The sequence below is a fragment of the Myodes glareolus genome, chromosome 6 (assembly GCF_982192425.1).
Source record: "Myodes glareolus chromosome 6, mMyoGla1.1, whole genome shotgun sequence".
NCBI lineage: Eukaryota > Metazoa > Chordata > Mammalia > Rodentia > Cricetidae > Myodes > Myodes glareolus.
In genome coordinates this window covers 41731068-41803156 of record NC_142031.1, presented here as the reverse complement: position 1 = coordinate 41803156, position 72089 = coordinate 41731068, and the positions used below count along the sequence as shown (strand labels likewise).

At 36.2% G+C, this 72089-nt stretch overlaps 5 protein-coding genes and 1 pseudogene across 5 annotated transcripts; 1 reads left to right on the top strand and 5 right to left on the bottom strand.

Moving 5' to 3' along the window:
• Nucleotides 1-4545: 4545 nt before the first annotated feature.
• On the top strand, nt 4546-5478 carry LOC125409482 (olfactory receptor 5AP2-like). Its single transcript, XM_048448587.3, has one exon. It carries the CDS (start codon nt 4546-4548, stop codon nt 5476-5478), a length of 933 nt encoding a protein of 310 aa, XP_048304544.2.
• Nucleotides 5479-21149: 15671 nt separating this feature from the next.
• Nucleotides 21150-22100, bottom strand: LOC125409428 (olfactory receptor 5W2-like). Its single transcript, XM_048448455.3, has one exon. It carries the CDS (start codon nt 22080-22082, stop codon nt 21150-21152), a length of 933 nt encoding a protein of 310 aa, XP_048304412.2. The 5' UTR covers nt 22083-22100.
• A 10604-nt stretch (nt 22101-32704) lies between these two features.
• LOC125409355 (olfactory receptor 10AG1-like) lies at nt 32705-34985 on the bottom strand. The gene is made up of 2 exons (XM_048448330.3): nt 34961-34985; nt 32705-33633 (listed from the first exon to the last, which is right to left on the bottom strand). The coding sequence occupies exon 2, from the start codon at nt 33602-33604 to the stop codon at nt 32705-32707; it is 900 nt and encodes a 299-aa protein (XP_048304287.2). The 5' UTR covers nt 33605-33633; nt 34961-34985.
• Nucleotides 34986-45895: 10910 nt separating this feature from the next.
• On the bottom strand, nt 45896-46843 carry LOC125409296 (olfactory receptor 10AG1-like; annotated as a pseudogene).
• Nucleotides 46844-51672: 4829 nt separating this feature from the next.
• LOC125409234 (olfactory receptor 5W2-like) lies at nt 51673-52617 on the bottom strand. Its single transcript, XM_048448083.3, has one exon. The coding sequence runs from the start codon at nt 52615-52617 to the stop codon at nt 51673-51675; it is 945 nt and encodes a 314-aa protein (XP_048304040.3).
• A 10388-nt stretch (nt 52618-63005) lies between these two features.
• Nucleotides 63006-63950, bottom strand: Or5i1 (olfactory receptor family 5 subfamily I member 1). The gene has a single exon (XM_048447987.3). The coding sequence runs from the start codon at nt 63948-63950 to the stop codon at nt 63006-63008; it is 945 nt and encodes a 314-aa protein (XP_048303944.1).
• Between the last annotated feature and the right edge of the window lie 8139 nt (nt 63951-72089).

Here is a 72089-nt window from a genome sequence, read left to right as displayed (position 1 = left end):
TTTGCTGTTTGGTATGGGTTTGAAACTTAACATCCTAGTCTTTTTGCTGATAATAAATAAATGACAAGGGTTGATGTCATAGTTTATGACTAGTTGCTGTTGGCTTTGGGTCATCTTTGGAAACCCATGTTGGTCAAATCTAGGAAGAGCAGGCTGTTTCATTTATTGTTCACGTCCATGAACTGCAGGAAAATCTGGGGCTAGAGATTTGCATGCAATATTGGAGCAGTTTGCAGTCTCTGCTGGAACAAATATATATTGAGGACAGAAGGTGATATTAAGGAATTTAGGGGAAACTGTTTTCTTAGGTCCTGGTAATTGAAAGAAGTGCCTCCAAAGACCAAGTAAAGGTGGGGGAGATCCCACCCCCATGAATAGACAGGCGGGTTATTGATTGATAGTGTTTAACAGGAGTCCCTTTGACCTGTGAAAGGTGGGTTCAAGTCAATTCTCTGAAGCTTACAAGAATTTGATTCCCTTGCATTTAGAATAATATTTTTAAGCTTTCAAAGGGAGATAAGTTTTTATTATATCAGCATTACTACGGTTTGTAATCTACACTGAAATCTACATTGTAGAAAAGGCAGTAGATTCCTGCCTTTGCATCATATTAAAACCTTGGAACCCAAAACAGATTCTGGGTTCTAAGCATTAACATTCTTTCCTCTATATAGAAGATTGGGTGTGTGTAGATTAAACAAAAGTTCAGTGAGAAGCATTTCTACATATACACTTAGAAGACATCCAAAGAAAATTTAAAATCTTGAACTTGTGACTCTGATAAAGAATACACAGTGTTTACTAGAACTTAGTTTACCAGAACTCCAATGATTAATGTTAAGACTCTGTACTTTTGAAATCTTAATACAGCAGTAGCTTAGTAAGGGAAACTGTGAAACTTAATACTGATTTCTTACAATTATATTTACTAATGTATTTTCTATAAATAGATAGGGTATTTCAATTCATTCCACTACCTTTTTGCACATAATATTTTGAGTGCCATTTGAAAAACTGTTAGAGTTATTTAAAACAGGGACCTAAAAAATACAATTAAATTTTCTGCACCGTCCACAATTTGGAAAATTGTGAGTAAAGTGAGTAAAGTGTGTGTGTGTAAAGTGAGTACCTTTGAGGAATTGTCAAGACAATTATTTGTTTCATCACTCCATTTGTGATTAATCAATTCCTTGGTGAAAGTATTTAATTGCTCACTTATTTTCTCAAGAGAATTTAAATACTTTGTTTGAACTCTTAGAACCTCACTAGGAATTAACAGCCTAAAAACACACCTCCCTTTTCAAAGAATCATAACCTTCTTAAGGGAGCTGTTTTTTCAAAACCCACTGAAAGTGTTTCCAAAATGAACAAATTCTACAATGGATTTATCCTTTTTGTTTAAGTATTACACATGTTTTCTAATTGAAACTGAACTGTGGTTCATAACAGTGAGGGAGGAGGTGAATGAAAGAAGTGGCATTTGTCTGGTAAGTGTTCTAATTACAATGCTCAGATACTGATACTACTTAGGATTGCAGTGGTTCAGTTCTCATAATCACTATCTAGAAAGCTGATGATTTTGAACAAAGCTGCAGCCATTCAAGTTATTCAAACCAAAAAGCCAGCAATACATCGAAGTACACTTAAAGCATGATATTCTTAAGACATCGGTCCATATTATTAGACCCTGAGGTGACATCTAAATAAGAACACATTTATCATTGTGAGGTGTTTGTTAATAAATTAAACACAGCAGTGAATGGTGGAACACACCTTTAATCCTAATACTTGAGTGACTAAAACAGGTAGATCTCTGTGAGTTAGAAGTGAGACTTGCCTGGTCCAGCAATGAGCTCCTGGCCAACCAAGCCTGCATAGTGAGACCCAGCCTCCAAACAATAACAAACATAGGATCAGAGATTTAGATTTCTGTTGAAGTGAATTTAATTTGTAAAAAAAATGTTTTCCTCTTATGTTAGCTTAATGATATCATTCCTTATAAACAAAAATGCAAGAAGCCTACTGGAGTTATAGCATCCAAAGAAAATCTGTGAAAGAAGCGTTAGAATTTAGTATGTGGAACTCTGAACAATTACATGCAGATTTATTGGTGTCTGTCAGAAATACCTTATTCTTGTCTACAATTTTTCTAGAACATGGTTTTTTTCTTCTTTTATGACTCATTTGTACTTTGGCTACATTTAATATTTTATTTCCCTTTATTCAATTTTGTTCCAGGTTTAATTTTTCTTTTCATTTTATTATTAAATCTTGACACATGCAACAACCTTGAAAGACTATCAAAATTAATCTTTCCAATAAAATTGAATTTCTGTCACTTATAATTCATTGATTAGAAGCGGTAGTCTCTGGTAAACTGTTCCATGGGCAAGGAAAACAATTTTTTAAAAAATTTTTTTTTGTAATTTTATTAAATTATAAAAGTTTCCATTTACGCCCCTCCTCCCACCATCCTCCCACTCCCCCCACTCCCTCTCCTCCTCCCTCTCCATCCCTAAGATCAGTCAGGGTTTCCTGCTCAGTGGAAAGTTCAAGTTCCTCCCGCCTCCCTCCAGGTCCAGGAAGGTGAGTATCCAAACAGACTGGATCCCAAAAAATCCAGTATATGCAGAGGAAACAAGTCCCAGTGCCATTGTCAATGGCTTTTTAGCAAGACTCCGGGCCAGCCACATTCAGAGAATCTGGTTGGATTGCGTCCTCGTTCAGTCCCAGTCCAACTGGCCTTGGTAAACTCTCATTAGATCCGTCCCCTTGTATCAGTGGGTGATCGCATCCCTCGCAGTCCTTATTTCCATTTTCATTTTTCATAACTATTTAGACCACCATGACATTTAATTTTGCATGTAATTTTGAGCCTCCTTTTTGATGTTGTTCTTCAAATGACAAATATAAAGGAAGTGACTAAATACAAGCAAGTCATTGTATTCAAGCACAGTTACTTGATACCTTATATAACTTTGCCTTTTCTCTTGCTGTCTCAGCCAATGCCCTTGCTCCAGGTATAGTTAGGTTGAAATCTTGTGTGTATAGTTATAAATGAAAGGATTGTCATTTTGTCATTTCATGAAATTTGGCATTTCTTGTGAGTAATCCACTTATATTTTAGGAATACATATACATGCATATAACATATAACACACACACACACACAAAATAGTTGGCTACTAGTCAAATAGCATTTTCTTTCTCCAATTGACTTCAACTACTAATTTTAAATGAAATTATTTAGCTTGAATTTTTAACCTGTATAAGAAATTTTTGCATAATCGTATAGATGGTGGGTTAAAATAAGACTATATTGATATCTAAAGAGATCAACTTATTTTGGTTTTTAGTATGTTGACAATGAATACTTACTAAATGTTTAGAATATAAAATGTGGGTTTGAAAACACTTTATATGTCCACATAGTACTGTAGACAAATTGTACTATAATGTGTAAGTTGAATATAAGAAAATAAAACTACAAATGAAATATTCCAAATCACAGAAATAGAAATGCCTATTTATTTAAACCCAAATGCAAACCTTTATTTTATGCAGTAGTATGAAGTAATACTTTGTCTATCCACATTAATGGGTTTCATATATATTATAATAGTCTATACAGATCTGCAACCTTATCAAGGTCACTTAGAGAAAATGAATCACAGAGGAATAAACAAATATACATATTTCAGTATTTGAAATACCTAATAAGAACAAGACAACATTCCTGAATATATTTTATGAGCAGGACTGAACTGAATATAACTAATTTAAAATATGATCAATGTTTTTTATAATTTGTATTCTATATTTAAACACATTGTAAAGTCATTCAGAATTACTATCTTGCCACTGAGAATTTGAAGAGGCTGGGTAAGGAAACAAGCTTTCATTTGTGTTTATTAAGAAATGAGCCATCATTCTCAGGTTATGGATGATATGCCTCAACGATGGTAGATGTTTTTCTTGCTGGGAATTTTCTTGGTGCCAATATACAGAACTGAGAATTGCTGAAGAATGAGTTCTAGACTTTTTTTGTTATTCATGGCAGGTGAGCAACTCTGAGGACATTCTTTGTTCTTTATGTGGGAAACACACCTCAAAGTGAAAAACAGTCTTTCTTTGCCTCTGTTGGCAAAAATTCTTCTGAAACTGAGACGTTGTTCTTTACTATAGCAATTGATGAGAGAAACAGAGGAAAACAGAAAAATTTATTCATAGTCATAAAACTACACACTATTTAGAGTAGCCTTTTGACACTGACGATAGAGTGCTGATGAAATTAAAGGTAATATGCCATCTGTGTAAAGAGCCACAAACAGCATGATGGGCGAATATGAGACATGAAAACTTTAAGACATATTATAAATCCAACATATAACATCAAGATTGCAAAATTATCAATTAAATATGCTGTTATTCTTACTCTACGAGCTTGAAGTAGATTACAAATAACTCTGCTATTGATTTTGAAATTTATTTATTTTCTCAGTTTCTATTCTATCTTGGCTACAGAAACCAAAATTCATACAAATAATGAGTCTGTGGAACAATACTGTGAAGACTGAATTCTTTCTCCTGGGATTCAGTGATCATCCAGAGCTCCAGAGTCTTCTATTTGCTGTGTTTTTCTTCATCTACTCTGTTACTCTAATGGGGAATCTTGGGATGATCTTATTGATTACAGTCAGTTCTAACTTACACATCCCCATGTACTTTTTTCTCTGTATGCTGTCCTTCATAGATGCATGTTACTCTTCTGTTATTGCCCCCAAGTTACTTGTGGATCTGATTTCTGAGAAGAAGACAATTTCTTACAATGGCTGTGCTACACAGTTGTATTTTTTCTGCTCTCTGGTTGATACAGAATCTTTTCTCTTGGCTGCCATGGCTTATGACAGGTATATTGCAATTTGTAACCCCTTGCTTTATACTGTAGTTATGTCGAAGAGGGTATGCGGTCAGCTTGCAGTTGGAGCATTCATGGGTGGAACTATGAGTTCCATAATCCACACCACTAATACTTTCCAGTTGTCATTCTGCTCCAAAGAAATTAACCACTTCTTTTGTGATATCTCTCCACTCTTCTCTCTGTCCTGCTTTGATACCTACACACATGACATCATTTTAGTCGTCTTTGCAAGTTTGGTGGAAGCTATCTGTCTCCTTGCAGTTCTCCTCTCCTATGTGTGTATTATAGCAGCCATCCTTAAAACAGGTTCTGCAGAGGGAAGAAGGAAAGGGTTCTCTACTTGTGCTTCTCACCTAATAGTGGTCACTATTTATCATGGTACCCTGATTTTCATTTATTTGCGCCCTAGTACAGAACATTCAATGGATATTGACAAAATGACCTCTGTGTTCTATACCTTGATTATACCCATGCTTAACCCTTTGATATATAGTCTCAGAAACAAAGATGTCAAAATTGCCTTTAGAAAAATTGTTGGCAAAAAATTATTGTCTTAGGTAAATGAAAATAAACCTTATGACTTTAGCAATTGCTTTCGTATTTTTCTTTTAATATTTGGAAAGATCATTGAATATTTTAGCTCCACAATTTTATGAAAGAAATGAGGTTCCAACCAGAAAGTCCTGAGCCTAATGCTGAAACTAGGATCTTCCTCATTCCACTTATATCTAGCACTTTACTTTTTTAAAGTTTTCATGTTTAGTATTTATTTCACGTAAGCTTGACTTTTCACTTAATTTCATTGACTCTAATGCTATCTTCTCTCTACTATTTTCTTTTCTTTTTATGTATTTTTTAAAATTTTATTATATTCCATCTCCAGTTCTCCCTCTGACCCCAGGCTTCTCCACTCTGCCTTAGGGCTGAGCATGACCCTATCATAGGGCATGATCTCCAAAAAGCTAGCTCAGGCACAGGGATAGATGCTGGTCCTACTGTCAGGGAGCCCTCAGACCAAGGTACACAACATCTCTCACAGGCAGAGCGCCTATTTTGGTCTCATGGGGGCTCCATAGATGTCAATCTAGAGTTCATGAGTTTGTGCGAACTTGGTTGAGCTCTCTCTGTAGATTTCCCCTTCACGATCTTGTCCTCCATAGTTCATATATTCCCTGCTCCCACTCTCTCAATGGATACCTGGAGCTTGGCCTGGGGCTTGGTTGTGAATCTCTGCATCTGGTTCCACCAATGATTGGACTATTCACCAATCTGATTACAGGAAAAGGTCAGTTCAATGACTACACAAAGGAGTTGGAGAAATCACACTATTAGGTAACTAATAGCACACAGGAAAGCTCAAGGACAAAAAGAAGCAAACTCACCCAGGAGTAGAAGCCAGGAAATAATAGTAATAGAAACATCAAAAATCAAAAAAAAACCAAATTAATAAAAAAAGAGGACTGAAATCAATAAAATAGGAACAAAGAGAACAATATAAAGAATCAATGAAACAAAAAGTTGGTTCTTTGAGAAAATCAAAAAGATTTTGATAAACCCTTATCCAAATTAACAAAATCATAAATGAAAAGGGAGACATAGCTGAAATTTTCAATAGTCACTAAATCTTCTTTTAATAGTTCTTTGAAAATGTAGTATAATGTGTTTGCACTAGATTTACTCTCTCCTTTAATTCTGTGTTCCATTCCACTTCATTATACAGTCAGCTTTGTGTGTTTATTATTTTTCACTCATAATACCTGTGATCTTCCACTGGAGCATTGTGTTTCATGTGTCAAAAAGATTATATTCGTATAAAAAATAAATTTGATTCATATTTTTTCTTTCATTTTGATTCACAAATAGCATGTGCCCACTGTAGCTTACTTGTTCAAATAGCCCTAATTCTTTAATTACTCAAATATTAACCTGTACTTTTTAAAATACACTTTTAATTCAAAAAATGATAATTTGTATTTTAATTTTTAATTGAATGATGGATGTGATTTTATTCCTCTTTTGAATATTCATATGGTTTACCTTTTCTTCCTACTTTTTAGTTTTATTGTGTTCTGTAGTTCTCCCAGAGTCATTCATTCCTAATACTCATTAATACCATTATGTCGATTACAGTGCCTTCCTTAGTGTAAAAACTGAGTGGTTTCATTTTAAATTGAATAAATATCAGTTCATTATTCACTGATTTAGTTTATTTGTATAACTCTGGTATTTAAAAAGGTGAATTTTCCTCTTGTAGTGTTTTGACTTAACTGCTAAGAGTAGACATTTCTACACAAGTATATTTTGTAAGACATCATCAAACAGGTTGTTGGCTCCTTAGAAAATAACATACAATATATAAACAATATGTATTTTTCCAGTGATTGAAATGTATATTTTCAATGATTGAGTGATCTTTAAATGTCTTGATCTCTAATTATGATGGTAAAATTGTCAAGGGGGTTTGTGATAATGAAGGCACAGATAGGAAATGGAACCTATGAGTGGTAGGTGATGGCTTATTTGCCTGTTCTCCAGAATAAATAGAAAAAGTATTGCAGAAATAACAGAAAACAAACAAGACAAACTTAAAGTTAAATATAGAGGATGAATTCAATGGAAAGGCTCATGATACTAAAAATGTATAGTGATCAGAGGGGTGAGTGTGATTCCGGCCTGCGGCAGGGGCCTGGCGAGGAGGGGCTAGGACCTTCCCCGACCCCATAGACTCCCAGGTCAGCCTGCTCTGCTGGCTCTAGCCTGCTAGCGCCTCCTCCAGCCATCCCAGCTTCCATCCAGAAGGCCTTCAGAGGGGTGAGTGTGATTCCGGCCCGCGGCAGGGGCCCGGCGAGGAGGAGCTAGGACTTTCCCCCGACCCCATAGACTCCCAGGTCAGCCTGCTCTGCTGGCTCCACCCTGATAGCGCCTCCGCCAGCCATCCCAACTTCCATTCAGAGGGCCATCAGAGGGGTGAGTGTGATTCCGGCCCGCGGCAGGGACCTGGCGAGGAGGGGCTAGGACCTTCCCCGACCCCATAGACTCCCAGGTCAGCCTGCTCTGCTGGCTCCACCCTGATAGCACCTCCGCCAGCCATCCCAGCTTCCATCCAGAGGGCCATTGGAGGGATGAGTGTGATTCCGGCCCGCGGCAGGGACCCGGCGAGGAGGAGCTAGGACTTTCCCCGACCCCATAGACTCCCAGGTCAGCCTGCTCTGCTGGCTCCAGCCTGCTAGCGCCTCCGCCAGCTATCCCAGCTTCCATCCAGAGGGCCTTCAGAGGGGTGAGTGTGATTCCGCCCCGCGGCAGGGGCCCGGCGAGGAGGACCCAGGACTTTCCCTGACCCCATAGACTCCCAGGTCAACCTGCAGTGCCGGTTCCATCCTGCTAAACTCTCCCGCCTGCCATCCCAGCTTCCATCCAGGTACAAATTTCTATATTTCTCCCCTCCCACTGGGGCCATAAAATCTCCCCAGCTCAGCTGCCTTGCACACTGGGCCTGCTCTGTAGGCGCATCCCGGAAAGAGGGAGTGCATGTGCTTCAATAGCCTGCCTGAGGAAAGGTAGGCATTCTATCAGTGAACTCCCTGCCCAACAAGGGAACCTGACCCGCTATCAGAAGTTCCAATAGAGAGCATTTGAACGAAGAGATGGGCAGACGCCAAGGCAAGACCTCCTCCAACAATCTGAAAAGCAACATGAAAACACCAGATCCCAACGACCCTACAACAGAAGGATTTGAACACTCTAACCCAGATGAAGTGGAAAAAAGTGCCATTATGAAAGAAATAGAGTCCCTTAAACAGGATATGAATAATTCCCTTAAGGACTGGTCGAGAAGTATAACAAAAAGTTTGAAGAAATGAATATAGAAATGGATGAGAAATATAACAAAAAGTTTGAAGAAATAAGTAAATCCGTGAATGAGACCCTGAGAAACCAAGAAAAAACAATCAAACAAGTAAAGGAAACAGTCCAAGAATTGAAAACTGAAATGGAGGCAATGAAGAAAACACAAAACGAGAATCGGCTGAATATGGAAAACCTAGGTAAATGAGCGGAGACTACAGAATCAAGCATAACCAATAGAATATAAGAGATAGAAGAACGAATCTCAGATTCTGAAGATACCATAGAGAAAATAAATGCTCTGGTCAAAGAAAACAGCAAATTCAACAAATTCTCTTCACAAAACATTCAGGAAATCTGGGACACAATAAAAAAACCAAATCTAAGAATAATAGGGATTGAAGAAGGAGAAGAACTGCAGATCAAAGGCCCAGAAAATATATTTAACAAAATTATAGAAGAAAACTTTCCCAATCTAAAGAATGATATTCCTATGAAGGTTCAAGAAGCATACAGAACGCCTAATAGACTGGATCAAAAAAAAAAAAAAAACGTCCCCTCACCATATAATAATCAAAACACAAAACATCCAGATTAAAGAAAGAATATTAAGAGCTGCAAAGGAAAAAGGTCAAGTGACTTATAAAGGTAAACCTATCAGGCTTACACCAGACTTCTCTATGGAAACCATGAAAGCCAGAAGATCCTGGATAGAGATACTGCAGAAACTAAGAGACCATGGATGCAAACCCAGACTACTATACCCAGCCAAGCTATCGTTCACTATCAACGGAGAAAACAAAATATTCCAGGATAAAAATAAATTTAAACAATTCGTAGCCACAAATCCATCCCTACAGAAAGTAATAGAAGGAAAATCGCAACCCAAGGAATCTAACATTGCCATCACTGCATACAATAACTCAGACATCTAGCGACCCTTCACAACCACAACTCAAAGAAGAGAAACACACAAACTCTACTACACACACACATACACACACACACACAAATAATAAACGGAATCAACAACCACTAGTCATTAATATCTCTTAATATTAATGGACTCAACTCACCTATAAAAAGGCACAGACTTAGAGACTGGATAAGAAAACAGGATCCAACATTCTGCTGTTTACAAGAAACACACCTCAACCACAAAGATAGACATCTACTCAGAGTAAAGGGTTGGGAAAAGGTTTTCCAAGCAAACGGACCTAAGAAACAAGCTGGTGTGGCCATTCTAATATCTAACAAAATTGACTTCAAACTAAAATCAGTCAGAAGAGATGGGGATGGACATTTCATACTCTTAACTGGAACAATTAATTAGGAGAAAGTCTCAATCCTGAATATCTACGCCCCTAATATAAAAGCACCCACTTATGTAAAAGAAAAACTTTTAGAACTCAAGGCAGTCATCAAACCACACACACTAATAGTAGGAGACTTCAACACTCCTCTCTCACCAATGGACAGATCAATCAAACAGAAACTCAATAGAGAAATAAGAGAATTGCTAGAGGTAATGAATCAAATGGACTTAACAGATATCTATAGAACATTCTACCCAAAAAGGAAAGAATATACCTTCTTCTCTGCAGCTCATGGAACCTTCTCGAAAATTGACCACATACTTGATAACAAAGCAAACTTACACAGATACAAAAGAATATTTGTAATCACCTGTGTCTTGTCGGATCACCACGGAATAAAGTTAGAACTCAATAACAATTCGAATTCCAGAAAGCCTACAAATGTGTGGAAGTTGAACAGTCAACTACTGAATCATCCCTGGGTCAAGGAAGAAATAAAGAAAGAAATTAAAGTCTTCCTTGAATTTAATGAAAATAAAGACACAACATACTCAAACCTATGGGACACAATGAAAGCAGTTCTAAGAGGAAAGTTCATAGCACTAAGTTCCCAATTAAAGAAAACGGAGAAAGCATATATTGGAGACTTAACAGCACACCTAAAAGCTCTGGAAAAAAAAGAAGCAGACTCTCCCAGGAGGAGTAGAAGATTGGAAATAATCAAACTGAGGGCTGAAATCAACAAAATAGAAACACAGAAAACAATCCAAAAAATCAACGAAACAAAAAGTTGGTTCTTGGAGAAAATCAACAAGATTGACAAACCCCTAGCCAAACTAATCAAACGGCAGAGAGAGAACACTCAAATTAACAAGATCAGAAATGAAAAGGGGGACATAACAACAGACACAGAGGAAATTCAGAGAATCATTAGATCTTACTACGAGAGTTTATATGCCACAAAGTTGGAAAATGTACAAGAAATGGATTGGTTTTTAGATAAATACCATTTGCCAAAGTTAAATCAAGAGCAAGTGAACAATCTAAATAGACCTGTTAGTCACGAAGAATTAGAAGCTGTTATCAAAAACCTCCCCACCAAAAAAAGTCCAGGTCCAGATGGTTTCAATGCAGAATTCTACCAGAACTTCCAGGAAGAGCTAATACCTATACTCCTTAATGTATTTCACAATATAGAAACAGAAGAATCATTGCCAAACTCTTTTTATGAAGCTACAGTTACCCTGATACCAAAACCACACAAAGACACAACCATGAAAGAGAATTACAGACCAATCTCACTCATGAACATTGACACCAAAATACTTAATAAAATACTGGCAAACCGAATCCAAGAATACATTAGAAAAATTATCCATTATGATCAAGTGGGCTTCATCCCAGAGATGCAGGGCTGGTTCAACATACGCAAATCTATCAATGTAATCCATCATATAAATAAATTGAAAGAAAAAAACCATATGATCATTTCATTGGATTCTGAAAAAGCATTTGACAAAATTCAACACCCCTTTATGGTAAAGGTGCTGGAGAGATTGGGTATACGAGGAACATACCTAAATATAATAAAAGCAACATATAGTAACATCAAATTGAACGGAGAGAAACTCAAAGCCATTCCACTAAAATCAGGAGCACGACAAGGCTGTCCACTCTCTCCATACCTCTTCAATATAGTGCTTGAAGTACTAGCAATAGCAATAAGACAACATAAGGGGATCAAGGGGATTCAAATCGGAAAGGATGAAGTTAAACTTTCGTTATTTGTGGATGATATGATAGTGTACATAAGCGACCCCAAAACTCTACCAAAGAACTCCTACAGCTGATAAACACCTTTAGTAATGTGGCAGGATACAAGATCAACTCCAAAAAATCGATTGCCCTCCTATACACAAAGGATAAAGAAGCAGAGAGGGAATTCAGAGAAACATCACCTTTCATGATAGCCACAAATAGCATAAAATATCCTGGGGTAACTCTAACCAAGGAAGTGAAAGACCTATTTGACAAGAACTTTATATCCTTGAAGAAAGAAATTGAGGAGGATACCAGAAAATGGAAAGATATCCCCTGTTCTTGGATTGGGAGAATCAACATAGTAAAAATGGCAATTCTACCAAAAGCAATCTATAGATTCAACGCAATTCCCATCAAAATCCCATCAAACTTCTTCACAGACCTTGAGAGAATAATAATCAAGTTTATATGGCAAAACAAAAAACCCAGGATAGCCAAAACAATCTTATACAATAAAGGAACTTCTGGAGGCATTACCATCCCTGACTTCAAACTCTATTACAGAGCAACAGTTTTGAAAACAGCTTGGTATTGGCATAACAACAGAGAAGTCGACATATGGAATCGAAAGGAAGACCCGGGTATTAACCCACAAACATATGAACACCTGATATTTGACAAGGGAGCTAAAGGCATACAATGGAAGAAGGAAAGCATCTTTAACAAATGGTGCTGGCATAACTGGATGTCAACCTGTAGAAGAATGAAAATAGATCCATATCTATCACCATGCACAAAACTCAAGTCCAAATGGATTAAAGACCTCAACATCAATCTGACCACTTTGAAACTGATAGAAGAGAAAGTGGGAAGTAGTCTACAAGATATAGGCACAGGAGACCAGTTCCTAAGCAGAACCCCAGGAGCTCAGACAATAAGAGAAGCAATGAATAAATGGGACCTCCTGAAACTGAGAAGCTTCTGTAAAGCAAAGGACACTGTCAGTAAGACCAAAAGGCTACCTTCCGACTGGGAGAAGATCTTCACAAACCTCTCATCAGACAAAGGTCTGATCTCCAAAATATACAAAGAACTCAAGAAACAAGTCACTAAAACTCTAACTAACCCAATTAAAAAATGGGGTACTGAACTGAACAGAGAATTCACAACAGATGACCTTCGAATGGCCAAAAGGCACTTAAGGTCATGCTCAACCTCCTTAGCGATCAGGGAAATGCAAATCAAAACAACTTTGAGATACCATCTTAGACCTGTCAGAATAGCCAAACTCAAAAACACCAATGATAGCCTATGCTGGAGAGGATGTGGGGTGAGGGGAACACTCATCCATTGTTGGTGGGAATGCAAACTCGTGCAGCCACTGTGGAAATCAGTGTGGCGGTTTCTCAGGAAACTGGGAGTCAACCTCCCGCAGGACCCAGCAATTCCACTCTTGGGAATATACCCTAGAGATTCCCTCACATACTACAAAAGCATTTGTTCTACTGTGTTCATAGCAGCACTATTTGTAATAGCCAGAACCTGGAAACAGCATAGGTGCCCCTCAATAGAAGAATGGTTAAAAAAGGTGTGGAACATATACACGTTAGAGTTTTACTCAGCGGTAAAAAACAATGACATCTTGAATTTTGCATGCAAATGGATGGAAATAGAAAACGCTTTACTGAGTGAGGTAAGCCAGACCCAAAAAGAGGAACACGGTATGTATTCACTCATAAGTGGATTCTAACCATAATTAAAGGTCTTTGAGCCTATTATTCGAGATCCTAGAGAAGCTAAATAAGAAGATAAACCTGATGAAGATTATTTAGCTACCCGCCAGGAGGTAGGAAATAGACAAGAGTCCCAGGTAACCTCAGGTGCATGGGGGGGTGGGAGGGTTGTTGGAAGGGGAGAGGGTTAGAGAGAAGGGAGTAGGGGAGGAATGGGGAAAGCTCGGTGGCCTGGGAGGGGGAGAGTGAGGAAGGATGAATATGGGATCAGGGAATAGTATATTTCAAATAAGGGAGTCATTTTAGGGTTTACAGGAGACTTGATTATATATGGGATCCCAGGTCCAAGGAGAGAACCCCAGATTGTTCTCTGGACAGAGGAGAGGGTGCCTGAACCGACCGTGGCCCATAACCATACTGATGTATATTTTGCTTATCACCATAGATACTTCATCTGGCGAAGGACGGCGATACAGACGGAGACCCACATTGGAGCACCGGACTGAGCTCCCCAAGGTCCAAATGAGGAGCAGAAGGAGGAAGAACATGAAAAAGAAAATCAGGACTGCGAGGGATGCTATCACCCACTGATACAAGGGAACGGATCTAATGAGAGTTTACCAAGGCCAGTTGGACTGGGACTGAACGAGGACGTGATCTAACCAGATTCTCGGAATTTGGCCGGATTCTCTGAATGTGGCTGTCCCGAAATCTTTCTGAAAAGCCATTGACTATGATACTGGGACTTGTTTCCTCTGCATATACTGGATTTTTGGGATCCAGTCTGTTTGGATACTCACCTGCCTGGACCTGGAGGGAGGGGGGAGGAACTTGAACTTCCCACAGGGCAGGAAACCCTGACTGCCCTAAGGGACGAAGAGGGAGGAGGAGAGGGAGTGGGGGGAGTGGGAGGGTGTTGGGAAGAGGGGCGGAAATGGAAACTTTTATAATTTAATAAAATTTACTCAAAAAAAAGTAAAAAAATAAAAATGTATAGTAAGTTTTGATTCTAAGCCATGGTTTATTCACTGCAGCATGTAATATTTTATAAAGAATATTTTATATATATATCTGAAATGAAATAAGACCTGTCAAACACTGGCTTTAAAAACTGAAGAAACATTTGCACCTTAATATTGAATGCAGTAAATAATTCAATTTGAATAGCAAAGAAGAAATATGCTTTTAAGTGTTTGATAGGTCATTCTTTGTTAATAATTGTGGCATTCCAACCTTCCCTTCAGACAAGGATTTTATAAGATAGTGTAAAATGCGTTGCTTTAGGCTTCTTTACTCAAGTGTGTTTTGGAATATGGCATCTGGGACTTAGACGATAATGTAGTTAAAGCAACTGGCCTATGGAAGGATATAAGATGGTTTGTATGGTCTACATGAACTCCTATACACAGCTCTACCCTGGACTGAAGGTGGCAAAAGGAAAACCATAAGTGGATGTTGTACAGATTTGCACGTAGGCCTGAGGCTAGAAGTCATGGGTTGGCTATGGCCAACTAGAGGGATGAATTCTAAAGAGGTCAGTGTTTGAAACTCAAGTCTGCATTTCAGGGCATGATGATAAAAGTAATGCCATCTCTTCTTTATGCACTAAGGGCTTAGTTCCTCATATTTGTTTTAGTATGGTAGTAGACACTCTTGTGAATACTATCCCATATGATATTATATAATGTTTGCATTAACTCCTTTTTTAAAAGTTGAAATCCATGTCAAAAACTTACTATGTAAATGATCAAATACAGATTTGAATTCATATCTGTCTTAAAAATGATTTCCTTTCCTTTATGTAACATTTTACTGGAATGCAAATGAAATTATCAATAAAAATGGTAGAGTCCTGATAATATGTAAAGATGATTGGTGTCTTCATGGAAGAATCTCTGTTTGCCTAAGGGTTCAGAACTTGTACTGACACATCATGAATAACATTAACCTTGTTTCTGTTCCTGGTCTCAGATTCCTACAAATTAGTCTTCCATGGATAAACCTTTATAATCATATGTTTCAGCATCTTGAATTTCATACTTGTAGAGTGATTGAAAAACAATTTTTTTTTAGAGAGAGAAGTTGCTTGTTTTTAGTATGGGTTTATTGCTCAATATTAGGGCACCAGCTTAACATGACCAAAGCCATGACTAATTCCCAACAGAAAAAAAGTCTATCTGTATTTTGCTTTGTGTTGCCAATTGTTATATTTAATTAGCAAGAATTAATTCTTCAGAAAAGAGGCAAACATTTTAATCACATAAAAACCCCAAGATGATATATGACCACATATTTACAAAGGAAAGCATGAAAAAAATAGTCTCCCTAAAATACAGCCACCAAAAATTGGTTTTGGAAATGGGTTCAAAAATGAACAATTGCCACACGGTATAGGTACAAGACAGGTGTGGTGTGAAAGGCTAATTTTAGTTGTCTGCTTTGATTTACATTTTGAAAAATATTCAGTTATTATGTATATTAGCTCCACCTGGTCAGTCTTACTGTGTCATTTGCTACAAATACTATATGTAAGGGATGTATGCAAAAGAAAGGATGTTCAAGGTATAAGTTTCATGTTTCCTCTGAAACCCTGCTGACTCTCTGGCTATTAGGTTTTTGCTGATGTGGAGCTTTTCTTTAGCTCTCTAAGGGACTAACATACTTACAATAGAAAATTCTAAGGTTATGTGGTTTTGTAACTGACTTATATGACAGTTTTAAAGTTATCTACTATATTTTGGTGTGATGATTGTTACACTAAAATATTCAGTGCATTCCTGTAGCAAATAATGAGGCAATGTTCAATGTCATGTAACTACCTATATTTTCTAATCATGTTAATCAAATAAAGCATGTTACCCTAGAGCTTTGTTAATTGTTTTGTGTGTGTAGATTGTTTGTAGTCATCCTGGGACACTTCTGGTTTTTACTGAACTCCTCTTCCATGTTTCCCTTTCCCTAGGGATACACCCTTCCACAGGCTGCAGCCTACTCTGACAGCATCTAACCTTGCTTCTTAAGAAGTTATCATCCCATGCCATGCTACTTCTATGCCCATATCAAGACAGAGCATGTGAAGAACACATGATTAAAACTGATTGGTTCAAGGAATTTCTGAAAGATATTTGAATTTTAATAGAGTATGTGTTTCTTTAATCCTGTGGTAAAACATTTAGGGTAAAATTTTAGGATATCAGAAACAATGAACTAAGATGCCAACTAATAATAAACATATGATATTGGATGCCAATAAAATATTCTTACGAAATTATGAAATATTCTTCTAGGTATATTAGTCACAGACTATGCCTACTTTTAAACTCCTCACTTCACAAAAATATTTGTGCGGCACTGAGTCAATGATTACTGTCAAGTAAGGTTAAAGGATGCTCCTGGTGCCAAGGAAAATCAGAGTCATTAACCTGTCTAGACATGAACACAAGAAAAAATTGTGTCTGAAACCTGGGAACAACTCTGATTTATAGGAGAACAAGTGTTTTTCAGGGACATGAATATAGTATAGGATTTCCACTAGTTGGCAATGATTATTCCACAAAATCATCTGTGGATAAATAGGTGAGAAAATAGGGATGTTGAGTGCTCAAGCAAAAACTGAGCCCAGAGTTTTAGAAAATATCACAGAAAAAAGTGTGAGTCACAGAATGGGAAGAAGTGTAAGGAAATGATTTATTCTGGATATGACATGTGATTACCTGGGCCAGTCAACGTTTCTTTGTGGGCAAAGTGAGGTTTTGTAGCATAAATAATAAGAACACAGAGACAGATCTTGGGGTTCAACCCAAAGATCAGAAAAGAGAAGCAGCCAGCCACTGACTCCTACTTCTACCTCAGACCGAAATGGCGATCCTGCTTCCACAAATCCTCAGAATGAGACTCAGCTGAGACCTGCCTCCTCCCCTCTTATATTTCTTTCTAGTGCTGTGATTTAAAGCATGCACCACTACTGCTATTGGGATTAAAGGTGTGTGTCACCACTGCCTTATCTGTAAGGCTGTCCAGCATGGCTGTTTTACATTCTGATCTTCAGGAAAGCATTATTCCTTAAAATACAAATGAAGTATCACTACAAGATTTCTCCCATACCAGAGGAACTGGTATTTAATGGAATTATTTAATGGAATCTGGGGGACGTGGCGTCATATTCTCCACTGATGCAGATGATGTAAAGTTTCTTATGCTTTATCAAACAAACTCCCACCAATGATCATTCATTAAGCTCTAATTAAAGTCAGAAAAATCACAAGAAAAGAGCCTTGGAATAGGAAGGGATTTTTTGGGGGGGGGGAAGAAAAATTTGTTTGTGGAGGGAGAGAAGGCAATGAGAGGTGACTATGATCAATGTACATTATAATTATAAGTCCACATGAAATTGTCAAAGAATAAAAAAATTCAGAGATAGTAAATCACTTTTCATTTGGGTATTCACAAATATTTTATATACTTTCATTTGCTTGTTTGTTTATTTGTTTCATGGATGCACACGTGTGCAAAGTAAGAAAGAGAACACTGGATTAGTATACTCTGTGGAGGGTCATTAGGTTTACGTTTGAGGCTTTCATATAAAATGATGATTGGTAAACTTAAGGAATATTCCTGGGATATCAACGGGTGCAATTTCTTAAGCTGTTTTATTTACATGCGGATGTTAGAGATTATTTCTCTGTATGTCTTTTGTTTAGAAATTGAAATATGGAGATAAGATAATGCTTAATTTTTCTACAGTTAAATTTAGTATATTGTCCATGAGGCTTGAATAAATATATATTAATATTATTGTGTTAAGTACTTTCATTGAATAAAATAATTAAAATTGAAATTTACAAATACTAGATCACTTCTTAAAGTGATTTTTAAAAGGAAATATATTAAGAATTAAGAATCCTCCCTAAAAGACTTATAGGTAGTACCTCTACAGACTTTAAACACACATGCACATAGACAAATAATGCCATGCAAATCCATGCAATTAAAAAAAATCCTTGTACATTAGGTTAAAAATTGCATTTAACTGATTAATTAGTAAGTCTGTATGAAATTAACTTTCACATTATTTAATAATGATTTATTTTTTGACAAAGACAGTATTTGTATTTTTCTGTATTATTTAAATATAGTTTTAAAAAATATACCTGAGACATTTCTGTTCTCATCATTGGTATGCGAAATTATGTAGATAGATTTTATTTTCACATAATGACAGTTGAGATTTCAATCTGATAAATCTCCTCTAACATTTAATTAGATTCCTGGTTGAGAATTTCCCCCTTGTTAGCTGACTTAATTAACATCATTGCTACACCTATCTCACATCTAGAAAGAAAATTGAGTAATATCTTGGTAGAAACACAAAACAGCTCATTTTCCAATCTTTCTTAATTTTTCAATGGGTTCTCTAGGTAGTAAAATTATAATCCATAGAGCAGAATACAATCCATATACATATAATCTATATTTTATCATAATTTATGTTAAAGATACTTGAAGTAGTCTTTTATTTGTGTGTGAACAAATAGGCTGTATAATTTCAATCTTTTATTAGTCATTTCAGAGGCAAGGATGAAGGAAGAGTTAAGATATAGAAATATAGCTACATCTTTAACTCTACTAACATCGTCTCTGGTATTGTTCTGTTAGGCATTTATCTTATCTAATCAGATTACAATTAACAATTTCTTGTGTCTTTGGCCTTTAAGAGATAATGTGGCTTTTTCCAAGGAAATACTTTAACTACCCCCCCCCCGAATGAACAATTCAAGATGAAAAGCAATATATAAATATATAGTCTTTTCTTACAACCAAATTAATATCTTTAGTGTGTATTCATCACCTCAGTGACCACAGAAATTTCACATATTATCCTAGAAGTTCAAGTGTATATTTTGTGTGTATGCATGTTTCATAATAGACCCTCCAATAATTTTACCAGCACCCAATATATACTAAAAGTATTGCGTCATCTTTGTTTTCTGTTTTGCTAGTTTTGTCACATTCTTTTCCCAGAATTTGAAGTTATAGCTTTGAAGTGCAGGAATAAAATGCATAGACCTATAGTAAAATAACAAATGCCTAATATGACAATTTCTAGTTTTATTATGTAACAAAAATGAATCATGTACACAACCCCATAAGGGACAAGATAAACAAAGATGATAAAGCTTTCACAAGGGTTGCATGTACAGAGGAAGGAAAGGGAAAGTTTCCTCAAAGAATAAATATATAGTTAATGAGAAGTTTTACCACACCGAAATGGTTACACATTTGATGAAGGGAAGATCCATCTCACAGAGAAAAGATGCACATTTAATGAAGGAAAGTTCCATTACATAATGAGAAGCAATATAGTTGATGAAGGGAAGATCCATCACAAAGAGAAAAAGGATGGGAGGGTGGTGAGAAAAATTTGAAATTTCAGTCCTACAGGACCTATCCAAGCTGTAGAGAGCTTTTACACAAGGAACATTGATCCTTTTTCAAGTGTTAATGATGACCAGATAATATGTTGCAGCTATTTATATGTAATGTCTGCTTCCAAAAGTCTCTTCATGTTAATGTTGTATGAAATACAGTGACTTTTCACTGAGAATGCCAATGATTTTTGCATCACAATCAGGTAAGTCTGGATTTCCAAATGTCTAGAGTTCTTTGACTGATGTAGTTAGTCCTGATCTAGTTGTCAGACCTTCAGTCAACATTGGGTTCACCTCTTCGGTAGGCATAGTTTACCTCTCCAGTCAATAACACTTTTCTCCTGCACACTGAATTTAAGCGCTTTCCTCTAGATCATTGTTTCTCAATCTATGGAATGCAACCCCTATGGAAAACTTTTGTCTATAAACATATTCATATTATGATTCATTACAGGAGCAAAATAACTCTATGATGTTGCAAATATGGTTGAGGAGTTACCACACCATGAGGAACCCTATTAAAGGAACACAACATTAGGAAGTTTGAGAACTATTGTTCTAGATAATTGCCTGATCATTATTTAAATATTATTTTGAAGTGTGTTATAAAATTTTGAAGTTCAATTAAAGCGTTTTGCATGCAATAAAATGCATATTTAATTTGCTTCAAAACATAAGTCAAACAATAGGCAAAGTGAAATTAGCAAATATTCATTAAATCATGCATTCAAAATTAATATAATAGGTCATGTTTTGTTGAAATCCCAGGGAAGCCTTCTCTTTTATTGAAGGAAAAAAAGAAGTGAATATGGGAGATATAGGAGGTAGGGAGAGGACTGGACAGAGTGGACAGAAAGGAAATTGTGGTCATGATGTAATGTATGAGAGAAGAATATAGGAAAAAGCAAACAAAAAACAAATACATTGTCAATTATGGTAATCAATCAATACATACATACATATATATATTCAAACTTGCAACATTTTGATATCTACTACATTAATGTACTTAGGTGTTAGAACAAATACATATTTTACTGATTCAAACTACAATTTACAACTTCCACCTATGCCATCATTATAATTTTTCCAGAAAAAAATGCCCAAGTGTTAAAAATAAATGTGCAAGCACATGTGCCACAGTTGTTTAGAACCACATTTTCATTTTCAGTTTTTGTAGAGCCTCTTTCACATCCGTGTTCCTGAGGCTGTAAATCAAAGGGTTCAACATGGGAATCACAAGAGTGTAGAACAATGAAGTCATTTTGTCTTGATCCAGGGAATAAGAAGAACTAGGGCGAAAGTACATGAAAAGCATAGTTCCCTGGAAAATGGCCACTGTGGTCAGATGGGAGGTGCAGGTGGAGAAAGCTTTGAATCTCCCCTCAGCAGAACGGATCTTCAAGACTGATAAAATGATGTAACAATAAGACACTAGAACTCCTGAGATAGTGCTCAGTTCAATGAAGCCAAAAACAGTAAATAAGGCCAGTTCATTGACTTGTATATCTGAGCAAGAAAGGAGGTAAAGTGGAGGCAAATCACAAAAGAAGTGATTGATCTCATTAGATCCACAAAAGCATAAACGAAATGCCAAGGTTGTATGTATTAAACCATCTGTTGTTGCTACCAGGTAAACCCCAGCCATGAGCAAGGAACACACCGTGCTGGACATGTTCACGGTGTAGAGCAAGGGGTTGCTGATGGCCTGGTACCTATCAAAGGCCATCACTGCTAGCAGAAGACACTCAGAATCAGCAAAGACACAGAATGTTAAGAACTGCAGAGCACAACCAACAATGGGAATTGATTTCTCCTCAGTCAAGAGATCCACCAGCATCTTGGGTCCAATTGCTGTGGAATAGCAGAGGTCACAGAAAGAGAGATTGCTAAGAAAAAAGTACATGGGTGTGTGGAGTTGAGAGTCCACTCTAATTAAAATGATCATCCCAAGATTGGCCAGAAGAGTAATGAGATAAACAAGTAAGAATGTGGTGAACAAGCCTACTTTTGTGCCAGGGTTATTGGTAATTCCCAAGAAAATGAATTCATTCACAGAAGAGCAATTTCCTCTATCCATTCTGCTTTATTTTATAAAGTTTAAAAGATAATTTCAAAATTGAGTAGGTGCATTCTCAGTTATCTCTAAAAAATAAAATAATTCATTCTCTTGATTTATTTTATTAAGAAATCTATTCAATAAGTTACATGTAAATAGATTTTTATGGTAGTAATCATAATGGAACATACCTTATAGTTTGAAGATTCTGTTGTCATGATATGTAACATCCATATACCATTGTGCAAAATGTACTTATTACATTCTCAATATTTTGACCCTCTCTTTTACTACATTTACAAACATATTTTTGATTTCCTGAAATCTTACTTGATCTTCAACGTATGTTGACAAAAACAGCATTCAAAGAGATTTTAGGATATAAAATAAAATGTTAGACATTTCTTTGTGTTTAAAAACATTTACCTAAGCAGAATATTAATTATATGTATTCAAGTTCTCTAAAATCATGATTGGTTGAAAGAATATTTGTCAATTCTGAAAGCAATGGATGTCTATGACACTGATTGATGAAAATTAAAATCATTTTATTCTGAAGCCATGTAGCTTATAGCTTGTGATAACAAAGAAATAAATCAGATTTTCATGCAAGAATATACTTTATTTTCACTGGTCTTTATGTCTTTTCCAAAGAATTGTCTAGACTATGGGCTCTCAAAGAAGCATATTTAAAAAAAAACTGGTAAATCTGCAACTTAAGACTACTATTTGTCTCATGTTTAGTTTTTAAGTCAAGAATTACATCTTAAATATAAAAAGTATAAGGATACATAAAATTTTCAGAGCTCTTTATGTGTGTCCTTTAATATGTGATTGATTTGTACTTCTAGGACTCTTAAATAAAATATTGTGAGTAGGGAATAGGGATGGATACACACTGAAGGCTGTCTTCATTATGCTGGCTCACTAAGTATTACTTATGGTTAATGTGGTGTTAAAGTAAAGTTGAATTATCACATGCTGTTATTTATAAAATGGTACCCCATTATCTGTTAAAGGAACCATCAACAGAGAACACCAGCAAAGACTGTAATTGTCATACTGTCATGATGGTCACATAATCAGAGTGTTGCTTATGAATTCAGATTAAGATAAATTGAGTGAAATGCTTATATGTAAGTTCAAAATCTTCTAATTTTGAGAAAAAACTATCATTTAATCATTTTACTTCATAATGAATCAATATCAGCAGAGAGAAATTGATTATGTATGTAATCATACTAATCATTCTATGTAGTTCTCACTGTTTTCCAAAGATCAATATTTTAACTTTGGATTTTTAAATGTTGAAATGCAGGAACCTACCTGAGATGAACAGTTCAATCTTAGATGAATACTAGATAGTGTGCGCTTTTTCATGCAGTTAAAATTTGGGGTTTAAATCTCTGAAGTTACTTCCCTAAGGTTTTGGTGTTATGAAACCATTTAATTAATTACATTTCTATTTCAGAATTTTCCCCAAAGAATACATTAACATTTTAGGCATAGCTTGCGCTTAAGTTTTATGATAGTCAGCTAGTTGATCTATGTCAGAATGGGAACTAAAATTTAATTTTTCACTTTAAAACATAATTGATACAAACATAATATATATTATGCAATGTTATCTGTATTCCAATCTGAAATGAATTACATTTAAAATGCTTTCCTATTTAACTATGATCAACAACCTTCCAGTATTTATTTTCTTTAACCATTACTAACTCTTTGATCAGATTAATATTAACTTTCTTTATTAATTTTTTAAAATTAGCTTTATTTTTTTAAAAAAGAAAACAAATATCTTTTTTCATTATTCATACCAATTCAAGTTCCCACTCCCTGCTCTCCTGCCATTCACCTCACCCTCTCTTCACTTCTCAGAGAGGGTGATGCACCTTGCTTTGGGAAAGCTCTAAGACCCTCCCTACTATATCTAGGCTGAGCAAATATATCCAAAGAGAATAGGTTCCCAAAAAGTCAGTAGAAGCAGTAGGGATAAATTCTGGTGGCACTGCCAGTGCCCCCTCAGTCTGCCCCAGTCATGCAACTATCAACCACATTCAGAGGGACTAGTTTGGTCCTATGTTTGCTCCTTCTCACTGCAGCTGGTGTTGGTGAGCTTCCGTTAGCACAGATAGACTGTTTCAGTGGGTGTACCCATCATGGTCTTGACCTCTTCACTCATATTCTCATTCCGCCCACTCTTCAGCTGGACTTTGGGTGCTCAGCCCAGTGCTCTGATACAGTTCTCTGCCTCTGTTTCCATCAATTGCCAGATTAAGGTTCTATGGTGATATCTACAGACTGATGAAGATATTCATCAGTTTGACTACAGGGCAAGCCAGTTTTGGTGCCCTCTCCTCTGTTACTTAGGGTCTTAGCTGTGGTCATCCTTATGGATTCCTGGGACTTTCTTTAGTGTCAGGTTTCTTGCTAGTCCCATAAGGGCTCCATCAATCAAATTATCTCTTTCCTTGCTCTCATCTCTGTCCTTCCTGAATCCCAACTATCACGGTTCCTCAAGTTCTACATGCCCCTCCCTTTCTCCACTCCTCTTCTTCCCCTTTCATCTTCCCTTCTCCCCCCACTCCTATGTTCCCAATTTTGTCAGGCAATCTTGTCTATTTTGACTTTTCAAGTGGACCTATATATATTTTTTCTTAGGGTCCAACTTGTTACTTAGCTTCTGTAGGGTCATTAACTATAGGTTTGTTATTCTTTGCTTTACAGCTAGTATCCACTTATGAATGAGTACATAACATATTCATCTTTTGGGGTCTGGATTACCTCAGCCAGGATGGTGTTTTCAAGTTCCAGGCATTTGCATGGAATTTTCAAGATGTCATTTTTTTTCCTCTGAGTAGTTCTCTAATGTGTAAATGTGCCACATATTCTTTATCCAATCTTTGATTGAGGGACATCTAGGTTGTTTCCAGGTTCTAGCTATCATGCTGCTATGAACAAATGTCTTTGTGTGATGCTTGAGCATCTTTTGGGTATATTCCTAAGAGTAGTATTGCTCATCCTGAGGTAGGTTGATTCCCAATTTTCAGAGAAATCGCCATACTGATTTCCAAAATGGTTGTACAAACTTGCATTTCTATCAGCAATGGGTGAGTATTCTCCTCACTCCACATCCTCTCCAGCATTTGCTGTCATTATTGTTTTTGACCTTAGCCTTTCAGACAGGTGTAAGATGGTATCTCAGAATTTTTGTTTTGCTTTTCCCTGATGGTTAAAGATGTTGTACATTTAAATAAGTATCTTTCTGACATTTGAGATTCTTCTGTTGAGATTTCTCTGTTTAGTTCTGTACCCCATTTTTAATTGAGTTATTTATAATTTTGATGTCTAATTTTGTAAGTCCTTTATGAATTTTGGAGGTCAGTCCTTTGTCTGATGTGGGGTTGGTGAAGATCTTTTTCCATTTAGCAGGCTGCATTTTTGTCTTATCGATTGCGTCCTTTGCTTTACAGAAGCTTCTCAGTTTCAGGAGGTCCCTTTTATTTATTCATTTATTTATTGTTACTCTCAGCACCTATGCTACTGGGGTTATACATAGGAAGTGGTCTCCTGTGCCCATGCATTGAAAGATATTTCCCACTTTCTCTTCTATCAGGTTCAGTGTGGTTTGATTTATATTGAAGTCTTTAATCCATTTGGGCTTGATTTCTGTGCATGAATATAAATACGGATATATTTTCATTCTTCTACATGTTGACATCCAGTTATACCAGCACCATTTATTGAAGATGCTTTCTATTTTGCATTGTATAATTTTAGATTCTTTGTCAAAAATCGGGTGTTCATAGGTGTGTGCATTAGTATTGAAGTCTTCAATTTAATTCCATTGATCAACCGCTCTGTTTTTATGATAATATCCAGATGTTTTCATTAGCTCTGTAATGTAATGTAGTTCTATAATAGAGATTGATGTCAGGGATGGTGATGCCTCCAGAAGTTCCTTTATTGTACAAGATTTTTTGGCTATCTTTGCTTTTTTGTTATTCCATATGAAGCTGATTATTGTTCTTTTAATGTCTGTGAAAAATTGTGGTGGGATTTTGATGGGGATTGCACTGAATCTATAGATTGCTTTTGGTAGGATTGCCATTTTTACTATGTTGATCCTACCTATCCAAGAGTGTGGAAGATCTGTCCATTTTCTAGTATCCTCTTTAATTTAGTTTCTTCAAAGACTTCTTGTTCTTGTCTAATAGGTCTTTCATATCCTTTGTTACTGTTACCCCAAGCTATTTTATGTTATTTGTGGCTATTGTGAAAGGTGATGTTCCTCTGATTTCCCTCTCAGCTTCTTTATCATTTGTATATGGGAGGGCTATGGATTTTTTTCTGTTAATCTTTGTAGGGAGCCGCCAGGATGTGGCCTTGGCCAGATAGTGCCAGCAGTTCTACAGCCTGGAGGTATACATATCCTTTGATGTTGCCGCCTCAGGCCGGTTTGCTTGGAGCCTTGTTTTGCATTTCAAGAGACTTGGTCTCCTGACCTGTCCTGTGGCCTTGAGTCCTAGCAGAATGGCATCAACCAATCAGCATTCGAGCCTCTCACCCTAGAAAAGCGGCTGTCTTTGGATTTTTCGCTCTCTCTCATCCCTTTTCCCCATTCCCCCTTTCAATCAAGGAGCTCTAATAAATTGTGATTGAGAAGGATTCTTGATTTTGTGATCGTCCATTCCTGCTGGTCAGGAAGCGCGTCACAGATCTTGTTTCCTGCCATATTACTCAATATTTATCAATTGTAGTATTTCCCTGGTAGAGTTTTTGGGGTCACTTATATTTGCTATCATATCATCTGCAAATAACAAAAGTTTGACTTCTTTCTTTTCAATTTGAATCTCTTTGATATACTTCAGTTTTCTTATTGCTATAGCCAGAACTTCAAGAACTATGTTTAATAGATATGAAGAGAGTGAACAGCCTTGTCTTGTTCCTGATTTTGGTAGAATTGCTTTGAGTTTCTCTCCATTTAATTTGATGTTGGCTGCCAACTTGTTGCTCTTATTATGTTTAGATGTGTTCCTTGCATTTCTGATCTCTCCAAGATCTTTATTATGAAGCGGTGTTGGATTTTGTTGATTGCTTTTTCAGCATCTAATGAGATAATCATATGTTTTATTCAATTTATTTATATGATAGATTAAATTGATAGAGTTTTGTATGTTGAAACATCCCTGCCTCTCTGGGATAAAGCCGACATGATCCTGGTGGATGATTTTTTTCTTAATGTGTTCTTAGATTTGGTTTGCCAGTATTTTATTGAGTATTTTTGCATCTATGTTCATGAGTGCCATTGGTCTGTAATTATCTTTCTTGGATAAGTCTTTGTGTGATTTTGGTATCAGGGTAACTGTCACCTCATAAAAAGAGGCAATGTTCCTTCTGTTTCTATTTTGTGGAACACTTTGAGGTCTACAGGTATTAGCTCTTCTTGGAAGTTCTCATAGAATTCTGCAATAAAACTATCTGGCTCTAAGCTTTATTTGGTTGGGAGGCTTTTGATGATAGTTTCATTTCCTTGTAGCTTATTGGTCTACTTAAACTGTCACGTTGTATTCATTTAATTTTGGTAGATGGTATTTATCCATAAAATTGTCCATTTCTTTTATGTTTTCCAATTTTGTGGAGTATAGGTTTTTGTAGTGTAACCTAATGATTATCTATATTTCTTCAATGTCTGTTGTTATGTCCACTTTTTATCCCTGATTTTGTTAATTTGGATGTTTTCTGTTGGCCTCTTGATTAGTTTGTATAAGGGTTTGTCTACCTAGTTGATTTTTTCAAAAAACCAGCTTTTTGGCTCAATAGTTCTTTGTATTGTTACTTTGTTTCAATTTTATTGATTTCAGCTTTCATAGTGTCCCATAAGTTTGAGTACATTGTGCCTTCATTTTCATTGAATTCTAGGCAGACTTTAATTTCTTTCTTAATTTCTTCCTTGACCCAGCAAAAACAGTTCACTGTCCAATTTTCATGAGTTTGTAGAATTTCTGAGAGTAGTGCTGTTGTTAAATTCTAACTTTAAACCATGGTGATCTGAAAAGATACACCATTTTTTTTGTATCTGTGGAGGTTTTCTTTGTTACCGAATATTTGGGCAATTTTAGAGAATGTTCCATGAGGTGCTGAGAAAAATGTATTTATTTTTTGTTTTGGGTAGAATGTTCTATAGATGTCTGTTAAGTCCATTTGAGTCGTGACATCTGTTAGTTCTCTTATTTCTCTGTTAAGTTTCTATCTGGTTGACCTATCCATTGGCAATAGTGGAGTGTTGGAGTCTCCTACTATTTGTGTGTGGGGTTTGATGCACGATTTAAGCTTTAGCAATGTTTCTTTTACATATGTGCGTGCTCTTGTATTAGGGGTATAGATGTTCAGGATTGATACTTCATCTTGATGGATTGTTTCTGTTATGAAATATAACAGAAATATAAAGTGTCCTTCTCCATCTCTTCTGATTGATTGTTGTTTGAAATATATTTAGTTAAATATTGGGGTAGCTATACTCACTTGTTTCTTCGGTCCATTTAATTGGAAAATTTTTTCGCAACCCTTTTCTCTGAGGTAATATCTGTCTTTGGGGTTGAGGTGTGCTTTTTGTATACAGCAGAAGGCTGGATCCTGTCTTTGTTTCCATTCTCTTAGTCTACTTATTTTTGTAGGTGGATTGAGTCCATTGATATTAGGAGATAATAATGACCAGTGATTGTAAATTTCTGTTATTTTTTGGTGGTAGTGGTTGTGTGTTTCCTTAAATAAATGAATCTATTTTCTCTATAGTATCTTAAACATCTGAGATTCTCTCTTTTGTCTCTTGTATTCTATTGCTTATATTTGCCTCTGTAACTTCTCTTCCTTTACCCAGATTTTCCATATGCAGAATTCCCTCTGATTGTGTTCTCTTTATTGCCTCCATTTCTTTCCTCAAGTTTTGAACTGTGTGCTTTACCTGTTTGATTATTTTTCATGATTCTCTTGTTTTTTTATTTTTTGAGGAATTTATTAATTTTTTCCAATTTTTTGTTTGTCATTTCCTCCATTTTATTAAGGGAGTTTTTATTTCCTTTTTAAAGGTCTCCATCATCTTCATAAAGTTACATTTAAAATCGTTTTCTTCTGCTTCTTCTTGGCTAGGATGATCAAGTCTTCCTGTTGTATGACCACCGGGTTCTGGTGTTACCATGCTGCTTTTTAGGTTGGTGGATGAATCATTGCATTGGTGCCTATCCATCCCTTCCTTCAGTTGTTGCTGGCAGTGTCTTTGCATCTTGGTCCAATCCTTGCAGTGATTGTTTAAGTCTTTGGGAATCATTCTTGGTCTGCTTTGTGTCTCAGGTAGCCTCTAAGGTCTTAGTGTGCTCTCTTGGTCTGTTCTCCTTCTTCACTTTCTTGGTCCACTCTGTGTAGTTACACCTTGTGCTTTAGAATTCCTCTCTTGGTCCTCTCTGAAGGAAACGTTCCTGCTCCTGGCTAGAGAAGGTGAGACACGTGGGGGAGAGGCCCAGCTTTCTGCCTCACTATGGAGGGCCTGGAGAGTGGGTGTCTTGCTGGGTAGTGATCACTCACCTCTTGGTCCTCTCTGTGTTGTAGCAAGCTGTGTTTCAGAGTTCCACTAAGGTTGCAGGAGGATAGGTGAGTCTGGGGACAGAATGGTGGTTGTAGTTTGCAGGGTCTGTTGGATGAGGGTGTGTTTTGAGGTAGCCTTCCTGCAGGAAACTCTGCTGCTGGTTGACTAGAGAAGCCGAGGCAGTTGGGGGAGGGTCCCAGGGTTTTGCTCTACTATAGAAGGCCTAGAGAGTGGAGTGTCCCACTGGGTGGCTGGTCACTCACCTTTTGGTCCTCTCTGTATTGTAGCAAGCTGTGTTTCAGGGTTCTATGCAGGTTGCAGGAGGACAGATGACTGTTGGGGTGGGTGGGGATTAAAGCTTGCAGGAAATGGTAGATGAGGTGGATATTGGGGTACCCTACCTGCAGAAAGTCTCCTGCTGGCTGGATAGTGAAGCTGAGGCAGAGATCCTCTCTGTATTTTAGCAACCTGTTTCAGAGTTCCACCAAGGTTTCAGGAGGATAGACAAGTTATGGCTGGGATGGGGCTTGTAGCTTGTAGGATCTTGTGGAAAGGGATGTGTTTTGGAACAACTTACCTGCAGGAACCTCTCTGGCAAGGTACTTGGGGTGAGGACCCGGTGTTTTGCCCCTCTATGGAGGGCCTATATTGTTATCGCCTCTTGGTTCTAATACTGACTTACAATGTTACAGTTTGAGATTTAACTCATATGTAATAAAATTCTCACAATATTGAAAGTAAGTATTTATTTATTTTTGCTTTTAAAGTTGTGAAAAACAAAACACCATGATGATGGAAGCCTGTGAGAGTGGATGCAGAGCTGGGGCTCAAGTTAATACTATTTATCTGTTTGAATACGTACTTATAATGTTCTGCCTTTTACAAATTGAAGCATTTCCCAATATCATCATAGAGAACACATTTAACACACTACTTTTGGAGGATATATAAGATTAAGCCATAAACAAATAACAAAAGTTGAGTTGTTCAATAGAGTAAAAGAAATGTGTATGTTTTGGTATCTTTTGTCTTACTAGTTTTCTGCTTGCTAGATTATCTGTTTGAATTTTTTGTTGATCTATTTTATTGACAGAGTGAGATCGTGAGAGAGATAACACATGCTAGATGCATAAGGAGTTGTGGAGGGTCTGTAGCAGGTCAGATGAGGGGAAGGGACGTGATCAAAATGTATTTCATTCTCCATAAAAATATGAAAAATAAAAAAAACATAAAAACAATTTGGCATAATAGACTGTCTCTCTCCTTTATAATGATCTTATAAAATAATCTTAAAATATTTAACCATAAAATAAAACAGAGCCAATCCAACAGTCACAAAAAATTTCTAAATATAGCAAGCACATCAGAATGTTGTTAATCAAATGTTCATCATTTATTTCCTCCTGGTTTATTATTTGTGATTTCAAGTAGATGCCAAGAATAATGAAATGGAGCACAATATCAGAACTTCTCTACTCACAGAGATTATCACAGAGGCACCCGACTATTCAACACTTTATAATCTAAGAACAGAAAAATTTGTGCCATGATTATTGTTTAACATCATGTTTTTAATTCACATGATCATTTTCTTACTCATCATGACAAATGATTGAAACATATAAAACAAAATTAAAGTGATGTACAGATATGTACTTTCAGGAATAAGAGAAAAAAATGAATAAATATAATCCACCACACAAGTAGTCAGAATAGAAATGATTAGATGAAGGAGAAACACGACTATGTGAAATGCAGTAAACTTTTCTGCTGTACTTAAATGCACCTACATGAAAGAAAATAAAGAAATGTTAAGGTGAATTGAAAACTTCTTCTCAGTGTTATTAGTAACCTAGAATCTACTATTTCACAGATGGGAATTTATGTTTCTAATAGTTGATTTTCATTTTTCTAGACAAGACAGTTCAAAGATTTAGTAATGTTAGTAATCTCAAGAATGATGTGTGTGTGTATGTGTGTTTGTGTGTACACATCTAATAACACAAATACAATCCTATGACTAAGGAAAATATGTAACTTTTGCTGAAAAACATTAAATTGATTCAGAATTTTCAAAAAAAAAAACCAAAAAAACCCCACAAATGCAATCTGGTCCATATATATGATAATTAAAATATTTAAGACATATATATGAATGTGTTTTGTAGTGTAATTAGGAAAGACACAAAATAATCTAAACAAAACAATATCATCAAAAATAGTTAAAGATGGTTGGAAGGTGGTGGTGCAAGCCTTTATTCCCAGCCCTTGGCAGGCAAAGGCAGCTGCGTTTTCTTGAGTTCGAGGCCAGCCTAGTCTACCAAGCTAGTTCTAAGACAGTCAGAGCTGTCTTGAAGAAAGCAAAAAACAAGAAGAAAAACAAACCAAAAGTAGTGAAAGATGTCAAAATATGAACAAGGATAAAGAATTTAATCAGAGTAAATTTCTGCATAATGCAGTGTAGTATCATGAGGCTTGCTAGAGAGAAAAGATGTGTGTCAACTTCTATTTCAATATTAGTATATATGCAATCTATATCAGTGCATGGACAATTAAATTATTAAAGGACAATAACTATTGACATTGTAGAGTGCATAGATATTGTTTGGACATTAATTTTTGCAGACTAACATATTAGTTATTCACTTATTTAAACGTCGAAGTATTCTGTCATAACTGGTTGTTGATAACTACTGTTCTATATAGTACAGAACAAAAGATGAATATCTACAAATGTGTGAATGGATATTTAGTAGGCAATTTTCCTTTAAATTAAATCCACTAACAGTCTACTTTTCGTTTCTTTTTGCACGGAGGAAAAGCAACCACACTAAAAATTTTTATTGAGAAAATATTTTTCTTAGACATAGATCATTGAAGATAGATAATGTGGATAGTACATATACAAATGATGCAAAATTTCATAATATTTAATTGCAAAATAAACAAAAGTAGTAAGTGATTGCCTTCTCATAACAAGCATAAATAGATTTAAGATGCTACTCTAAAATCAAAACCACAAAAGTTAAAAACCATTTATACTAAATGGATAGCACTATTCTTTAAAAAACAACCTTTTCAGAGCTGCAATCACTTCCTTGTTCCTGAGGCTGTATATGAGTGGATTGAACATGGGAGTCACAATGGTGTAGAACAGAGATAGCAGTTTGTCAGTTCCAGGAGAATGCATGGATTTTGGTCTCAAGTAGGTAACTGTAGCTGATCCATAGAACAAAACCACCACCAGTAAATGGGAAGAACATGTGGAGAAGGCTTTTGCCCTCCCTTTGGCTGTTGGCAACCTCAGAATGGTGGCAATGATTTTGCTGTAGGATGTAAGCACCAGTATGAAGGGGAGTGTGGCCACCACCACAACAACCACATAGACAGACAGCTCGTGCACTGACGTATCCCCACAGGCTAGCTTGAGAATGGGGGGTATGTCACAGAAGAAGTGTTCTATTTCATTAGAATTGCAGAAGTGCAGAGAGAAAATCTGACATGTCTGTCCTATCTGGATTGGAATGCCACCAAGCCAGGATCCCACTGCCAGCTGAGTGCACTTCGTAGGGTTCATGATCAGAATGTAATGCAGAGGGTTGCAAATGGCCACATAGCGGTCATAGGACATTACAGCCAGCAGCACACATTCAGTAGTTCCAAAAATAAGGAAGAAGCATAACTGAGTGGCACAGGACGTCACTGAAATGCTTCTGTCCTGCATCTCAATGTTGAACAGAATCCTTGGGACAGTAACTGACACGTAACAGATTTCCAGAGAGGAGAAATTTGCCAGGAAAAAATACATGGGTTTCTGTAAAGCAGGGTCCATACTGGTTATTACTATTATGAGGAGATTTCCAGTCAGGATAATTATATAAACAGCAGAGAACACTGCAAATATAAATCCTTGGAGGTTGGGAAGGTCCAAAAATCCTATCAGAACAAATTGCATCACTGTGGAAACATTTTCTATGGCGTTGAGTCCCTCATGTTTCACCTATGGAAAATGTTAAAGCACAAATAGACATCACTTCTGATTTTTAGCCTATTTATCTTGATGTATAGTTTTCTGAGAGCACAAGTCTCTTTTTAATAATTAAACGTTTAGATTCCATTGTTCTAAAAAGTATAATCAAATATATTTTCATAATTAATAATGATTTAGAACTTGTATCTTCATTTTCTGATATATATTTTATTGTTTTTGCATTGATAGGATACATGCTTTAAATTGTATAATTCATTTGTAAATGCAATATCTGAAAGTCCTATGATGTTGCTGTGGTTTCTTCAAGTTATTTTCTAGGCTTGTGTTCTGTAGAATTTCAATACAAAACAAAATAGAATTAATCCATTAAATACCTTTAAATATTATTTCTTTCAAAGTTGTTTTGCTTTCAATGCAAGTTATATAGGATCAGCAGGCATAAATATTGTTTAGACTTTTAAGTTCAGTAGTGTTTATCTGAATTTTTTCAATAATACTTTTCTCACTAATCCTGCTAGCATCATATTTTTGTTTTTTCCATTCAGTATTGTTACAGTGCGTGTATTTGTTTGTGTGTTGTGTGTGTGTGTGTGTGTGTGTATTTGTGCACATTAATGTGCTCGTGTTTATGTTATTATTTTCTGTTTTTATGCCTAAATATTGATTAAAATGTTAATAGTATGCTTTATCTACACATTATGTGTAACAAATAGCTTAATGTTTTGCAAAGTTAACTTATGAAGCTACTGAATAAAATATTAACACATTAAAGTGCTTATTTCACATGAACAATCCTCCAAATCAAGCTACTGTTCATGGTGAAAGTTTTGACCCCTGCCAGTTGCACATTAAGAACATCTTACATATATATCCATGTTCATTATTAGATAATGGTTAAGAGTAAGAATGTGGCCGAATTATTTTCTTCCTCTTCAATCATGTATAAGTAGTACGTAATGTAATTTTTCTTTACTATGTACCATTTTATTTTCATATTATCTTGTGAAAAATAGGAAAATAAAACTAAGTAGCTCACAATAAAGAGAATCCTCATCACCATTTGTCCACAATGTTAGTGTGGTCAATGAAAAGGGACCAAGCTTCAAAACATAAGTATAAGTATAATTTTATAATAATCTAGGAAAAATAAACTGGTTAAAATATGTTCAGCGTCCTGTAATTTTGTTATAATTTTATTAGAAAATGGTGATAGAAATTGAATAAAACCTCAGATATGTTCTCCCCATAGTGGCAGTAGAGAGTGTCCGGAGCCAGGATACAGGGAGACATGGGCAGATGGAAGGAGATGACACTGGATATGAATCTTTCATTGGTTTATAAAAAGTAAAAATCTAAACTTCTATTGCACAACAGAGAGTTAAAAATTTATATTGTGCTGCTGTATAACACATGAGACAAACTCTGATTTTAACCATAGTCATCATAAAGAAAATATGCATATTTGTTTGACAGTTTACCCTGGTTTTATCATGGTAATATATAAATGTATGATATCAGAATTTCCTTCCTTAGAACTCATATGATTAACTAATCAGATAAAATAAAAAAGAAGAATGAAGAAAGTGATAAATAGATCACTTCATAGGAGATATGGTAACTGAGTTGGTAGAGCATGTATAATTTTAGTAAGTGGTGATGTTACAAGGGAAAGGTTTCAAGTTCAGACTGTGCTTTCTCTATGTGCCTGTTCACCACTATAACCATTCTTCACTCAGAGATGCAATCCAATTTAAGGAAAAAACTAATAGAGAAAAGCAACATGGAAAACAAAAGAAACATTTTAACATAAGCATGATAGGTTGTAAATCAATTTGATAATATCCATTACGTGATTGACTTAATGGTTACATAAAATTGTGCTTTTTGGAGATCTTATTTCTATATTTAAAATACATAAAATATTTGATTATTTCTTAAGCAGATTATTTCCTAAATAAATATTGAGAGGTAAGTGAAGATATTGGTGAAAATGTGATATTTATTATACAAGCTTAATTTACATTAGAGTACCTTCCATTTCTTTCACGTATCCATTATATCCAGAAATGTACAGAGTCTGACTCACAGTGTTTCAAATATAAAGCATTAAATTTTTGTCTAATTCTCTGTAATTAAATATTTTTTGGTGTTTGTATACTGCACATATAACCTTGTATTTATTCCATTTCATTTTACACTTACCTATCTTATTCTACACACAATATGATACATACCATTATTGTTTGCCTTCAATATGAGAAAGGCAAAGATAGTTTTTAGCTCATGAAGTTTATTTAAAACAGTTTCTCACTGCCTTTTCAAATGTCTCAGTATAAACTAACTATATTATTTAAGTAATAAAATTTGCTACCCTGGGGAGCAACTCTTTTCCCATGCAACCTTCTAACTGAGATATTAATTCTCCTTGTCATTTAAAGAGAAGTGTACAACCAAAATAATATCCAGGGAGGTTATTTTTACGAATGTTGTGCATGCTGATGTGTTTTGATCAGATCCACTCTGCGCTCCTTCTTCTCCAGTCTCCCCATCCCAACAACCACTTTTTGTTCTCAAAACCCAAACCCCCTTATTTCCCTGAGTCAAGTTGGTATTTCTGTATGTCTATGAGATACCTGCCTGAGTACATCACTGGAACATAAATGCATGCCTCATTCCCCAGCAGCCTTTAATTGGCACCAATGTCTCAGATAGGGTTCCGGCTTCATGAAGCTTTTCCTGTTCCACCGTGAAAGTTCAGTTGTCTTGACTTTTTCCAAATCTTGTGCACCCAGTCCCATTTGCCAGGAGTTCATGTATGTTACAGTTCTGTTACGTTCAAAAGAGACTGATTTGAATCTGATGTCAACTTTTTAGTTTACAATTTTCTGCAAAATCTTCAGAGGAGTAGGTGTGATATAGGTATCTTACTTAACTGAGTATTCCACATTCCCTTATTTTATGCATGTCGCCATTTTTGGAAGTCTTTATTAATTAGCATCTATTACAAAAAAGAGCTCCTGTGATGCTGGTAGAGGAATGAACTAATCTATTTCATTTTTCAGCTTCTACTATTTAGTTATCAAGTAATGGGATCTTTGATCACATCAGCATATTGTATCTTTTAAAATAATTAATACAATTTTTTATTTTTGCATAGAGATTATCATCATTTTGTAAAAGTAATTTCCAAAAATGTATTGTTTGCTATTGGGAAAAGACACCACATCTCCTGCATATTTGAATACTATGTGCAGTTCTTTAAAATAATGTATAAATACCTTTCATAGAAATTTATATATGTAGAAAAAATGTCTTTAAAATAAAAAAGTTTAAAAAAACAATAACATTTTGAAACCTAGTAGAATTTAGGATTTTTGTGGATTTAATATAATGTTAAGAGACTGCCTGTCCTTTAGCATGGACAGAAGAGTAGTGAAAATGATGATCTGGCTATATTTCACAAGCTCCAGCTTTAAGCTAAGATTTTACTGATGGGCAGGCATTAAAGCTCTTTTCTGGTTAGGAGCTCCTTCATGGGCTATAACCAAGCAAAGTTCAATGTTTCTGAAACACAATTACCTTACAAACACACAAACCACACACACACACACACACACACACACACACACAACATACATATACACTCATTGACACACAGACAGGGAAACACAAACAGCACATATACAGACAAAGAGACACAGACACACACACACAATACACTGAAATAACTTAAACATTTTTAAAGTTTCAAAACATAAAGACTTATACTTAGTAATACTGAAGTATTGTAGTTATTATCTTTCACTCAGACAACACAGCATCAGCCTTTAGACAAATAGTGATTTCATGTTTTCTAGATGGTTTTTATTTCTTGTTTCTAATCATTTAACATAGATACATTAGTATTTACTCACAGTGACCCAGAGAGTAAATTTAGTTTAGCAGTAACACTAATTTTGTTTGCTATTTTTTTCATTTTTTTGTTTATTTATTAAAAATTTCCACCTTCTCCCCTCCTCCCAATTCCCTCCCCCTCTCCCACTCCCTCTCCCCCACCCTCTTCAGGCCTAAGAGCAGTCAGGGTTTCCTGCCCCATGGGAAGTTCAAGGTCCTCCCCCCTCCCTTCAGGTCTAGGAAGGTGAGTATCCAAACAGACTAGGCTCCCACAAGGCCAGTCCATGCAGTAAAATCAAAACTCAGTGCCATTGTCCTTGGCTTCTCAGTCAGCCCTCATTGTCAGCCACATTCAGAGTGTTCAGTTTGATCACATGCTCCATCAGTCCCAGTCCAGCTGGCCTTGGTGAGCTCCCATTAGATCAGTCCCATTGTCTCAGTGGGTGGACGCACCCCTCGTGGTCCTTACTTACTTGCTCATGTTCTCCCTCCTGCTGCTCCTCAATTGGACCTTGGGAGTTCAGTCCAGTGCTCCAATGTGGGTCTCAGTCTCTATCTCCATCCATCGCTGGATGAAGGTTCTATGGTGATATGAAAGATATTCATCAGTGTGGCTATGGGACAAGGCCAGTTCAGGCACCCTCTCCTTTGCGGCTCACAGAACTAGTTGGAGAAATCCCCTTGGACACCTGGGAACCCCTCTAGAGCCAAGACTCTAGCCAGCCCTAAAATGGCTCCCTTGGTTAGGATAGCTTCTTCCCTGCTCCCATATCCATCCTTCCTCCATCTCGATTATCCCATTCCCCCAAGCTCTCCCCAATCCTCCCCTTCTCCCTTCTCTCTCCCCATCTCCCCTTCCCCCCAATACATCCCCACACCCCTGCTCCCAACTTTTACTTCCAATATCCAGGAGGATAATTATATGCTTTTCTTTGGGTTCACCTTCTTATTTGGTTTCTCTAGGATCACAAACTACAGGCTCAATGTCCTTTGTTTATGGCTAGAATCTGCTTAAGAGTGAATATATACCATATTCCTCTTTTTGGGTTTGGGTTATCTCACTCAGTAAAGTGTTTTCTATGTCCATCCATTTGCATGCAAAGTTCAAGATATCATTGTTTTTTTACTGCTGAGTAGAACTCTAATGTATATATGTTCCATACCTTCTTTATCCATTCTTCTATTGAGGGGCACCTAGGTTGTTTCCAGTTTCTGGCTATTACAAATAGTACTGCTATGAACATAGTTGAACAAATGCTTTTGTGGTATGATATGGCATCTCTTGGGTATATTCCCAAGAGTGGAATTTCTGCGTCTTGAGGGAGGTTGACTCCCAGTTTCCTGAGAAAGTGCCACACTGATTTCCACAGTGGCTGCACAAGTTTGCATTCCCACCAACAATGGATGAGAGTTCCCCTCACTCCACATCCTCTCCAGCATAGGCTATCATTGGTGTTTTTGACTTTAGCTAATCTGACCGGTGTAAAATGGTATCTCATAGTTGTTTTGATTTGCATTTCCCTGATCGCTAAGGAGGTTGAGCATGACCTTAAGTGTCTTTTGGCCATTCGAAGTTCTTCTGTTGAGAATTCTCTGTTCAGATCAGCACCCCATTTTTTAATTGGTTTAATTAGAGATTTAGTGTCTAATTTCTTGAGTTCTTTGTATATTTTGGAGATCAGGCCTTTATCTGATGAGGGGTTGGTGAATATCTTCTCCCAGTCAGAAGGTAGCCTTTTTGTCTTATTGATGGTGTCCTTTGCTTTACAGAAGCTTCTCAGTTTCAGTAGGTCCCATTTATTCATTGTTTCTCTTATTGTCTGTGCTACTGGGGTTCTACCTAGGAAGTGGTCTCTTGTGCCTATGTCTTGTAGACTACTTCCCACTTTCTCTTCTATCAGGTTCAAAGTGGTCAGATTAATGTTGAGGTCTTTAATCCATTTGGACTTGATTTTTGTGCATGGTGATAGATATGGATCTACTTTCATTCTTCTACAGGTTGACATCCAGTTATGCCAGCACCATTTGTTAAAGATGCTTTCCTTCTTCCATTGCATACCTTTAGCCCCCTTGTCGAAAATCAAGTGTTCATAGGTTTGTGGGTTAATATCCGGGTCTTCTATTCGATTCCATAGGTCGACTTCTCTGTTCTTAAGCCAGTACCAAGTTGTTTTCAATACTGTAGCTGTGTAATAGAGTTTGAAGTCAGGGATGGTTATACCTCCAGAAGTTCCTATATTATATAAGATTGTTTTGGCTATCCTGGGTTTTTTGTTTTTCCATATAAAATTAATTATTATTCTCTCAAGGTCTGTGAAGAATTTTGATGGGATTTTGATGGGGATTGCATTGAATCTATAGATTGCTCTTGGTAGAATTTCCATTTTTACTATGTTGATCATCCCAATCCAAGAGCAAGGGAGTTCTTTCCATTTTCTGGTATCCTCCTCAATTTCTTTCTTCAAAGACTTAAAGTTCTTGTCAAATAGGTCTTTCACTTCCTTGGTCAGAGTTATCCCAATATATTTTATGCTATTTGTGGCTATCGTGAAAGGTGAAGTTTCTCTGGTTTCCCTCCCTGCTTCTTTATCCTTTGTGTATAGGAGGGCAACTGATTTTTTGGAGTTCATCTTGTATCCTGCCACATTAATAAAGGTGTTTATCAGCTGTAGGAGTTCTTTGGTAGAGTTTTTGGGGTCGCTCATGTATACTATCATATCGTCTGCAAATAACGAGAGTTTAACTTCTTCCTTTCCAATTCGAATCCCCTTGATCCCCTTATGTTGTCGTATTGCTATTGCTAGAACTTCTAGCACTATATTGAAGCGGTTTGGGTAGAGTGGACTGCCTTGTCTTGTTCCTGATTTCAATGGAATGGTTTTGAGTTTCTCTCCATTCAGTTTGATGTTAGCTGTCGGCTTGCTGTAAAAAGCTTTTATTATATTTATGTATGATCCTTGTATCCCCAATCTCTTCAACACCTTTATCATAAAGGGATGTTGGATTTTGTCAAATGCTTTTTCAACATCTAATGGGATGATCATATGGTTTTTTTCTTTCAGTTTATTTATATGATGGATTACATTGATAGATTTGCGTATGTTGAACCAGCCCTGCATCTCTGGGATGAAGCCTACTTGATCATAATGGATAATTTTTCTAATGTGTTCTTGGAATCGGTTTGCCGGGATTTTGTTGAACATTTTTGCGTTCATGTTCATGAGTGAGATTGGCCAGTAATTCTCTTTCTTGGTTGTATCTTTATGTGGTTTTGGTATCAGGGTAACTATAGCTTCGTAAAAAGAGTTTGGCAATGACTCTTCTGTTTCTATATTGTGAAATACCTTAAGGAGTATAGGTATCAGCTCTTCTTGGAAGGTCTGGTAGAATTCTTCATTGAAACCATCTGGCCCTGGGCTTTTTTTGGTCGGGAGGTTTTTGATAACCGCTTCTAATTCTTTGTGACTAACAGGTCTATTGTTCACCTGGTCTTGATTTAACTTTGGTAAATGGTATTTATCTAAAAACCAATCCATTTCTTGTACATTTTCCAACTTTGTGGCATATAAACTTTCGTAGTAAGATCTAATGATTCTCTGAATTTCCTCTGTGACTGTGGTTATGTCCCTCTTTTCATTTCTGATCTTATTAATTTGCATGTTCTCTCTCTGCCGTTTGATTAGTTTGGCTAGGGGTTTGTCAATCTTGTTGATTTTCTCCAAGAACCAACTTTTTGTTTCGTTGATTTTTTGGATTGTTTTCTGTGTGTCTATTTTGTTGATTTCAGCCCTCAGTTTGATTATTTCCAGTCTTCTACTACTCCTGGGAGAGTCTGCTTCTTTTTTTTTCCAGAGCTTTCAGGTGTGCTGTTAAGTCTCCAATATGTGCTTTCTCCATTTTCTTTAATTGGGCACTTAGTGCTATGAACTTTCCTCTTAGAACTGCTTTCATTGTGTCCCATAGGTTTGAGTATGTTGTGTCTTTATTTTCATTAAATTCAAGGAAGACTTTAATTTCTTTCTTTATTTCTTCCTTGACCCAGGGATGATTCAGTAGTTGACTGTTCAACTTCCACGCATTTGTAGGCTTTCTGGAATTCGAATTGTTATTGAATTCTAACTTTTTTCCGTGGTGATCCGACAAGACACAGGTGGTTACTAATATTTTTTTGTATCTGTGGAAGTTTGCTTTGTTACCGAGTATGTGGTCAATTTTTGAGAAGGTTCCATGAGCTGCAGAGAAGAAGGTATATTCTTTCCTATTTGGGTGGAATACTCTATAGATATCTGTTAAGTCCATTTGATTCATTACCTCTAGTAATTCTCTTATTTCTCTGTTGAGTTTCTGTTTGATTGACCTGTCCATTGGTGAGAGAGGTGTGTTGAAGTCTCCTACTATTAGTGTGTGTGGTGTGATGATTGCCTTGAATTCTAAAAGTTTTTCTTTTACATAAGTGTGTGCTTTTATATTAGGGGCATAGATATTCAGGATTGGGACTTCCTCCTGATGAATTGTTCCTGTTATGAGTATGAAATGTCCATCTCCATCTCTTCTGATTGATTTTAGTTTGAAGTCAATTTTGTTAGATATTAGTATGGCCACACCCGCTTGTTTCTTAGGTCCGTTTGCTTGGAAAACCTTTTCCCAGCCCTTTACTCTGAGTAGATGTCTATCTTTGTGGTTGAGGTGTGTTTCTTGTAAACAGCAGAATGTTGGATCCTGTTTTCGTATCCAATCTCTTATTCTGTTCCTTTTTATAGGTGAGTTGAGTCCATTAATATTAAGTGATATTAATGACCAGTGGTTGTTGATTCCGGCCATTATTTTTTTTTGTGTGTGTATAGTAGAGTATGTGTGTTTCTCTTCTTTGAGTTGTGGTTGTGAAGGGTAGTTAGATGTCTGGGTTATTGTACGCAGTGATGGCAATGTTGGATTGCGATTTTCCTTCTATTACTTTCTGTAAGGCTGGGTTTGAGGCTACGAATTGTTTAAATTTATTTTTATCCTGGAATATTTTTTGTTTGATTATGTCCAGTCTTCTACTTTTCCTGGGTGAGTCTGCTTCTTTTTTTTCTAGAGCTTTCAGGTGTGCTGTTAAGTCTCCAATGTATGCTTTCTCCGTTTTCTTTAATTGGGCACTTAGTGCTATGAACTTTCCTCTTAGCAGTGCTTTCATAGTGTCCCATAGGGTCGAGTATGTTGTGTCTTTATTTTCATTAAATTCAAGGAAGGCTTTAATTTCTTTCTTTATTTCTTACTTGACCCATGGGTGGTTCAGTAGTTGACTGTTCAGTTTCCATTACTGTTTGCTAATTTTTGAACTTATGTGGACTCCTCATCATATGCAAAACTCAGGGATTTTACATACATACATGCATACATGCATACACACATGTGTGTGTGTATGCATGTATGTATGTATTTATGTTTTTTGAAACAGTTTCTCTGAATAGCTTTTGTGCCTGTACTGAAACTAGATCTTTTCGACTAGATTTGCCTTAAACTTAAAGAGATCCGCCTGCTTCTGCCTCGCAAGTTCTAAGATTAAAGGCCTGCACCACCATCACCTGACTGTTTTTTTTTAAAATAGTAAACAGTGCCGGGTGTGGTACCACATGTGTTTAATCCCAGGCCTGGGAGGCAGAGGCAGAGTGATATTTATGAGTTCTAGGCCAGCCTGGTTCTAGGACAGAGTTAATTCCAGGACAACAGAAACCATTTTCAAGAAAAAACAAATAGAGAATAAACCATGTCATAATAAACCAAAAAGTGATATTTTGTATGAATAATTAAACATACTATATCTTTAAATGATTTATGAATTAAGTGAGAAATTCATTCAATTGGTGACAAATATAAAATGCCTTAATATAATTTTTTAAATTTTTCTATCATTGATAAAGAGGTATCAAAGATTTAGCATTATTGAAGTAGCTATGTGATCTTCAGCCTGACTCTTCCTTCTCTATGACTTGTGGTCAAGTCAGACCTTTTTATTCCTCACATTATAACATAAAGTTTTGAAAGAGTAGTGGATGATAATAGATGTGCCAATTATGCACTTTATGGGTAAAAATTGCAAAAAGCATACACACTATCTTTACACTATTCCTTTTGTAAATTTAGTCACCAAAACCACAACAATCAGGGTTTTTTGACAGAGCAAGTTTTTGGTCACCACTTCAGAGGACCAGACAATTTCTGCTTTTAGTATCCCTCAGTTCATCAAATCTAAAGTTTCAGAAAGTTATTGAATGACATTCTTAATCAATGATCAGATCAATTTAACCAGAATAGTGTTTTCTCATTTTGTAATGAATATAAATTACCGAATGCATATGCTAAATCTTTATGTAGACATAACCACGTGGAAAATAGTTCAAAAACACAATAAGAGAGGATGTTTAATCTAGTCAAATGAGTGTTTTATGGAAGTAAAATACTAAGTTTAGATACAGAAACAAATATGTTAAAGAGGCATTTTATAGATATTTATTGAATGTTATCAATATACAAAATTCATATATTTTTCCAGTTTTGTGTCTATCATTTGTAACTTATTTTTCACTATTTACAGCCATTAATTAGGGCTATATGGACATGAATGGTTAATGATGCTAATCATATTTTATTAGGTATTTCTGAGACTTGTAGTAGAGTTTAAATTCAAATATTTTACATATTTATTTATCATGGAGTCTCATCTGTAACTAGGAATTTGGAAAAATATTATTATGTGAACATACGTTTTGTTATATAATTAATTTTGAAACATTTCCCAGTGTTTAAAGAAATGCTATCTTAGGAATCAACTCTGTAACTTTTGTTAATAACCAGCTAAACCATTTATTTTTATGCATTATATTTTAGATGACACACTTTGCAATTTTTAGCTATTTTTCCTGATTCTAGAGCTTAAGCTTTAATACTTAAATATATTGTCACTTTACTGTGCAATTACACATGTGTGTGGCCTCTGATTTATTCATTCTATTTTGTATTACCATCTCTTAAACATTATTCCTTTAATATGAAACAGAAATGCAAAAATAAATAGCACATTAAAATATTTAAATGAGTTCATTTTTATTTTTTCAGTTTAACAGCCCTTTTCACCAATTGCATACATATATGACATGTTCTGTGTTTACTTTAATTCTATTATTCACGCTTACCCCTGAAACACTTGATGACACTTTACTCCATCTAAAGCATCATCCTTCTGTTCTTATTCCATCCTTTTAACATTAAATTTAACTTGGCTGTTTGTCTGCACATGCACTGATGGTCTGAAGGTCATTGACTGAGCAGGGACAATTTAGTAAGAATGTCACCACTTCAGAAAAAGACACAACCTTCTTCAAAACGAGTTGCAAATTTGCAAATCTGGGATGAGATAAATGAAAATGGACGGTTATGTTGCTGAATGTTCAATTTTCCCATGCAAAGCTGTTCAAAGGCTACATAATTTTAGCAACTCCCTAATCAGGGGTAAAAGAATGAAAGCACATATTGGCAGATACCATATAACTGTTTGGACTTAAGCAGATCCTGAAATAACTCAAGTTCTTGCATTCACACGTAAATTCAGGGAATCCATTATTGTAAACATGGAGAGGTAAAGGTGTAGGTCTGTGAATTGCAGTTTAAAAAAGTAAGAACATCAGCAGCAAGAATAACAACAGCAGGACTTCATAGTAAAGTAATCTAGGATTATGATAATAAAGGAGAAAATATACTCAAAAATATTGTGTATGTTTACAGTGTTGTGTTATCTATAAAGTGATCTCATACTAATTAGTGGAAAGGATGTGGGTCTCAGCTTTTCCTTTGGTATTGCGATGGAATTATTCAATAGTGGAGCAGAATCGCTTAAATAAATAAACTCAAATAGCAACTGTAGTTTTTTCCAGATCTTTTCTGAGTGTCAGGAAGACTTTCTGATAATTCAGTCATCACTTACACACTTACTCAATAAGCATTCATTACTCTATTTCTACTGCCCTATATGCTTCAGAACCATAGAAGACCCAGAAAATATAGACATGAATATGTTAAAAAATCTATTAACTTTAGGGTATGGAAGTAAAAATTTGAATTCTACCTGCATACTTAAAACAAAAAATATGAAATATTAAATTTTGCTTTTAAAAATAAATAATTTTTCCAAGATGGTTCACTGAGGATGAAAAAACTTGCCTAATGAACATATAAATACACTAAAGTGAGCTAGAAAATATGTTTAAAAATGCATTATAAAATGGAAGTGTTTTCCTTCTCAATATGAGGATGAAACATTACAAAATGTGTGAGTTACCAGTAATTCAAGGAAATACAACAATCTGATGCTAACACACGGCCCTACTTTTGCAGCTTTAGCTTTCTCAGGGCCGCAATCACCTCCTTGTTCCTAAGGCTGTATATGAGTGGATTGAACATGGGAGTCACAATGGTGTAGAACAGAGACAGCAGTTTGTCAGTTCCTGGAGAATGCATGGACTTTGGTCTCAAGTAAGTAATGGCACCAGATCCATAAAACAGAACCACCACCAGCAAATGGGAAGAACATGTGGAGAAGGCTTTTGCCCGCCCTTTGCCTGTAGGTAACCTTAGAATGGTGGCAATGATTTTACTGTAGGATGTAAGCACCAACATAAAGGGGAGCGCAGCCACCACCATCACAATCAAATATACAGACAGTTCGTGCACTGAAGTGTCTCCACATGCCAGCTTGAGAATGGGGGGTATGTCACAGAAGAAGTGGACTATTTGGTTAGAACTTCAGAAATGCATAGAGAATATCCAACAGGTTTGGCCAATCTGTATTGGGATGCCGCTGAGCCAGGAGCCTGCGGCCAGCTGAGTGCATTTTCTCGAGTTCATGACCAGAGGATACTGCAGAGGGTTGCAGATGGCCACATAGCGGTCATAGGACATCACAGCCAGGAGAAAGCATTCATCTGTTCCCAACATAAGAAAGAAGCACATCTGCACGGCACAAGTCAGCACAGAAATGTTTCTATCCTGGGTCCAAATGTTGAAGAGAATCCTTGGGACAGTCACTGATACGTAACAGACTTCCAGAGTGGAAAAATTTGCCAGGAAAAAATACATGGGTTTTTGCAATGTAGGGTCAAGTCTAGTTATTAATATTATGAGGCAATTACCAATGAGTATAATCATGTAAATGATGGAGAATACTGCAGACAGAATCCCTTGGAGGTTGGGAAGTGAAGCGAATCCCAGCAGGACAAATTGGGTTACTGTGGAAATGTTGCTTTCTGCTTCAAACTTCATCTGTGGAAATGATTTAGTTCGTCTGAATCATTTGCCTTTAGATTGGTTTCCATTTCTACAATCCAAGAATACCTTTCATTTTCATTACTCCATTCTCTATAAGAATTTGTCACTGTAAATAAATGCCTATGCAAAGCATCGTATTTCGTCCTTCTCAAGAAATTATATTAATTTTATTGTAAGAAATTTTTAAAATTTGGAATATTCACTTAAACTGACTATAATTGGTAATTTGAAATATGTTCAATTTGGCTACTAGAGTTTATACTCATTACTCAAATATGTTTTCTGTGACCCTCAGCTTATATTTACTTGATTTTCAAATCACCAGTTTCAGTATAAGATAATTTAATGATTAAATATCTACAGAACTAGGTTGCTTAATTCTTAAAAACTGATAGTAAGAAACATAATACTTCAAATATTCTTTAAGCATTAGTAACAAACAATAGAATACAACAAAATATTATTTAAACTTCAATGTAAAATCTGCAAAACCATCACTCAAATTATGCTCACATTTTATGTTGAGTAGTGATAATGACTGAGGTGATGTATGTGTAGAAAATCTCAGTAATAACTACGGAGAAGGTGTACATTCCAAAGGCACGTTTACTTACTTTATTGTAAGATTGTCTCCTGCTACTTTCATATGTGATGGTCTTAAACCTCTCAGCTACTCATGAATTCCTTTTCTTTAGTTCATTCTTTGATATGTTATTGTATGTGGATGTTCTTGGTAGGATTACATATATTTTTATTTCCTTATATCCAGACCTGCATTGTAAGCATTCAAAAAATATGTCCGCATTTAATGTGTGGGGGAAACTTATTATTTGACAAAAGTGGTTTAGTATCTTATTGGGAAATTGCTAAGTCTAAGCACCTGCTTCAATCATGCTATCCCTCAAGGTGTAAGATGTGGATTCAGCTAGAATTCAAAACCTCCCCTACTCAATGAATTTTTTGAAAGTTGTATTTGTCAATGTTAAGTGGATAGGAGTGGGGGTCTGAGAGAATGATTTTATTTCCTTTATCGCTTGCAGAAACAGTATTCCTAAAGTCATTTTGGTAGGAACAATATTGTTATATATTATTTTATAAATGATATGGAGGATAAATGGAATAACTCACTGCAAGAGAGAGCAAAATAAGCAGTCATTGCTAAGTGTGATTAGTGTAGGCAGTGACTTAGATGCACGCATCAAACACACAACTTAAATAGGTATTTACTGTGTTATTGCATTTACTATATTCTGGACAAAATAATTACTTAAAATATCCATAGTCTTCCACTGACCTAAATTCTATTTATTAAAGTTTGATACTAACATTGTAGCAAACAGTGTAAATTGTCTCAGAGAAGAGAAGATTTTATAAGTTATAAAAACCTTGGAGAATGAGTACTTGAGGGATACAAGATAAGGTTCATTAGCAGAACTAAATTCTACTTAAAATTAAAAGTTGCTTTTTGCTATTCTACAGCTGTGAATATAGTCAATTATATTTTACTGTTGTTAAACAACCCTAAGGAAATATTTGAATATGTTAAACATAATAATTATACATGCTTCAGGAGAGAACATTATCCCAATTTTAATGTTATGGAGTAACATACATCAAACCTCTGCATGGTACCCAAAACTTTCACAATTGCAATGTATCAGCCAAAAATAAATGAAAATAAATGAGATTTGGAGAAATGAATGTCATTATACACACAGTATTACAACTGAGTTACTCAGATAATCATTTGATTGTGGATAGTAGCACAACTATGGTATGATTTCAAGTGTGATTTACTCAAAAAATGCCCATGTATCTATAGTATCCTACAATATCTTAATGTAATTTCATTCATGTAGTCATTCCAATTTATTTTAAATTGAGTATAATGCAGGAAAAGCACCAAACAAAAGGAAAAAGCCCTTTGTCAGTAGGTGCATGGAATTTGAACTCAAGTAAAATTTTGTAATCGGTCTTGTTATTATGTAAATATTGTTTTGACAAATACTGTCTTAAGAATAGATAAATATAAAAATTTATGTATATGATTAACTCAGGACTCTATTAATACATGTTAGTATTTATGTGATTATGATGAAAACCACAAAAATGATATTGATCCTAATTTTAGTATCTGTGCTCCTGATATTATAAAGTTATTTGCCTTATGGCTTCATTTGATCTCTTAATAATTATAACCAGAAGACTATGGACATTCATGAATCAGGGTTGTGGAATTTTAAAAGAAAATCAATCTATATTTTAAAATATTCTATTACTATAGATCATTTACTGATAATAAACAAACATCCATTTGTAAGCATAAACTGCAATATACAAAAGTAATTAATGTTAAAATTTTAAAACAAAATATATAAACTACTTACCTTTATTGGATTCTATAAAATGAAAGAAAGAGTAAAAATAAATTAAATCAAATAAATTATTTTTTTTCAGAGTCTATCTACATTCTCCAACATATTCAGTGTCAGAATAAAGAGAGTTCTTTAAGTACTACTGGTTCTCTACCCTGGGGAACATCTATTTCCCTATTGCACTTTATAATTGAAATGAGCTATTTTTTCTGACACTCACAGGCTTGATATGACATCCAAAATACTGCAAATATATGCTTTCTTTTTCTTTTTCTTCTTCTCCTCTTCCCTCTTCTTCTCTTCTTGGTTTTTAAATTTTTAATCTGTTGTGTTTTTAGGTGATTCTTTTGAAATGAACTTTAAAACTATTGTAATAGTATATTGCATATATATAAACTTAACACTCTTTATAATGAGATAAAATACAACAATTTTACCAAAAACCAATATAATTTTTTTATTCAGAGCTGAGATTACTGCATTCTTTGTCAGTTTGAGCATTTGAACAGTTATTTGATCATCATCATGAATCATCCTTAGCCACAACCCTGCTTTATTATAAAGATTATAAAGGGAATGCAGATTAGTGGACTGTGATGGAATATGTTCATTATTTTTAGATTCATCAAAACTAGAAATGATATTCAGAGTTTCCATACAGAAGTCCCAATGTAAAATTTAATTTTAGTCACAAGATTGCAGCAAATTTCAAGCAAAGCTAGATGATGTTATTTCTTAAGTAGTATGTGATAATATTAATATTTGAAATTTTATTCTACAGTAACTGGTTCTGTGTGAGAAAATTTCTTACATGTTATAGAATGTATTTAATCACTATTTCTGCATAGGCAGAAGCTAGAGATGGAGTAAGCATGGTGGCTCACTTCTTTTAACATTCAGGAGGAAGAGGCAGGAGGATCTCCATGTAATCTGGGCCATTCTGGTCTACACATTAAGTTTCACAACAGCCAGAGCTTCATAGTAGAGAAATTCTGTCTCAGACAAAAGTATCTAGCAATTGTGTTTTTGGGTGACTCTGCTTTGACATGTTTAGAAAGAATAGATGCTTTCATGCAGTTATACAAATTAGTATGACAGTGATTACAGAACATTTCATACATGTTTATTGTCAAAAATCAGATTTAGTTAGAAAATGAACTGTAGTCATTTTCTACATGATTCAGCATGCTTCACTAATTTATAAGCTTTAACTACTTCAGCATTAAAATATTGAAATATTCACATCAACTATGTGCTCAAGAATTTCTAAATCCATTTAACAGGCTATTACATGGCCAATTTGAAAGTAATTGACTTTGTGAAATTAATATTACATCACTGATATCACCATTGCCATTATTTCAAATAAAACTTAATAGGATTTAAATCAATTCTTTCATACACAGACAAAACACTAATTTTATTAAGGAAAATATTTTTACAAATATTATGAAGTTTGTATAGGAATACATTCAAAATTTATAATAACAGAGAATTCCAAGCAGAAAATAGATACTTGCAAAAGATCCTAGAAATCATCTAACTTAATCATTATTCGACAGAGTTTCTTCAGTTGAAGGGAGAATTCTGAACTCTACAAGAAACTTAATTTTTATGGATAGTTTTTGAGGCACAGGAAGTGAGGATGGGGGGAACTTCAGTTCGTGCCAAAGTAGTTACTACATCTACTTAATTTCAGACGTACTAATTTTTGAGTCTCTTAATATTATTACTCCATTTTAACCAATTTATAAAGATCATCATTAACACTTCTTTGTAAAACTAAAATATAAAGTGAGCAGTTCCAATGTTAATATAGTGAACTTTTACACAAGTATCCTGTATTATCATTATCTTTGGTGAGTACTTTTAGTGGTAAAGACAAAAAAGTGTGTCAAGATACAGGGTACTCTGTGCAATAACTACTGTGCAGTGTTAGCTACATAGCCTTTTATAGCATTATATTTGGACTTAAACATATGTTGTGAATTATTGGTAAATAGGTAGCAAGGATGAGACTTAGAGATACAACAGGAAAAGAATATAATGTCCAGGACAAAAACCACAGTAAATAATAGAGCGTTTACTATATCTGTTAAATTCTAAGAGATTTTATCTTGCAAATTTTCATAAAATAATTTTGTTGGATTATGCAGTCCTTTAAATTCTAAATAATAGAATTAAGAAAACAGTACATTTGCATGTACACATTCACTCATATATGTGTGAGTGGATACATCTGCACACACATGTGCACACACACAGGCACTTATATATTTTAAAAAGAAAGTACTGTAACATTTGGAGATCAATTTTCCTGTGATTTAACAGTAAAATAAATACTAATTTCCTTATAAATTTAAGTAAATATTAAATAAAATTCCATTTTTTTCATGTGACATAATTTTTAGAAAAACAAAATGACCCTACATGAGACATGTCGAAACTTAAAGTAGTTATTTAATTGCATATTTTATTTTTCAGTTTGTTCAGGGCTTCTTTCACATCCTTGTTCCTCAGGCTATAAATCAGAGGGTTCAGCATGGGAATCACAAGGATATAGAACAGTGAGCTCATTTTGTCTTGATCAAGGGAATAGGAAGAACTTGGCCTGAAATACATGAAGAGCACAGTTCCTTGGAAAATTGCAACTGCAGTCAGGTGAGAGGCACAGGTGGAGAAGGCTTTAACTCTCCCCTCAGAAGAGCGGATCTTCAGGACTGATGAGATGATGTAACCATAAGAGACAAGAACTCCTGAGATGGTGCTCAGTTCAATAAACCCAAAAATTGTGAATATTGCTAATTCATTGACCTGTGTGTCTGAGCAGGACAGTAGTAAGATTGGAGGGATATCACAAAAGAAATGATCTATTTCATTAGACCCACAGAAGCATAAGTGGAATGTCAATGTTGTGTGTATCAAAGAGTCTGCCACACCTACAAGATAAACCCCAGCCATGAGCAAGGAGCACAGGCTGCTGGACATGTTCACTGTGTAGAGTAAGGGGTTGCTAATGGCTTGGTACCGGTCAAAGGCCATCACTGCTAGCAGTATGCATTCTGAATCTACAAATGTGCAGGCAATGAAGAATTGCAGAGCACAGCCAAAAAAAGGAATTGATTTGTCATTGCTAAATATGTCCTTCAGCATCTTGGGCCCAACTGCTGTGGAATAGCAGAGGTCACAGAAAGAGAGGTTACTGAGGAAAAAGTACATAGGAGTTTGAAGCTGGGTATCCACTTTAATTAAGACAATCAGTCCAAGGTTTCCCACAAGGTTAATGAGATAAACCAGTAGAAATAGTGTGAACAGGACCACTTTTACCTCATAGTTATTGGTAATTCCCATTAATATGAACTCAGTAAAGGCAGAGCAATTTTCCCTCTCCATTCTTCTTTGCATTTCCGGATTGTTTAGAAAATGTTCAAGAGGATGCAAAGTGTATATTTTGCTTTCTGAGTGTGAACAGTGCACCTGTAAGACAGAATATGATTGGCTTCAGATGTTACTATTTTACTATAAGAGAGTCATCAGTCAGTTTAAAGATGTTTTTTGGTTGAATGATTTAAGCACTAACATCTCAGCTAGTCTGTTTGGAAAATTTGATCTCATTTCCTTGAGATTCACGTAATGAGCTGTTTTCTACAAGTTCCCTAATTATTGTGAATCACGTTTTGTCATGTTTGACTGACAGAAGTATTTTGAAGTCAAAGTGACATCAGGGAATTCAGGGAAATCAGACCTTCTGTGTTTTGGAGTACTCATGCGACAAAAAAAAATGAATCTTATTATTTTCTTAAAAAACAATCATGATGGCTGTGAAGAGTTTTCTGCCAGTTATAGAATATAGATTAGGTTACTGAATAATCCTAATAGGCTTTTTATGTCACTATACCTGATTCAGGTTTCCTTATGGCCTGTTCTCATCAGCCAAGTGTCTCCTATGCACAGGTGAGTATTCTGACTAAAGACATGCGGTATAAAAACAGAACAACAACAACAACAACAACAAACTTTTATTTTGCATTCGCCTTAAGCTTGATTTTAAAATAGATTATTATATATAATATTGGAAATTGACAAAGATCCAGAGTTTTTACTACTACACGCCTAGCAGCTTTCCCCCTCATACACACCAGTAACTGAAGGGATTCACCAATCCCTGCTTTATCTGACAGTAGTGCATATGGGGCAGAAAGAGAAGGAAGACCTAGCTTAATGGGCTCTCTTCATCTGCCCAAGGAGAGTCTCTGGTAGCTCCTAGATATTTAACTATTTAACCCAGGGCATTTCTCTTACTGAAACAGTAAGAGAGTTCTCCAGTATTTTCCAGGATCTAGCACTTCCTACCCTGCATAACATTGAAAACTATTGTGATTTGTCACTCCATGGGATTAGACAGAGAATGTCTTTGACTGTATATGTCTGGGGGCAGAAAATATATAGAAGATTGATAGAACTCTAACAAATATTCCATTCAGATTATAAATATCATTTAATAACTTGCCAAACCTCTGTAAATTGGACAACATACATAAAAATATTTCTGCCACATATAGGATCTCTCTGTCTCCAAGACTCCCTTTCTGTGTCTGTCCCCGACCTCTTTTTCTCCTCTCTGTCTCTGATTCTCTCTCTTTCTCTCTCTCCCTCATATCTGTGTATGTACTGTTTATTTCTTTATTCTGCAGTGTAATGTATCTCTTTGTCCTTTATGGTATATGAAAGTTGGAATGTAGATAAAGAGCATTTGAGGGATTTTCTAGACCTAACAAGTCATGGCATGGTCTCAAATGGGGCTCCATTTGAATATGCTGTTCGTTGTTTGCACACACTTTTTGCATCAATATTCATTAAGTTCATGCATGTGTTTGCACGGTTATAAATAATATCCTTGCCAGGCGATCAGACTAAAATAAAATTTTATTTTGTTACTGCTATATTAAGTTCAGTCACATTCTTCTAGTTCTCTGCAAATAAATATTATTAGTCATTACATGGAAAAATTCATGAACTAAATAACTAAGAAAATAAAATAAATGACTAAGTTAAAAATTCTCTTTTTATTTAAGGTGATATTTAGGATACAAATTGTATAGTTTAGATCTGAAAATTTAGAACTTACCTTAGTTGAGCAGGTTTCTGTCAGATGGGCATGAAGCAGGTAGCATTTTATATTACCCATTGACATTTGGGATTTCATATTCTGAAAATATTTCCCTCAGGCTTTGGTGTGATTAATTATAATTCTGGGTCTGTATTTTATGTTGTAAGTCCAGTGGTAATTCTTTATTATGGTAACCAAATAAATATACAACAGTAGGAAAACTATTAACTATTTAAAAATATAAAATATAACCGAAGGTTTACTTCTTCATTCAAAGCAGAAATTTTACAAAACTTAAACAGCTACCAGTTGTTACCGAGACCATTTCTTTTCTGTAGTACTATATACTACATTTCCATTATTTCACAAATATGTCAGTTTTGACATAATTGTTTTATTTCTTAATAAAAATGATATAGCCTAGTATGCATCCATTTAAAACAAAAACTTATTTGGTATCAGTGTACTGATTGGCTGTGTGGGCACCAACACTATTTAATTATAGAAACTCCTTAAAACTTCAATAATAAATTCATGTTGATTAGCAGTCATTCTCCCTTCTCAGCTGTCTGCAGTCTGTTGATAAGTAGCTGCCTATATAGGACAGAACATAAAATTATAACTAAGCAAAATGTAGCCCCTTGCAAGAGACTTTGTATATTTACACTCATGTAATCATGTCAGCAGTGTTTACATACAACAGAGTATGTTTCCTTTAATGGCTAACTTCTTCACACGTGTGCATGTACACACAAACAAATCTATTTCCTGGTGGTCATTCAATATATTGGACATTCTTGTTGCTCTTTGGTTATTTAAATAATTCATCATCACCAATGTCAATGTTCAGGGCCCATTCTATACTTGACACTGCATGCTCATTTATGTGTGTGTGTGTCTGTGTGTGTGCAACTGTGTGTCATTGTCTATATGTGTTTGATATTGTGGGTTTGTCCATTGACTCTCCTTTGAAACCAGAGAATGATGTTAGATATCTTCCTGGCACTCTCTTTCTGTGGATGAAATGTCTCTAATTTAATATAAAACTTATCATTGGTGGCTAGTCTGGCTGCACAGTGTGCTCTCAGGACTACCTGCACCTGCCCTACAGTGTTGGCATTACAGGACCTTACAATTTTTTAGATGATGCTGTAGGTTCACACTCGGTTCTTCATGCTTGCAGAATAAGCACCTACAACCACTGAATACCTCACAACCACTGAATACCTCAGCAATGTCATGTTCTTATGCCCCAATGAAATGATGCCCACAACATTAATTCGTTATATCATACATTCTATATATACTTTTTCTTCAAATAAAAACTTAAGGTTGTTTTAGTAACTTTTCTATTGCTGTGAAGAAACACTACCAAGGCAATTTTTATAAAAGAATACATTTATTGGGAGCTTGCTTAGAGATTCAGAGAATTAATTCATTATTATCATGGCGAGGAACATGGTGGCGTGCAGGCAGGCACTGGAACCATAGCTGTGTACTACATCCTCATTCATAGGCAGAGAGAGCATGAGATGTTGATCCTGGCATGGGCTTTTGAAACCCTAAAGTCCACTCACTGTGACATCTGTCCTCCAAGAAGGCCACACCTTCCAATTTTCTAATTCTTCTCAGGTACAAACACCGCCTTTTGACTAAGCATTCAAATACACGAGCTTATTGGAGCCGTTCTTATTCAAGCCACAGCAAAGACCTTATGCAGAATGTAATTGTCTGTTTTGTGATTGTGTGAATATTCTAGTTTGAGTATTTGAATAATAATTGCTAAAATCTATTAAATATTTTAGTTTAATTGAAGTTGATAATAAAGACAAAAAGTAGAAAATGACTGGATTTGGGAAATATTTCTCTGATGAATATATTCTATGCTAAGTTAATTCAAGTACATGGATATGTAAATCAAGAGCTGGAGACTCTCCAAAGGTGAGGCATCACTATGCGATTTGAGGATGCGCAGAAACAGTGGTGAGTTTGTAAGCAAGGAACATAAGAAGTTGAAAGCAAATACACACACATATATATGCATGTATATATATATGTTATACATATATGTGGGCACATGTATGTATGCACATGTATGTATGCACAAATATACATAAATATAGAATATGATGGGCTGATTTTGTGACTTGTGTGCATGTGGTTTCAAGGTTAGCTAATTTTCTTGGTCTATGTTATATTACTTCAGAATTTACTGAGCCATAGGTAATTTTTTTCATCTTTGCTTTAAGAATACATTTAGTTTTGTAATAGTACTTCTTATCCCTATATAGCAGGAGTAGGGTACCAAAAAAATGGTTCTTCTGACATATTAGATGGCTAAAAGAACAAGCAACATCAAATTGATTTATCCATTTCCTGCACCAGTTTGTGTGTACTACATGAGCACCTGTTGCCAGCAGAGGGCAGAAGAGGGCACTGGATCTCACATAAAGAAAAGTTACAGGAGGTTGTGAGCTGTCATGTGGGAGCTAGGAACCACAGACGATTTTCCTGAAAGAATATTAAATGCCATCTATTCAGCTCCTAAAATGTGTATCATTTAAAAGTAGCATTTTAGAACTCACATTTCTTTTAGACTATTCATAAGGGTATAGAGCTACTGTCACTATCTAATTCCAGAACTTTTCCATGTCTAATATAATTTAATAAAATTTACTGATCTTTAAGAATTTTTTGAATTTATGATAATGAGAGAATTAATCTGCACTTATATTTTATCTCACTGTCTTTATCAGAGTGTGTTATGATAAAGGGTTTATATTCCTGGTGATTCTAGATCCTTTGAAGAAGGCAGCAATAACCATTGCAATCCCACCCCTTTGTCAACCTGTCAAATTTAGCACAGAAATTTTTGTAACTTGTTTCCATAGTCTTGTGACAATTTTACAATGTAAAAACACAGTCAGCTTAACATACATCCACTTGAAAAGTTCAAAGCTCTTAACTGTGAATTCATATGCAGGGAAAATGATCAAGAACAAAAAACCAAGTTACATACTTCCAACAAATAATGCTGCAAAGTAAACATTTGTAGTCCAAACTAGAATAATCAGTGTTTATCAAAGAAGGAAAAACAACACAAATATCACAGAAAATGAAAAACAAACAGATATACCAAGACCAAACACCAAATCCTGCAGCTACATATATAAAATGACAGACTAATAGTACACTAATCTGGGTGACAAAAATTTAGGTAGATCCTTAACCACTGTGCAGGAATGAAGATGGTATCTTAAAAGAAATCCCACACTAGCTCAGAATTGAGAAGTAGATGGTTATTTACTTAGGAGTAAACTCACAAATCAGGATCCTCTGCTGGAATGGAGATCAGAAAGCGAAACAGAGAGAGGAAAAGAGGCTGGACACATGCTCTGTATCAGCATATATAATATAAGAGGCCACACCACAGTGGGCGGGTTACCACTGGCTGTAAGAATTCCTACAGCACAGGAATCCTGCATAACTGCTGAAGCCTGAAGCCAGCTGTCTTCAGCACATGTCTTATGGTCCAGGTATCTTCAATATCCTTGGATACTTTTAGAATTTACACAGCCTTTTCCGTGTCTCATGTCTTCGTTTGCTGTGTTTAAGCTCTCTACCTGAAACTAACTGATGGGAAAGAAAGGTTCATTTCAGCTTATAAATAAATCCAGGCCATAGTCCCTCATCAAGGGAATTAGGAGCAGAAACCCAAATAGAAATTGTAGCAGAAAGCACACAAAATGCTACTTACTGACTCACTCTGTATCATACTCAGTTAGCTTTCCCAGTTATGGGAAATCTCATCCTCACACCACTCAAGAAAATCTCTATAGACACGAACAGAGCCAATCTGAAGGGCACACTTTTTAAAATGATGATCTGTCCTCCCTGGTGACTTGATACATGTTGTGTCAAGTTTATTTTACAAACACACACACATCCATCATGGATTCATGCATTGTATTATGGCTCTGCCAAACATTGCCTAGCCTTAGTTACCTTTCATGACCACCTTAATGTGGTTTATTTATTTATTTTTATTTTTTTCTTAGTCTTGTTTTTTTTCTTTTTTTAAAATTTATTTATTTGTTTGTTTATAAAAATTTCCACTTCCTCCCCTCCTCCCCATACCCTCCCATTCCCCCCACTCCCTCCCCCCCCACTCCCTTTCCTCCTCCCTCTCCAGTCCTAAGAGCAGTCAGGGTTTCCCGCCCTGTGGAGAGTTCAAGTTCCTCCCCTCTCCCTCCAGGTCTAGGAAGGTGAGCATCCAAACAGACTAGGATCCCAAAAAGCCAGTACATGCAGACAAAACAAGACCCAGTGCCATTGTCAATGGCTTCTCAGTCAGCCCCCATGTCAGCCACATTCAGAGACTCCGGTTTGATCACATGCTCATTCAGTCCCAGTCCAGCTGGCCTTGGTGAGCTCTCATTAGATCAGTCTCCTTGTATCAGAGGGTGAATGCACCCCTCGCGGTCCTGATTTCCTTTTTCATGTTCTCCCTCCTTCTACTCCTCATTTGGACCTTGGGGGCTCAGTCCTGTGCTTCAATGTGGGTCTCCGTCTCTATCTCCATCTATCGTCAGATGAAGCTTCCCTCTGGTCCTGTTTTTCTTGCTCACGTTCTCCCTCCTTCTGCTTCTCATTTGGACCTAGGGAGTTAAGTCCAGTGTTCCAATATGTGTCTCTGTCTCTATCTCCATCCATCGCCAGATGAAGGTTCTATGGTGATATGCAAAATATTCATCAGTATGGTTATGGGCCAAGGCCAGTTCAGGCACCCTCTTCTCTGCTGCCCAGGGAACAATCTGGGGACCTCTCGTTGGGCCTGGGAACCCCTCCAGAATCAAGTCTCTTGCAAACTCTAAAATGGCTCCCTTAGTTGAGATATATACTTCCCTGATCCCATATCCATCCTTCCTCCCTCCCCCCATCCCAGTCCCCCAAGCCATCCCAATTCTCCCCCTCTCCCTTCTCTCTAACCATCTCCCCTTACTTCCACCCCCCCCCCCCGTGCACCCAAGTTTGCCTGGCAATCTTGTTTACTTCCAATATCCAGGAGGATAACTATATGATTTTCTTCAGGTTCACCTTCTTATTTAGCTTCTCTAGGATCACGAATTATAGGCTCAAAGACCTTTAACTATGGCTAGAATCCACTTATGAGTGAGTACATACCATATTCCTCTTTTTGGGTTTGGGTTACCTCACTCAGTAAAGCGTTTTCTATTTCCATCCATTTGCATGCAAAATTCAAGATGTCATTGTTTTTTTTTTACCGCTGAGTAAAACTCTAATGTGTATATGTTCGACACCTTTTTAAACCATTCTTCTATTGAGGGACACCTAGGTTGTTTCCATGTTCTGGCTATTACAAATAGTGCTGCTATGAACATAGTTGAACAAATTCTTTTGTAGTATGATAGGGCATCTCTTGGGTATATTCCCAAGAGTGGAATTGCTGGGTCCTGAGGGAGGTTGACTCCTAATTTCCTGAGAAACCGCCACACTGATTTCCAAAGTGGCTGATCTTCACCAACCCCTCATCAGATAAAGGCCTGATCTCCAAAATATACAAAGAACTCAAGAAACTAGACACTAAAACTCTAATTAACCCAATTAAAAAATGGGGGTACTGAACTGAACAGAGAATTCACAACAGATGACCTTCGAATGGCCAAAAGGCACTTAAGGTCATGCTCAACCTCCTTAGCGATCAGGGAAATGCAAATCAAAACAACTTTGAGATACCATCTTACACCTGTCAGAATAGCCAAACTCAAAAACACCAATGATAGCCTATGCTGGAGAGGATGTGGAGTGGGGGGAACACTCATCCATTGTTGGTGGGAATGCAAACTTAACGTGTTTTAGACAAGTGTCAGCCTTCCGTGAACCATAGTTGTATCAGCCATAGTGTGAGGAAGCTGGAGGAACAATTTCCGAGGACATTGCATTTGGGGGGGAGGGAATCCTTACATTCTGGACTTTCTTCCTTTAAATAAATCCAATTTCCATATGATGGCACCTTTAAGAAATGACCCTTACCTGAGTGCACTGATCTTGTTCTGGTGCAGTACAACCCATTTCTGTGATGCTGTTGGTCTCTTCACCACATGCTGTGGTGGTACATGCCTGTACCACCCTGAAAACTAGCTCATTTCTGAATCCAGTTTTTCTCCAGTTTCAGGACACAGGCGGAGTGAAGTGAGACTCATGGTCAAAATGTGATATAAGTGGTCCCTATTGCCCTTCTTCACAGAATCCCTGTTCTTTCCCGAAACTCATGAGGTGGTCCACCACTGTCTGAATTTATTTCGATATTTTTGTCTTGTAATCTCATGCGAGAACGGTCCAATTAGCTGTTTACAGTAAAATTTTGTTTCTTACTAAAGTTCCAGTCTGTTACATATTCTTCCCCAAACTAGCTCCAAACTCCTTCCAATAATAGTGAGGGTGCTGAATTTTGATGTGAGATTTTACTTGAACATACACGTGTTTGGTATCATTATGACATGCTCACCATCATTTGGTTTGTTCATCCTCCCTCACTCTTTCTCTCCAGTTTCTGGGAACCTGTCCTTCCACTCCAGCAGCCCCCTTTCATTTTTGCCATCACATGCACTCTGTTGACTCTGTTTTCTATACCTGGTTATTTAAAATCTCTTTCCTCCTTAGTTTAATTTTGGGAGCCCACATGTGACTGTCTCCATCTGTAGTCATTTCTGACTTAAAGAAGTCATGTGACTTCAAGCTTGCTTATGTGCTCGGCTTTTTCTATAATCTTGATGGCTCGAGAAAGTTATGATTAACCCACGGGAAAAAGCATTTTGTTGAATGTTCTGTTGAAAGAGCACATTTTTTTCCCATTAAGATTTGGGCTGCTGTATGCCAGTAAGAGGCACTCCTTGCTAGAGCTTAGAAGCTGCTTAACTGAATAAGATAAAGCACCTGTTTGAGCTTCCTCCCAAGGACAGTGCAGGGAGGTGGTTAGCTATCTGTGCTGCTCTTTTTTTCTACCATTTGTCTGCAGTATATATGCGGACTGAGAAATAAACTCAGGGCTGTTTAGTATTGACTTCAGTTCTCCTGCTTTATTCTATGTTTCTGTCTTCAGCCTCATGCCTTCTCCCAGGTACTCTTTGCTGATTCCTGCCAGAGTGGGCTATGACATTTAATTATCTATACACACATGTGGATATCAAAATTATAAGCTAGAATCAGCTTCTGAGTGAGCACATGCAGTATTCATATTTATGAAACCAAGATACCTCCTATTACATGCTAATTTTCAGATCAATTTATTTTCTTAGAATTTTAGAATTCTGCTTTTTATAAAGCAAAAATAAAATTCCATGCTGTATATATACACTCGTTTTAGTGTCTACTCTTTCATAAGGGGGAAGGATGCTGATTTCATTTCTCAATGTTTGTGAATAAACAGCAGTATTTAATATAGATATGCAGTGTAAGTATTTCTGTGTAGGCTGTAGTCCTTTGGGTGTATGCCCAAGAATGGCATGATGAGTCAGATCCTACTTCTGATTTTAGCTTCTTAAGAAACTTCCACATTTTCTGTGTTGACTGACCCCTTTATAATTCCACAAACAATAAACTTTTCCAATTCCACACATTCTCAAGGCATTTATTATTTTCTTTCAGGTAATAGTCATTATTTTGTGTGAGATGAAACTCACTGTAGATTTAATTTGTATCTCTGAAAGGTTGAATTGCTAAGGATATTGCATATCTATATAGTAATTTTTTATTTTACAATTATCCCTTTCTTTCTTTCTTTCTTTCTTTCTTTCTTTCTTTCTTTCTTTCTTTCTTTCTTTCTTTCTTTCGTGTGTGTGTACTTTGTGTTTATGCATGTGTCTGGGAATACATATGCCAGAGTACAAGTTTGGAGGTCAGAGGACATTTACAGGTCTTGTTTCTCTCCTTTTGTATTGAATTAAGATCCTTAAGCTTACTGGGCCTTAATTATAGAGGTATTTTCTAGCCCTCATACACTTTATAGGCGGGCTGCACTTCCCGAGAAATGAAGGGAGGAAAAAGGAAGAGAGGAGAGGAGAGGAAAAGAAAGGGGAGAAGAGAGGAGGAGAGGAGATGGAGGAGAAGAAGAGAAGAGAGGAAAGGGAAGGAGAGGGAAGGGGAGGGGAAGAGAAGAGAGAGGGGAGAGGAGAGAGGAGAGAGGAGGAGAGGGTTGGAGAGGAGAAGAGACAAGGAAAGGAGAGGAGAGAAAAGGAGGGGAGGAGAGGGAAGATGAGGAGAAGAGAAGAGAGAACAGGAGAGAGGAGGGGAGGGGAGGAGAGGAGAGAAGATGGGAGGAGAAGAAAGGAGAGAAGAGAAGAGCAGAGGAGAGGAGAGGAGAGGAGAGGAGAGGAGAGCAGAGGAGAGGAGAGGAGAGGAGAGGAAAGAGGGCCTAAGATTGCACATTTATGGTACTTTTCCCTCTACCTCTGTTTTCAGAACTCTGGAATTTTCCCAACTTCACTTTGAACTCTTTAACGTATACCGTGTCTTGGGATTATGATTACATACGACTGTGGTATTAAATAAGAGTTTGAACAGTTGTCTCAGTTGGATTCTTGTGCATTTGCTGTTAATGTTGCTGCAAGTTCCCTCCTAGGCACCTGTAGTTGAAGCGAGATGAATCTTAAAGTGGTCCTTGTCATTGAGATCGTACCTTAAATTTTAGAATTTTCTTGGTGGCATCTTTTACATCTTTATTTCTCAAACTGTAAATCAGTGGGTTGAGTACTGGAATGATGATGGTGTAGAATACTGAGATGATTTTATCAGTACTGGGGGAATAGAGGGAGCTGGGCCGAGAATAAATGAAGAGCAGCGTGCCCTGGTAGATGGCCACGGAGGTGAGGTGAGAGGCACAGGTGGAGAAAGTTTTCTTCCTCCCACTTGTAGAGCGGATCTTCAAGACGGAGAGAAGGATGAAGAAGTAGGAGACGATGATGACAATGAAGCAGATGACCTCCACAGAACTCCCATATGTGGAAAGCAGCCATTCGTTAATGGACGTGTCCGTGCAGGAAAGCTTCAGCAGAGGAGGGAGGTCACAGAAGAAATGATTGATGACATTTTTGTCGCAATATTTTAGAATAAAGGCGAAGGATGTGTGCACCAGGGAACTCATGTTGCCACCAACATATGACAGCACGACCAACCATATGCACAGGTTCCTGGACATTGCAACTGTGTACAGCAAAGGATTGCAGATGGCAACGTAGCGATCATAGGCCATGGCAGCCAGGATAAAGGACTCAGTATCCGCAAACGTACAGAAGAAATAAAACTGGAGAGCACAGCCAATGTAAGAAATAGATTTCTTTGCTGAGAGGAAATTGACTAGCATGTTGGGAACAATTACTGAGGAATAGCACAGGTCTACAAAGGAAAGGTTGCTAAGGAAGAAGTACATAGGGGTTTGAAGGTGTGGGTCTGTCCTAATTAACAACATCAAGCCAATATTCCCTGTTAAAATCATCCCATACAATGTCAGAAACACAAGGAATAAAACAACCTGGAGTGCAGGTCTTGTTGGAAAACCTAACAAGATGAATTCAGTGACCAAAGTATAGTTTTCAATTGTAAACTCCATGCTGGTGTAGTTTTTTTTCTTTGTCCTTTTTGAGAACTGTAAAAGCTCAAAAATATGACAGGTCAGAAGAGTAAGATAATTCAGAATAACCTTATTTAAATATTTTATAAAGGCTAGTTAAATAAACAAAAGGTCTATGATCAAACTGTTTCCAAACATAATATCTGAGAGATTTATTTCAGAATTTGGTCAACAATTGAACTGAAGGAGTCTTTATGTATTTTGATTCACCACTCTTTTTGACACTGCACTACTGACTTTTCCTATTCTAGGTCAGAACAAGGCATGCTTTTACTTACATTTCTTCTCAAATATAATGGAGTATATGGGTGCTAAGAATGAAGAAGTCATTGATGAAAACACAATGTTAAAGGAAAAATTATATTTTAAATTGATGTAAATTTATATCTCATGTCTTCCTTTTGGCAACAAAAATTTTAGGACAATTTACTTCCCTTTCCTTTCGTTCCTCCCCACCCATACACATTTAAAATACAGGCATGATGTGTTGTGCCATTCTAACACAAGCTAGAGTCATTGAAGAGGAGAAAGGTCCCTCCTTGGAGAATATTTCTCCAAAAGATTGAATGGTAGACAACACTATAAGGCATTTTTTCTTAATTAGTAATTTATTTGAGAGGGCCTAATTGCTTGTGAATCAGTCTACTTCTTGGCTGGTGTTCTGGGTTCTATAGGAGAGCTGTATGAGCAAGCCATGATGAGCAAACCAGTAATCTTCACCCATCTATGGCCTCTGCATCAATTCCTGCCCTGTTTGAGTTCCTGTCCTGACTTTTTTTGAAGATGAACAATGATTTAGAAGTCTGAGATAAATAAACCCTTTCTTCCCCAAGTTGCTTTGGACATGGTGATTCAGTACAGCAATATTAATGCTAACTAAAACACATGGGTTTATTTTTGGAAGTGTTGATGTAGTAGTATTACAAAACCCATACTAGGTAAACACTTATATTTTCCAACTATAGAACAGAAGCATTACTAGTGAAATTAAATTAATTTTCAGGAACATTAAGCAGAATATATTTCAGTGAGAGAAAATTAGAATAGTTCCATTAGTGTTTCTCATATATTAAGCAAGCTGATAATGTTGATCATTTGTTTTTGTACCTTTGGTAAATAGTGCTTACCTAAAAGCAATAACTACTAAATACTAAGTAGTTAACTCAATAAAGTATGGTCAACATTTAGTCATAAATTAATTTATAATAACTAAATTATCTGGCATTTTAATGAATAAATACAAGTAACAAAAGTAGCTGACAATTTTATTGTACTATGAAACAAATAGTATCTGAGACGCCTGTCAATCACGATTTCTGTGCTCTCAGCAAACTTAAATGGTAGAACACGAAGTATTTGAATGATTTCACTTGATTCAATCTTGAAGTAAAAGAAATCTGTACTTAATCTTGAACATTGTTTTGAAGAATGTAAAACAAATGAACAAAGTATTCAACAAATATACAAATGTTGTCTAAGAGAACCATAAAGGGAAATATAGCTGATTCTGGACTAGTCCTTTATTCCATTATTAGAATAATTTGTGCTAAGGTAGTGTTGATGATAGGAATGACGTCTTTCATACTCAGTGATTAAAACATCCCTACAAAATGTGTTCATCAAAGCCCAGGTGGCTGGTCACCAGAAAGTTATACTCAAATGTGTTTATCAACAGAGAGTGTGATGGTGTGTCACATTTTATCTAGACAGTGGAAATAATTTCTTTTGTTTTGTCTGCTTTTAGCAATACATTAAATTTAAATTAAGGTGAATTAAGTTATAATCTGATTTCTTTACACATGTTATACTACTTTGTGAAACTTAATAAACATTATAATCTATAAGGCAACTATGATATATATTTCAGTGGTTCTGTATTAAATTAAAGAATAAAATATCTACTTATTTGTTTGTCAGTCTGCCAATTTTTCATTTGTCTGTCTATTTTCCATCTATAATCTCTTGATCCACCCACTTTCTAGTTATCTTTTCTCTGCACTACTCTTTAGACAGAATAACATGGAGAAAACTGTATTCTACTTATGCTGACACGGCTTTACCAACAGTAACTACAAGTTGTTTAAGGCTTCTCGAGTATAGCAAAGAATTCCAAATATTTTTGGTGTAGCTAATTGTATTGTCTTATAGATGGTAAAATGAAGAAACAGGAAATTTGAGTTGAAAGGGGAAATTGACAAAAAACTTAAGATAAAAAAATTGTTTCAAAGTTGTATAATGCACTAGTTCCACAAAATTACACTCTTATTCATATCAAATGTCAGGTAGATGCTTGGAATAATGTACAAAGACATTAGACTAGGAGTTAACAGGAATGATTTAAATTGAAATGTGTTTTTAGTCAAACACAGGAGGAGAAACAAACATTGGGGTTGTTCAGAATGTATAGTTAGATCACACTGAGACAGGCTGAAAACCAGAAATGTTTTCTCATTTGCTGGAAAATAATGGTAGCCGCTCCTGTGGGATTCTCTGAATGTGGCTGACATGGGAGCTGACTGAGAAGCCATTAATAATGGCGCTGGGTCTTGTTTCGTCTGCATGTACTGGCTTTTTGGGATCCTAGTCTGTTTGGATGCTCACCTTCCTAGACCTGGAGGGAGAGGGGAGGAACTTGAACTTCCCACAGGGCAGGAAACCCTGACTGCTCTTAGGACTGGAGAGGGAGGAGGAGAGGGAATGGGGGGAATGGGAGGGTATGGGGAGGAGGGGAGGAAGTGGAAATTTTTATAAATAAATAAATAAGTAAATAAAAAAATTCCTTGTGGTTGTCTAAAAAGATAAATGATAACAGAAGTCAAAGGCACACAGAGAAGAAGCAGAACACAGAAAAGTCTTAACTCCTTAGAAAATAGATAAAAATTGAATGATAAAAAAATTCACAAAATTTTATACAGTTCTAGCAAAATGTGTTCAATTATAACATAAAGTATGTCAAATTATCAGACTGACAGAATGATAATTTCTTATTTGAAACCAAAAATGTATTTACACAAGAATGTTACCGATTACTGCACAGTGCTTGTCAGAAAAAAGTATACTATTTGTGCAGACAAAAGCAATTTATAAATAGATTTTTGCACTGAGTCACCTATTTTTATTTTGTTCAGATTTACAAAACCTAACTTTTATGCAGAGAAAACCCATCTAAATTCACACAAATGTGACTTACCAAGGAAAGGACAGTTTTCTAGTAGACAAAATGGATAATTTCATATAGGAATTAAGGGCTTTTACTATATTTTTATGCCAATGGGAGTCGAATGAATGAGATCCCAGATGAATATTTCCAAGGGATTGTGGGGATCTCTAATGGCGTCACTGTCACTGGGATATGTGTTCCTGAAAATGCACTGGTGATTACTGAGAAATACTGTCATTATTCATTATTTGAAGAAGTAATTATCACTCTCAGTAATATTTGGGTTGTTTCCTTTGCTTTACTTGTTAGAATTGGGAACTAACTCTAGGGAGTCAAGCAGGATAGAAAAGTGTTGTCCCTAGTTGTGGTATTAATTTTAACAACTTGCAATCTTACAAAGAATGTCTTTTATAAGTAAAAGTTCTCTGTAATTAGCAGCATATTTAAGATTTTAATCTTTGTGGCTAAATTATTTCAAATGTCACAAGAAAAAATAAAAACTTTACTGTAAAATATCAGTATTGTAAATTCATAATTCTTTTCAAATATTGAGGGTGCCTATAGGAGCTCTTAATGCAAATATTGTCAAGTGCAGGTACTTTCTGAGAATAGGGAAGTGACATAAAAACTTTCATACACAAGTTAGTAAATACATCAGTTTGATTGGCTGATTTATGTTGTCCATAATAGGTTCATGAAGGCAATTGAATTTTAGTAGCTTTCTATTTATAATAAAAGACTGACAATCGTGCTCGACTTCAGTCTCAGTGTAATTGTATCTCAGAGCAAGAATCCCATAGCTTGTTCTCATCCTGCAAATTTTAAATATTGAAGATTTCTGACTTCTGCCACTCAAATCTGAATTGGTGTCAGTCATTATTTTCTAAACACACACACTAACTTTCTACTGTAACTTAGGAAAATAATAAGCTCTGTGCAGGTGATTTAACTCCATGCATAAATAAAAATTTATAAACTTAACAAAAATATAATATTTTCATACTTAATCATTTTATTTAAATGGTTTGAATGTTTAATAATTTACTATTTAAAACATATTTGCTGAATATGCTTTTCTTGTTACAATGAATTTAAATTAAAAAGTATAAATATTTAGAATCATATTACACTATAAAAATGCCCCTTCAAGAAAGGCAGGACCATGAGGAGTGCGTTCACCCACTGATACAAGGGGACTGATCTAATGAGCGTTCACCAAGGCCAGCTGGACTGGGACTGTAGGAGCACGTGATCAAACCGGATTCTCTGATTGTGGCCGGATTCTCTGAATGTGACTGGCACGGGGACTGTCTGAGAAGCCATTGATAATGGCACTGGGACTTGTTTCCTCTGCATGTACTGGATCTTTGGGATCCTAGTCTGTTTGGATGCTCACCTTCCTAGACCTGGAGGGAGGGGGGAAGAACTTGAACTTCCCACAGGGCAGGAAACCCTGACTGCTCTTAGGGCTGGAGAGCAAGGAGGTGAGGGAGTGATGGGAGTGGGAGGGTATTGGGAGGAGGGGCGAAAGTGGAAACTTTTATAAATTAATAAAAAAAATAATAAAAAATAAAGAATAAAAAAGAAATAAAAAATAAAGAAAAAATCAGACGGAAACCATAAAAAAATGCCCCTTCAGTTTTGTTTAACTTCTTTGTAGAAAACAATAAAATCCCAACTTTCTTTTAATTACATGGCTTATTTAAAATGTACATATTCAAGCCCTGATAGACAATTAGAAAGTGAGGACCATTATTGACAACAGATAGGTAAGGAACATTGCCATCAGCAGATAGGTCTGTAAGTGAGTAGAAGGAACACATGGGTAAGCTTTTACCCAGACCTGGAAAAGAGAAACCCCAAGTTCACTGTTTTAGCCTCCAAACCAGTGCTTTTACAAGTTTTGGACACTAGATGGAACCAGAGACAATCAGGCAATCACCTACCAAGCAGTATGCTGAAGATTCTTTAAAACAATGATTTCATTAATGATTTAAGAACTCCATACAATGTATTTTGAACAGACTCCCCTAGCTCCTTCCATACACAGCTTCTCTACCCTCCATATCCCACCCAGCCATCTTTTAATTTATTTCTTTTCCTCTCTGTCTCTCTGTCTCTGTCTCTGTCTCTGTCTGTCTGTCTCTCTCTCGGAATCTACTGAAGCAGATTCTTTATTAACAATGGTAATAAAACATACTCACAGCATACAATGGGGAATATCATATCATACATAACAAGAAGAGTTAGTTCTTGGTCATAATGTCAAGTTCTGCTGACAGGAAGTTCTTTGTCAGATTATAAGAAGAATGACTGCCAGCCCAATCCATGGTACCATCCTTGTGAATGAAATGATTAGTGTTCAAATATTTGTCACAATTTTGCTCTTCCATATTCTTCCTAGCAGTTGTGTTTATGTTCTGGTTGCAGCATGTTAGAACTTTTAAAGGGTAAAACTTGAAAATCTTCTATGAAGTTATTCCAAAATCTGCAAAAATCTTGATCATGTTTGTCAATAAAATGACATAAACTCTCATTAATAATTCTCTGTAATTGTCAAATAAATCTAATCATTCTATGTTCTAAAGGACAATTTGATTGGCCCTGTTAAGAGACTGTGTGTTTTGGAATTATCAAACAATTCTTCTGTCTCTTAGTCCATCAGCTTTCTCTTTCCTACTTTCCGATTTTCTGTGCTTACCAAAGGCACACACACACACACAAAAAAAAAAAACACCAACAAAACTCATTCATTCCATGGTACAACTGTGAGGATTAGAATTTTTAAGCCAAAGGAACAGAGGCATAAGAGAAATAAGAGACAGAAACACAGAAGAGCATTGGTAGGGACATTAAATGGATACTGAATCCACCTCATTTATTTTTCACACTTTTATATACTTCACTACAAAAGTGGAGGGGGATGCAACAGACTTCATTAACATGATATAATTGTCCAACTTTTGATCCAGGTGGAGCAGATCTATCTCTATACCCACAGTACTAATTAACTACACCTTGGTCAGAATTTTCTATTTGTAGCCACACCTGCCGTCAACAACTTTGAGAGAGCCAAAATAAAGCTCAAGCTTTCTGACCTCCAGTTAAGGTGGAACAGGCTCACAACTGGGAGTCCCCACAGTTTGGGGTTCACAGATAATAATTTTTTCCCATTTTAATCAGAGTTGAATTGCTCAACATCATCAAGAATGTTGAGAACATGAATATGTAAAGGTGTACATAGATGGCAAGCTGGTTTTTATTCACTTTATTTAGTGCTACTTTTCATTTTGTGAGAGAGGCAGTTTCATAACAAATATTCTGCGGTCAATTTAAGTAAAATATTTTGGAGTTAGAATTTTCCCTGGAGACAGAACAATGTCTAGTAGATAATTTGTCAAGAAGTAGGGCAACTTTCATTCATAAACAATATAAATGTTCAATATTAGTCTAAATTTTCTGTTTGTTTTTCAAGTCAGGATTTCTGTGTATAACATCCCTAGCTGTCCTGAAACTCACTTTGTAGACCAGGCTAGACACAAAATCACTGAGATCCTCCTGCCTTTGCCTCCTGAGTATCTGGATAAAAGGTGAATGCTATCACATCTAGCATTAATCTAGATTAAGTAAGCCACATAAAAGCATTATTGTCTTCATTTTAGTGGGTGACAGACTTATTATTTAGTCTGGGTTGGGCTCCATTACTATTTCTAGATTAGTGAATGTACTTCTTTTTGTCCACATCATGTCACTCAAACAACAAGAGTGAATTTTGAAATATCAATTAATTATATCAGTTAGCAGGGTATTTCTAATCTTATGTATGTTTGTGTGTGTGCTCACTTGTGTGTATGCTCCTATGTATGAATGTCTACCACCACTGAGGTTGTCAGAAATGAACATCAGATCTTCTGACACTTGAATTACGTTTAGTTGTGAGCCACCTTGCTTGGGTGTGGGCGTGGGGAGGTAAGCTCAAGTTCTATACAAGAACAGGAGCTACATAGCTCTCCTGGTTCCCACTCTCAACCTTCCACCCTCCCCCATCCCCTATCCCCCATCTACTCCTCAGAAAGGGAGTCCGCTTCGAGGTAAGACCAAGGTTCTCTACGATATCTCTAGGTTGAGTAAGGTATCCCTCCAAAGAGATGGGCTCTAAGATGCCAGTTCAAGAACTAGGGATAAATCCTGGTCCCGCTGCCAATGGCCCCATAGACTGCCTAAGCCTCCTAACTATCTCCCACATTCAATGGGCCTCGTTTGGTCCTATTCAAGTTACTCCACTGTCAGCTATCAGTCCAGGGTCAGTAAGCACCCACTAGCTCAGGTCTGCTGTTTCTGTGGGTATCCCCATCGTGGTCTTGATCCCTTTGCTCATGCTATCATTCCTCCGTCTCTTGAACTGGTCTTTAGAAGCTCAGCCCAGTCATACCCTATAGATCTTTGTATCTGCTTCCATCAGTTGTTGGATAAAGGTTCGTTTTTTTCCTTTTTTTTCTTTTTTGGAAGGAAGGGTTTATTTTAGCATAGAGTTCAAGATGCAGTCCTTCATGGCAGAGCAGTCAAGGCAGTGGGAGCATGAGAAAACTGACCTCACTGTATCTACTCACTGTGTCTAGGCAGCACGGAGAAGTGAAGGCTTGTGCTCCACTTCCATTTTGGACTTTATGCAGTTCAAGATCCCTGCCCAGGGAATGGAGTCCCACAGTTAAGTTGGGTCTACCCACATCTTGATTTTATCTTTATTTATTTATTTATTTATTTGTTTGTTTGTTTATTTATTTATTAAAATTTCCACCTCTTCCCCGCCTCCCTTTTCCCTCCCCCTCCCCACCTCCCCCTCTCCAACTTCCCCTCCCCACCTCCCTCTCCCTTTCTAGTCTTTAGAGCAGTCAGGGTTCCCTGCCCCTTGGGAAGTCCAAGGTCCTCCCCCATCCATACAGGTCTTTAAAGGTGAA

What these genes read in the sequence shown, in the direction of transcription:
- LOC125409428 (XM_048448455.3), bottom strand. Translation starts at nt 22,082, where the DNA reads ATGGATAGAGGAAATTGCTCTTCTGTGAATGAATTCATTTTCTTGGGA.
- LOC125409482 (XM_048448587.3), top strand. Translation starts at nt 4,546, where the DNA reads ATGAGTCTGTGGAACAATACTGTGAAGACTGAATTCTTTCTCCTGGGA.
- Or5i1 (XM_048447987.3), bottom strand. Translation starts at nt 63,950, where the DNA reads ATGGAGTTTACAATTGAAAACTATACTTTGGTCACTGAATTCATCTTG.
- LOC125409234 (XM_048448083.3), bottom strand. Translation starts at nt 52,617, where the DNA reads ATGCAAAGAAGAATGGAGAGGGAAAATTGCTCTGCCTTTACTGAGTTC.
- LOC125409355 (XM_048448330.3), bottom strand. Translation starts at nt 33,604, where the DNA reads ATGCAATTTGTTCTGATAGGATTTTTGGACCTTCCCAACCTCCAAGGA.